The sequence below is a fragment of the Populus euphratica genome, unplaced genomic scaffold (genome assembly GCF_000495115.2).
Source record: "Populus euphratica unplaced genomic scaffold, PopEup_1.0 scaffold19.1, whole genome shotgun sequence".
Taxonomy (NCBI): domain Eukaryota; kingdom Viridiplantae; phylum Streptophyta; class Magnoliopsida; order Malpighiales; family Salicaceae; genus Populus; species Populus euphratica.
Genome location: NW_011499853.1, coordinates 1,315,513 through 1,385,559, shown reverse-complemented (window position 1 = coordinate 1,385,559; position 70,047 = coordinate 1,315,513). Strand labels below are relative to the sequence as shown.

At 30.8% G+C, this 70,047-nt stretch overlaps 11 protein-coding genes across 20 annotated transcripts in view; 6 read left to right on the top strand and 5 right to left on the bottom strand.

Annotated features, from left to right (window-relative positions):
- Positions 1-3,871: 3,871 nt before the first annotated feature.
- On the top strand, positions 3,872-5,219 carry LOC105122196 (interaptin). Its single transcript, XM_011021158.1, has one exon. The coding sequence runs from the start codon at positions 4,045-4,047 to the stop codon at positions 4,990-4,992; it is 948 nt and encodes a 315-aa protein (XP_011019460.1). The 5' UTR covers positions 3,872-4,044; the 3' UTR covers positions 4,993-5,219.
- Positions 5,220-10,714: 5,495 nt separating this feature from the next.
- On the top strand, positions 10,715-14,664 carry LOC105122195 (Alkaline phytoceramidase (aPHC)). Of its 2 annotated transcripts, XM_011021157.1 has the most exons (8): positions 10,715-11,065; positions 11,167-11,266; positions 11,365-11,485; positions 11,778-11,899; positions 12,021-12,142; positions 13,581-13,740; positions 14,119-14,197; positions 14,364-14,664. In XM_011021157.1, exons 1-7 carry the CDS (start codon positions 10,906-10,908, stop codon positions 14,150-14,152), a joined length of 819 nt encoding a protein of 272 aa, XP_011019459.1. In that variant the 5' UTR covers positions 10,715-10,905; the 3' UTR covers positions 14,153-14,197; positions 14,364-14,664. The 2 variants fall into 2 exon arrangements, with proteins under 2 accessions (XP_011019459.1, XP_011019458.1); XM_011021156.1 differs by having other exon boundaries at positions 10,716-11,065; positions 14,119-14,664.
- A 9,274-nt stretch (positions 14,665-23,938) lies between these two features.
- EMB3135 (harpin-induced protein) lies at positions 23,939-25,768 on the top strand. Its single transcript, XM_011021155.1, has one exon. The coding sequence runs from the start codon at positions 24,238-24,240 to the stop codon at positions 25,057-25,059; it is 822 nt and encodes a 273-aa protein (XP_011019457.1). The 5' UTR covers positions 23,939-24,237; the 3' UTR covers positions 25,060-25,768.
- Positions 25,769-28,072: 2,304 nt separating this feature from the next.
- Positions 28,073-30,369, bottom strand: LOC105122193 (adenylate kinase isoenzyme 6 homolog). Of its 7 annotated transcripts, none has more exons than XM_011021150.1 (4): positions 30,192-30,369; positions 28,850-29,079; positions 28,576-28,721; positions 28,073-28,439 (listed from the first exon to the last, which is right to left on the bottom strand). In XM_011021150.1, exons 2-4 carry the CDS (start codon positions 29,051-29,053, stop codon positions 28,253-28,255), a joined length of 537 nt encoding a protein of 178 aa, XP_011019452.1. In that variant the 5' UTR covers positions 29,054-29,079; positions 30,192-30,369; the 3' UTR covers positions 28,073-28,252. The 7 variants fall into 7 exon arrangements, with proteins under 7 accessions (XP_011019452.1, XP_011019455.1, XP_011019451.1 ...); XM_011021153.1 differs by having other exon boundaries at positions 28,850-29,061; XM_011021149.1 differs by having other exon boundaries at positions 28,850-29,070; positions 30,192-30,368.
- An 8,612-nt stretch (positions 30,370-38,981) lies between these two features.
- LOC105122192 (probable leucine-rich repeat receptor-like protein kinase At1g68400) lies at positions 38,982-41,431 on the top strand. Its single transcript, XM_011021146.1, has 2 exons — positions 38,982-40,379; positions 40,481-41,431. Exons 1-2 carry the CDS (start codon positions 39,092-39,094, stop codon positions 41,149-41,151), a joined length of 1,959 nt encoding a protein of 652 aa, XP_011019448.1. The 5' UTR covers positions 38,982-39,091; the 3' UTR covers positions 41,152-41,431.
- A 2,744-nt stretch (positions 41,432-44,175) lies between these two features.
- LOC105122405 (LOB domain-containing protein 12-like) lies at positions 44,176-45,162 on the bottom strand. The gene has a single exon (XM_011021497.1). The coding sequence runs from the start codon at positions 45,160-45,162 to the stop codon at positions 44,176-44,178; it is 987 nt and encodes a 328-aa protein (XP_011019799.1).
- A 2,120-nt stretch (positions 45,163-47,282) lies between these two features.
- Positions 47,283-49,356, bottom strand: LOC105122191 (delta(8)-fatty-acid desaturase-like). Its single transcript, XM_011021145.1, has one exon. The coding sequence runs from the start codon at positions 49,146-49,148 to the stop codon at positions 47,802-47,804; it is 1,347 nt and encodes a 448-aa protein (XP_011019447.1). The 5' UTR covers positions 49,149-49,356; the 3' UTR covers positions 47,283-47,801.
- A 5,009-nt stretch (positions 49,357-54,365) lies between these two features.
- On the top strand, positions 54,366-57,535 carry LOC105122190 (Translation initiation factor SUI1 family protein). Of its 3 annotated transcripts, none has more exons than XM_011021144.1 (8): positions 54,366-54,659; positions 54,825-54,923; positions 55,063-55,127; positions 55,792-55,873; positions 55,984-56,051; positions 56,144-56,227; positions 57,101-57,204; positions 57,294-57,535. In XM_011021144.1, exons 1-7 carry the CDS (start codon positions 54,512-54,514, stop codon positions 57,155-57,157), a joined length of 603 nt encoding a protein of 200 aa, XP_011019446.1. In that variant the 5' UTR covers positions 54,366-54,511; the 3' UTR covers positions 57,158-57,204; positions 57,294-57,535. The 3 variants fall into 3 exon arrangements, with proteins under 3 accessions (XP_011019446.1, XP_011019444.1, XP_011019443.1); XM_011021142.1 differs by having other exon boundaries at positions 57,291-57,535; XM_011021141.1 differs by having other exon boundaries at positions 57,101-57,443.
- Positions 57,536-59,341: 1,806 nt separating this feature from the next.
- Positions 59,342-62,770, top strand: SQD1 (sulfoquinovosyldiacylglycerol 1). Its single transcript, XM_011021140.1, has 3 exons — positions 59,342-59,462; positions 60,108-61,192; positions 61,986-62,770. The coding sequence occupies exons 2-3, from the start codon at positions 60,146-60,148 to the stop codon at positions 62,385-62,387; spliced, it is 1,449 nt and encodes a 482-aa protein (XP_011019442.1). The 5' UTR covers positions 59,342-59,462; positions 60,108-60,145; the 3' UTR covers positions 62,388-62,770.
- Positions 62,771-63,162: 392 nt separating this feature from the next.
- Positions 63,163-66,285, bottom strand: LOC105122188 (alpha/beta-Hydrolases superfamily protein). Its single transcript, XM_011021139.1, has 7 exons — positions 66,000-66,285; positions 65,555-65,673; positions 65,335-65,417; positions 64,970-65,091; positions 64,316-64,480; positions 63,836-63,929; positions 63,163-63,544 (listed from the first exon to the last, which is right to left on the bottom strand). The coding sequence occupies exons 1-7, from the start codon at positions 66,022-66,024 to the stop codon at positions 63,307-63,309; spliced, it is 846 nt and encodes a 281-aa protein (XP_011019441.1). The 5' UTR covers positions 66,025-66,285; the 3' UTR covers positions 63,163-63,306.
- A 3,318-nt stretch (positions 66,286-69,603) lies between these two features.
- FTSH4 (FTSH protease 4) overlaps positions 69,604-70,047 on the bottom strand; it is a 6,230-nt gene continuing 5,786 nt past the window's right edge. Inside the window, exon 7 of the mRNA XM_011021136.1 lies at positions 69,604-70,047. This exon is cut by the window's right edge and continues 788 nt beyond it. Within this exon, the coding sequence (XP_011019438.1) occupies positions 69,906-70,047 (142 nt within the window). The 3' untranslated portion in view covers positions 69,604-69,905.

Below are 70,047 nucleotides of genomic sequence, written 5' to 3'. Positions count from 1 at the left end.
AAATAATAAATCCAAAACCAGAGCCACCCAAGCAGCTGGTAAATGAAAGTAAAAAAAATATATATAATAATAAAATAATATTAAATAATAAAATTATGTGTATATATATATAAAAATAAATTTATATATATAAATAAATTCAGTTAATATGAATTAACTCACAAATTTCATGACAATAAATAAAGAATTTGAATAATAAATATAAGATTAGAATAATCTTATAAAAATAAAAATATAAAAATTAATTTTAAATAAATCAATTAACTAATAATAAAATTTAATAAATAAATTTAATAATAAAAAAAATAATTTAAGTTAACATTTGAAAGCGATGAATCATGAATCCAAGACTAATACTATAAAAATTAAAACAAAAAAAAAGAAGAAAACTCTAAAAATAGTTAAAGAAAGCAACTTAAAAAAGGGGGGATATTAAGCAAAACTCCTAAATTTTATTGAATTTTTAAAATTTACAACTCGTAAAATCTTAGATTTAGATTAAATAAAGAAGCTTGATTCTCAATTAATATAATCTTAAATGATAAAATCATGAAAAAACATATCAATTTTATAAACTTGCAAAAAAAGACAGTAATGAAAAAATTAGAAAAATATGATAAGAAGAAAAACCTGTCTAAGATGAAATTATATAAAAAAATATCTAAAAAACGATCCCAGTAAAAAAAATACTAATAAAAAACAATGGGACTGAATTTAAATGATAAAAAAATAAAAAATTGAAAAATATTTTTTAATTTCATAATGCAAACGTGTTTTAATTATTTTTTTAATATGACTCGGGGCATAAACACAGCCGAGAAAAAACAATCAATACTTGGACAAGCCCAGAAAAAAAAACACAAATAAAAAAATCATATAAAACACAAATAAATTAAAAACTAAGAAGAAGAAAAAAGCCATAGCCCATTCACTAATTATGTAAGATATTAAATGATAAATTATATAAAAAAAACAGGCAAACTTTCTAAATCTAAACATATATCTTAAACTCATAATTTATTAAATTATGGACTATAATTGAATAAAAAAGCTCCATTCTTAACTAGTTTAATATTAATTATCCAAAATAAACAGAACAAATAGCAGCAATTAAAAAAATTGAAGAAAACTCGGGTCATTTCTAAAATTAGTAAAAAATTCTAACAAAACCAAAAAATAAAAATAGTTTAAAAATTCATCTTAAATTAAATAAAAAACAATAAAAAATAAGAAATAATTTTGAAGAAAAAATAAAATAAATGGGATAAAATAAAAAAAGAAGTTGATTATAAACCAATTTAAAAACATCAATTTTAAAAACTTGTTCAAGAATGGTTGCAATGTCAAGTCATGGTAAGTCGTGGAAAACGCGTTGCTTTATTGAATTGAGTCATTGAAATCTTTTAAATGCCATAACAAAAAATGATGTTTGGCCGCTAAACGATTTTATACATGTACATTGACAAGTGTTTTTAAAATATATTTAATATATTTTAATTATAAAAAAAAACTTATGAGCAACCTTCAAATCTACAATAAAATTAATGTAAAATAATAAAAAAACTATCATAAGAGAATTAAATTAATTTTACCTTCAATAGCATCGACATAATTATACTATTTTATTTATATATAAAAAAACAGAACATCATAAGTAACATGCATTGTATTTTTTACAAGATTAAGTTTTTATTTTTACAGGGTAAAAAAATAAAATGACTAATCTAACCCTATATAATTTGTAAAGGACTGTTGTGTTGTGGTGAAAAAGCCACATTGTCCCTGATGCCTAGTTGAAACGCTTTTTTAGCGAGCAGTGATATCGTCAAATCAGTATTATAATGAATAGTAATTTAAATCTTGAATTGCAGTAATTTTCCCTTTGCTTTTAGTTTTTTTTTCGTAATCTTGTTAGTGGATACCAGGACAACAAAGATAAAAATTTACTTGAATGAAAAGATAAGGATAAATACATAAAAATAAATGAATTCCTACAATAATCTTGAAGTGTTTTCTTATATTTATAAAATAAAAGGCGCAAATATGACATGTTTTTATAAATAATAATAATTATTTTTTATTTATAAATTCAGATATAATATGTTTTTATAAACAACAATTATTATTTTTTACTTATAAATTATAACTATAAAAAAAACTAATTTTAAACTTGTGAAATTAAAACATGTAATGATAAAAATTATTATATTTTTAAAACTGACTCTAAAGTTAGGTTAGATTATGGGTCGAAAGGTTAACTCAATTATTTTTTAGTTAAAAAAAATATAAAAACAACATTATTATGATCATTTAGAAAAAAAACAAATCAAATAGTTTTTTTACTTAGGTTGCACCCCTTGTTAACTGGATCATGGAAACAACTAGTGTTTTTGACCGAGTTAAATTAGTTCAATCGTCTTTCTAGTTTTTTTTTTTAGATTTGAACTGGTTCACATGCTGGATTGTTTGGGTCTTGAGAGAACCTGCCAAGTCAATCCATGTTTTATATACAGGGTTACTATATTATTGTTAATTTCAATATTTATGATAAATTAAATTTAAAAAATAACATTTAAATTATTTTTAAAATATATAAATTTGAAGGTAATACATGTGAAATGTTAAATATAGTTTTTTTATATTTTATCTTGTTTTATATATTACCAATTAAATAAAATACAGAGATAATTATTTTTTTATTATACACACCTAAAAAATTCAATTTTATTTTCATATTTTGTTTTGTCCTGTCTTCTTTGTCCTTGTAATGTTCATCTTTTCCGCTACCCAAATTATACCTTAGTTTTTCCTACTTGGACTAAAGTTGATGGCACTAGCATGGATGCGTGCCTTTTAAGAAAAAAATTACAGTGTATTTGAAGTATCCAGTGACCTAACACTAGCTACTGTTTTAGTTTATTTAAAAAAAAGATATAAAAATAAAGTGAAGAGAAAAATAAAATTTATAACCCTTAAAAAATAATAAAAATATTTATTTCTAAAATTTATGTTTTTAATATCTATATATATGTTTTTCAAAATGAACCTAAAAAGTAAATAATTGAATTAATTTAAAAACATTTACCTTCTCCGCATCATAAAATCACCATGCGTTTGGCACCATGTTTTAAAAGAATTTCAGAAAAAATTTAAATTTTTTGTTTTAAATTAATTTTTTTATATATTTTTAAATTTTTTTAATATATTAATATTAAAAATAAAAAAAATATTATTAATATATTTTTTTAAATAAAATATTTTTAAAAATAATTATAACTACAATTTTAAACACCCACGTTACAGCATGACAGCATGCTGGCACGAATTGAGGTAAGGGTCACTTTATTTTTTTCTACTTGGATAATCATGTTTTTTCCGACGACATCATCAAGATTGCATCGTTTTCTTCTGACAGCAAGCAAGGACTTTTCTCTAAATTTTATAAGAGTTTCTTTTGTAATTTACTAATTTTTCTTGAAATTAAGTAGACCATGAAGTATATATTTGCTATTATGATTACAGTTTTAAAAAATAAAATTTTAAAAAGTTATGATTTGCAGATTTTTTTTATTAAGATACATATAAAATTATAATATATATTGATTAACTCAACACATTTAAAATTACAATTAAAATCGCATACCAAACTGACATAAAATATAACTTCATATTTAAAATTCTTTTAAAAAATATCAAAATAATACATTATTTATTTATTTTCTTAAAACAAACGCAGCGTCGGCATATAAATCCAGAAGTAGGTTTTCGCTCTCAGGTCTTCGATTTTGGCCTGTCCCCCTCGCTTGCCCTTCAAACAACTACAGCCTCACATCCACAGCCTGAGGCGTGTCCCTCGAGATTCTATAAAATTTAAAAAATCATTTTTTTTCTCAAGCCTCCAAAATACAAGAAGACAAAATTCTAGTGTATCCATTATATTTGTGCTCAAAGATTACTCGCCCTCCCATTCTGTGTTTCTCCTCTACAATCAACAAACCCCATCTTCATCTCTCCCTAAGATTGCGTCAATCCCAGCCAAAAATCATGCTTGAAGAATCCATATCAATCTGGGCTTCTATGAATAGCTGGTTAACCCCAGCTGTTTTCTTTGTTCTTCTCAATCTAATGATTGGCACCATTTTTGTATCTTCAAGACTAGCCACCCAGAAACCTGGTGACCAACATCAAGAACAAGAAAAACATGTTCAAGCACAGTATGGTCATGGTTACCAGCTTATTAGATCTCCTTCTGTACTACAAAGACTCAAATCTATCAGCTTATGTAGCTATAGATCCCAAGAACCCACAACCGTGAATGTCGAAAAACCTCAAGACTCTGACCAACGTTTCACTTTTCATCAACAAACCTCCCAACAAGATTATCAATACCACCAAAATCAAAACCAGCCAACTATTTCTAGTTCTCCTTCGATGTTGCAGAAAATCAAGTCCAGCAACCTTTATAGTTACTCATCTCAAGAATCATTTAATCCCACCAGTACTAAAACCCACGAAAACCAAGAAAGCACGCCAACCCATTTCAATTCTCAACAAATTTATACCCAAATACAAGAACATGATGAACGGCTCCAAGCAGAAGAGGAGGAGGATGGATTTCAAGACGAAGAAAACGAGCAAGTCCAAGACCAAGAACAGCCTTTTGAAGAGATAGATAGCACGTTACAGGGAAGTAAACTGAGCAAATCCATTTCAGATACAAAACCAACTTCCGGTGAAGTACCCAAAAAGCTACCAAAGAAAATGAGGAAATCTGCAAGCGCAAAATCTGTTTTTTCTAATTTTGAAGAGGAGGACATCGTTGAATCTCGCAGGCCAGCTACTGTGAAAGAAGGGAAGACCACCACTGAGGTTGGTGACACTGAAGTGGATGCTAAAGCTGATGATTTTATATACAAGTTTAAGCAGCAGCTGAAGTTGCAGAGGGTGGATTCTATTATAAGGTACAAAGACATGATTACCGGAGGGAGTTGAAAGTAAATTTGGTTTTCTCCCGGGGCTGTTTTTATTTTTTACTTTTTTGGGAGCTTTGTTGAAAATTAAGAACTTCACTGGGTGTAGAGCTCCTCCCCTTGAAATTTACTTGCTTAATTAATTAGTATTTCTGTTTGTTGACCTGTCTGTCCACAATACGGTCCAGTATTTCTTAATTTCATGCTTTCAAGTACTACATGGTAATGTGAATGGTGTTGCTGCTGAAATCCCATTGATTTTCTTCTAATAGATATATATAAAGCATAGAACAAGCAAAGCAGAATGATTGAGATGGTGGGCAATTTGGTACCTCCAATCTTCATTGATTACTGGGTACTGGCCATGTTCTAAATTTTGCTTTTCAAGGTTTTGTTGCCAGGCTGGGAAAGAAGGTTGCCAGGCTGGGAAAGGTAAAAGGAGTGGTTACGCTGATTTTTTATATATAAATATACTAAATTAATATTTTTTAATATTAAAAATAATTTTAAATAAAAACAATTAATTTTTTTAAAACACCGTTTGCAACTTTGCACTATGCAATTTCAAAATGATCAATGATTGGAGCCCATTTGCGGAAGATCGAAGTCCTGGTTGCGGTGGCTCTGTGGCAGGAGGCTGTGCTTTTTTTGTAAGAATATATTAATTTTTTTTTTTTTGGAAATGGATTAGAATTTTTATTTTTTAAAATATAAAAAAATAATTTTGTAAAACGCCGATTAGAAAGTTCAGAGCCCCAGTTGCGGTGGCACTGTAGCAGGAAGCCTGTGCCTTTATTGTATTTTGACCTATTTTCCCAAGGATATTTCGTTGATATCAACAGTAAAGCTGCTGGCAGCCTGGGCGAAGCAGTTTTGTGTCCCCATTTTGCTTATCCTTGCAAGAAGGTGGTGCTTCACTGCTGTCAGGTCGTGGATTCCCATGGGAGATTTTTATCATGGTACTATGATGTCCACATCTATATTTACTGTACATGTCACTTACAATCGAATGGCACGTACATCAACAATAAAGTAGTTGTAAGCATGTCTGAGGCTTCGGTTGCATTGAATTCAATAAATTTTGATTTTTTTATTTTAAATTATTTTTTTTATGTTTTTGGATATTTTATTGTATTGACGTTAAAAATAAATATGGAAAAATAAACAATATTACTTTATTATATATTTTTAAAATATTTTAAAAAACAAATTTAACTACATTTTTTAATATACTTATAATCTGTTTGATATCATGATTTTTCTAAGATATTTTTTCTTTTGACATATTTTTAGAATTTTTGATATGGTTCATTAAAGCTATTAAAAAATATTAATTTAATATTTTTAAATCAAAATATATTTCATAACAAAAAATTCCAAATGCAAAAAATGAACGATGAAGACAGAGAATCTTGGAGATTGAATGGCACTGCCACCATCAATAGAGTGTAGAATCTTAGGATGTGAAGGTGAGATTTCACGAAATTTGAGCATCTTCTTCGTTAATTTTTAAGTAATGCGGGTCTAAATTTGCTTTGTTCTTAGGAGGCAAGAAGTACAACTTAATTGTTCATGTTTTGTTTTTTTAATAATTATGATAAATTTAAATTTTTTAAAGTTATTAGAGATTTATATAAATATTAATTTTAAAATTTATAAGATTAATTAAATTACATGTTAATTAATTATAAATTGATTTGAACATTCACATTAATTAATAAAAAAAAAATCAAAAGCTCAGCCGATGGATTTAGAGGCACCGTCTTCGAGTATCGGACCCAGGTAGACTTGGGTGTGAATGTGCTAGTATGCCGTGTTAATTTCACCGTGGATAATCTGGAAAGGGATATGCTCTAATTGTAGCGGAAGCAAGACCAGGCACAGAGCACGTGGCTAGTGGTCTGAAATGGCTGGGAGATGCCTCACCTGTCTCCACGAACCACGTACCCTTTCATTATAGTCATTGGATCTTGTTAGAAAGCTGCCACAGCATTCAAGCCAGACGACACTCTTGCTATAAAAAGCCGGTCTCAAGATTTAGAGTGTTATTTAGAATAAAAGAGTTTTTAGTGATTTAATTGGAATTTCAATGATTATATTAACAATACTTAGTTAACCGGCTCGATCCCAATCAGATCATTAATTAAAAAAAATATCATTTTAATAAAAATAATTAATTAGATTAACTTAATAGCTCTGGAACATATAATATTTTAATTTATTATTGCACGTGTACATCTATAATGGATATTAAGATATTTGAAGTGTCTAGTTTAAAATTAAATAATGTATAAAAATCATATAATTATCAAATAAATTAAGATGAATGACAAATCAGTACTTTTTTATTTAGTTACCGGTACGATTACAAGGATGTTATCAATGTATTATAGTGCAAAGATTATTAAATCATTCATGATATTATTGTATTAAAATAAGTTGATGATTAAACCGAGACATAATCGGTTTGTTTTTTGGAGACGACATGCATCGTCTATGTCATATTGTTTAATGCAGCAAATCAATGTTATGCTATATTTGCCATAACTTTATAAAATGGCACCACTTATAAAGCTCTCGTACTGTGTTTTTACTGTGCTAAAAGATCATGATATAAGATTAAAATATACCATATTGTAAATACAACTATTCTAATATATCAAATCATCACAAATGCGAGGATCATAGCATATGGAGATGTAGGTTTTACCATCCATTTAAATCACTATTAAAACTTGTCACGTTTGGTCATGAAACATGAAAAACTGTAGCAATTATTGATAAATATTATAAAAAAATTTATAAAAAACATAAAATTTAATATGATTGGATAATATATTTACATCTACACCAATAAAAAGCTTTTACTTTTTATTATTAAAACATTTTAAAACAATTAATATTAAGCCATTATTTAATATTATAATTTTATTATAGTTTCGAAACTTAACTCGATTCGGCTGATCAGCTGATCAACACATGTAAATCTATAATGGATGTTAAGATATTTGAAGTGTCTAGTTCAAAATTAAATAATGTATAGAGATCATATAATTATCAAATAAATTAAGATGAAAGACAAACCAATACTTTTTAATTTAGTTACCAGTAGGATAACAACGATGTTATCAATATATTATAGTACAGAGATTATTAAATCATTCATAATATTATTGTATTAAAATAAGTTGATGATTAAACCAAGACATAATCGGTTTGTTTTTTGGAGACGACATGCATCGTTTATGGCTGTGATTTAAAAAGAAAAATATTTTTAGTTGATGAAATTTGAAAAAATAGATGTTTGGTTAAAATTGTGGTTGAAATTGAGGTTGAATAAAAAATAGTTTAATATGTTTGATTAAAAATGTTTTTGAAATTGAGGTTATAAAATAATTTTTAAAAAATATATATATTAATATTGATGGTTTTTAATTTAAATACTGTAGATTTAATTATTGTTATTACATCATGAAATAAATAATATTTTATATAAAATATTTTTTATTGTTCTATCAAAATATCTACAATTTCATCACGTATAAAATACATCTGATAGGAACTACAATTTTTTTGGTTTTTTAATCATGCAATAACATCAAGTAAAATATAATCGAGAATAAAATTAGGATTGCGATCACATTCTATAAATACTACATCATCAAGCGATTTCTATTTAATTTATATGGTATCGTTGAATAATGTTAAATACTAGTTTTTTAAATAAAAAATAATTTTTATTTTACTTGATCGGACCTGGTTCAATACATTTTAAATTTTGAGCTAAAACCGGTCTGACCAGAATAGCATAGTCAGCTATACCGTCCATGCTAATTAATTAGCATGAACTGTGTAGCATACTCTGATCACTACTATACTGTTCATGCTAATTAATTAGCATGAACTGTGCGAAATATGTGTTGGCTACTGTTTATTGTTAAAACAAAAGCAACCTCTCATTGCTCCGAGATAACTGTGTTTGTAATACAACAAAATATGAGATTCATAAATAATAAAATATTTTTTTAATTAAATATATAAAAACAATATAGCCATAGCCATAGCCATAGCCATAAAAACAAAATAGTTTTTTTTAATATATAAAAACTATATTTTATTTAAAATATAGCCATAGGCATGTAAACAAATAGCCGACATCATATTATTTAATACGGCAAATCAATATCATGGTACAAGCCATCTTAGAAATACAACAACTTAGGCTATGTTTGCCATAACTTTATAAAATGGCATCACTTATAAAGCTCTCATGCTGTGCTTTTACTGTGCTAGAAGATCATGATATAAGATTAAAATAGACCATATTGTAAATATAACTATTCTAATATATCAAATCATCAAATGAGAGGATCATAGCACATGGAGATGTAAGTTTTACCAGCCATTTAAATCACTATTAAAACTTGTCACGTTTGGTCAAGAAACAAGGAAAAATTCAGCCAAAACCTTGGTATTAGCTGTGGATATTTGCAGGTTAACGGGTCGAGACACGTATATAAAAAACCAGCAACAATTATTGATAAATATTATAATAAAAAATTATTAAAAATATAAAATTTAATATTGTTGGATAATATATTGACATCTACACCAATAAAAAGATTTTACTTTTTATTGTTAAAATATGTTTTTAAAAATTAATATTAAGCCATTACTTAATATTATAATTTTGAAACTTAACTCGACCCGAAATTAAAACATAATTGAGTTAAAATAAATAAAAAAATATTCGATATGACTCAACTGACCTAGTTAAAAACCTCTTTGTATTTTATTAATTTTTATTAAAATAATATTATTTTAATTCTAAAAAAATAATTTAAACATCTCCATCAAAATTCAGATTTTGAGTCATATCAATAGACTACTTCATGTTGAAACACGTGAGAAGTAAAAGAAAATAAAAAATCACACGAGACCAGACCTTATCCTACCTTCGAAACCCCGCTATCCTCTCCTTCCCCTCTTTTCTTTGGTGACACTCTTCTCTTCCATCGGAGTTGTCGTTTTTGGTATAATATCAAAGTCATGTGCATGACTTGTCATAATATTTTGGACGGGAAAGGCTAACAAAATGAGATATTAAAAAAATGATATTTTTATAAAAACAAGATTTGCTCAATTAAGAATATACGAGAGCCATTTTTCATATTTTTATTCCTGCTTTTTATGTTAATTTCCCATAGAAATCAATACAACATATATTATATATAATCAAATCGAATTTAATTTACTTCACATGGATTTTTTTTTAAACTTATGACTCAACTAGGTATTGTTTAGATCAAGCTAATCGACATATTAAAAGATATAACTGACATGAGAGTAAAATAAACTAAAACTTTTCATCATTAATATAGCGATAATAGCTTCAATTATAAGCATTATTAACCCAATCTAACGTTATATAATAAATTAATTCTCCAATTCATTCAATAATAAATTTAGCTATTAACCTTAATTATAAAAAACAATCCAACACCCTTACCATTAAAATGAGAAAAAAAATATCACATTCTTTCTGTGAAGGACCATATTTCTTTATGGACTTATTCGTGGGCTGATTACTGGGCCTATTTTCTTAAAGAAGCCCATCAAGCTTTAAAAAAGGACTGATACAAGTAAAAAAAATAATCATTGATTAACTTCAAGCGACGAGTCGCTATCCCGCAGATAAAGTACGAACAACTGCCTGACAAATAGCTGTCGTTGCAAAAACTACAAGCCGTCTAAAATTTAAAGCAAAAAGGTCAAAAACAATGACGTATTGTCTGCTGCTGCTGTTGATACTCTTATATCAATTCCCCCGAATGTTGTTAATGAAAGAAATCTAAAGACACTGTTATGAAACAGATACGTATCTCTTGAAAGAGAAAGAAATAAAAAAAAGAGGGTGAGAACTTTAGAGAAAAAGATGGTGTGGATGGTAAATAAGCAGGTACAAATAGGGAAAGGGAAGAGATGTCACTTATGGTTAGGGGCATTATTATGCTGGCTTTGTTTCATGGTAGTCACTCCAAAAATCACTTTATCTCACAAACCTCTCCAGTTTGCTGACATGAGAAATTTCCTTGGTATGTTTGATTTTTCTTTGTAAAGTTCGTATCTTTTTAATCTCTTTTGATCATTTACTTGATTTTACTATCTGGGTTTGATTGTGTTTTTCTGGGTGCAGGAGTGCCTAATACTTTGAATGTGATCACCAATTTCCCTTTTTTGCTTGTTGGTGTTGTGGGGTTTGTGCTTTCTCTTCAAGGATGCTTTTTTAACATAAGGTAACTTAGTATTAACTATTGTTGGTGTGTGTGAGAGGGGGGTTTCTTTGAGTTTGCTTTTTTTTTTTTTATGAGATTGTTGTGGTTTGTCGCTGCAGCTTGAAAGGAGAGGTTTGGGGCTGGGCACTATTTTATGGTGGAATAGTGGGTTTGGCTTTTGGTTCTGCTTACTATCATCTCAAGCCTGATGACAGTAGAGTAATGTGGGACACCTTACCGGTTAGCATTGCTATTTTGCTTCACAATTCTCTTTGTTTTCTTGCCATTTTTTTTCTCTGTTTTTGTGGTTAAAAATGTATGAAAGGAAAGTAAATTAGCGTATATCACTTTTCTTTAACCGCCACCGGACTTGGGTAAAGCAGCCCCGTGGTGCACTTGCCGAGGGCCTGTGCACCCCAGGATTAGTTGGGCCTTGGCATGTTTATCAGCTCTTTCTTTTATCACCACCATCTTTTTGCTTGCACGACATGTCTTTGTTAATCAATTTCTTAATGTGCATTGCTAAATGCAGATGATGATAGCATATTCTTCACTTTTCTCTAGTTTCATGGCAGAGAGAGTGGGGCAAAGGGCTGGATTGAGTTGCTTGTTTGGATTGCTATTTGCTGTTTTGTTTAGTACAGCTTATGCAAGGTTGGTTTCTACTTCCTGGTTTCAATGCTGAACCAGTTGTTTAGTTGATTGTATCTCTTATGTCAAGGAATATCTATAGCTTTCTGCTGAATATGAGTTGCTACTTGCTAGTTGGTTGCAGAACATTTAATGATCTTCGATTGTGCATGATGTTCCAGTTGATTCCATGCGTAGCTATACCGGCCATGACTTTTTTATACCCACCCAAATACACGCATTCAAGATATTGGCTTTGGGCAGCAGGTATCTGATGCTCTATCTGATTCTCTTTTAATTTTTATTCTTAGCTATTAAAGAATGCAACACATTTAAGGTGCATTTGTGTATTTCATTACAAAATGCCTCAATTTCATGATTTTTGTACAAATAGAGTGAAGTGACATATTGGTAATTGAGCTACTCAATGGATCTATGCAGCACATTTATGTGCCACCGTATTGATTCAAAAGACCTCCCCATTTCACAATTTTGTTGTAAATTGAGTGAAGTGAGAGATTGGTAGCTGAGCAATTCGATGAAGCTATAAGAATATTCATGAACTGTTAAGTAGGATAATTGTGATAATCTGAACTTTTGATGAAGGGATGTTCATATAATGAAAGATACGTATTTTTGTGAGCAGTACAAAAGAAATAATATAATTTAAAACTGAATTTTACCAACAATAAAACAACAACATATACTGCAACCCAGATTGTGGACGATTTATATCTAATGGAATCAAACTTGCTCTCTCCTTCTCTCTTTATCTCCCTGTGCCCATGTCTTCAAGTTTGAAGTGTTGATAAAAAGTTCTGGTTATGGCGGGAAAAATTGTATGAACTTATCCTCCCATGCCATGTTCTCAACTAATATCTCGTTACGTTCCCTAACATGCTTAGTACATCTCTGTGTGAACTTCTGTTGAAAACAATTTGGTAGTCAATCATCGTCATTTTAACTTCTTATGTTGACCTTTTATTTTCACATTGCTATGTGTTTGGTTAATATTATTTTCAAATGCATGTAGAATATCCTTCTCATATCCTAGAGTGTATTTAGGAAAAAGAAAAGGCCAAAAAGCAATGCAATTTGATCTGCAGTAGTAATTAGCCTTGTTATATATGAGAGTTATGAATATAACATATAGGGTATATTCACTTGGCTCAAGTTTAGCTGCTTTAGGTGTTTGCTGTTTGATTGAATTAAGCTTAAATTAGATTTGTTGGATATTTGCTTGATGCTTGAATTTCATCTTTTTAATGGTTTATGGGTAGTTATCTCTCACTCATATGAATAATTTTGACCTTTGTAAAAACATCACTTGTGCAAAATTTGCTTGTTCTATAAGAAAAGCTATTTGTGGAAGATAAATGAGATATTCAGTACTACCTGAAGATTTTTCTCTATTGTTTATGATGAGAAGTGATAGGATAGGCAACAGTATTTGGATATGCACCCTTCTAAACAAAACTGTTAGTAAAAGAGCTGCAAACTTTTAATTGTATATTCCTTTTTTCAGTTTAGTATTCTGCTTCTTGCACCCCTGTTTTTTCTGTTGACGGTTTTTTCCTTGAATGCCTTTTAGTTGTAATAAATAATGCATAGTTTGACAAACTCTGTATAGTTGTGGGTTCTGGTAGCTTTTTTTTTATTTATTTCATGCTCATCTATTTGTAAATCTTAACACCTCGGTTTTCAGGTGTTTGCCTTTTAGCCAAGTTTGAAGATGCTCTTGACAAGAAAATATACAATGCAAATTGGTACCTTATCAGCGGCCACTCCTTGGAGCACTTGTGCTCGGCAGCAATTCCTGTTTTGTTCGCAATTATGCTCATACACAGAACCATTAGATGTCAAAGGTATGTAAACTCTGCAACTTGAAGAATTAGATAAGCCGAAGTCAACTTGCTGTCACGTGGAATTTGCAAAGGAGTCTTATTAGTGGTACATAAGGCCATTTCTTTTGCGTTATCAAAGATGGCTGAGGTGCACTTTTGCGCCATGAATATTGTCTTGCTTTATAAAACCATTTTGTATGGCCATGTGTAATTGTTACTTCCTTTTCTGTCATAGCAATGGCCTCGTCTCCCTTTATTTTGTGTAGATGGTCCTCGCTTCACTTATGATCTCAACTGCCTCGAGTTGCTGTGTTTTCAGTCCATTTGTTTTGTTTTGTTTTAGATCTTTTTGCCAATAAAAGGTTAAATAGGCTCTAACATGTTCCTGGCTAATAACAGATTAGGTGATTTGAAAGAGTGCCCGCGTCCTTGAAGAAAATGGAGTGAAGACTTTCATTTCTGGTGCTGCTGCCGACAGGTGCCTTAACAATCAGTGTAGGAAGAACATTAAAATGTAGAAACCGATCTACATGAAATCCTTTCCCCGATTTATTTTCAATGTGCAAGATATGTCTTCATTCTGAGTTCGCACACATTTCTATCGTCCCTCTATTCCAACCTTTAATCTTCAATTGGCCTGGCAGAATGCAGTAGAAATAAAGTTCATATCACCAACAATGCCCCCTTACATCAACTTGATTTTGTTCTTCGACATGAACTGCACTCCTCCACCCAGTAGCATTATCATTGGCGAGAGCCTGGTAACATAATGGCAGTTGCAGTAGAAATAGACAGTAGAGTTTCTCATATAGCTGCATTTCAAGCACTGCTCATAATTCAGATACCAGGTTGATGTGGCCTTCATTCTTTGTAGGCCTTAAACCAGTTATTTCATGCTCTACGTTGTTGATCCATAATTTATTTATTTTTAAAGTATTTTTTTTTAAAACAATTAAGATAATAATATATTAAATCGAGTTAATCTATATTAGTTTATTTAAGTTATGGACTTCAATAATATATATATATATATATATATATATATATTTTAATTTAGTTATATGATAAATAAATGTGAAACCCAATATTAAAAGCTAGCACATGTAAAAACAGAATGAAACTAATAGGAATGTGGCAAAGATTTTTTGTTATTAATATGAATTTAAGAGTTAATTATAATTTATTTTTTATAATTCCTTGAAACTATTTAATTAGTCATTATAGTATAAAACTTAATCAAATGATGCCTTAATTAGTCTTTGGCTCATACATTTTATGTTGTTAATATATTCATTAATACATTTTAACATTATTTCTTTTTGAAATAATTATGTTCTAACAATTTGAATATGCATTTAATTATTAATTTAGTAGGCCACATATATTAGGTTGTGTATTTTGTTATGACTTTTTTATAGGAAACCAAAAATAAATCCTGGCTAGAAATTCAAATGTCTAATGAAAAAATAATTTTAAAAATGTTTTAAACTTTTTCATACTCATATATCCACATTTATCTTGTATGTCATTTTTTAATCCAAATATTCTTTAAATCACTAAAATAAAATTATTTTTTGAGAAAATAAAACAAAATAAAAAAATTCAAAACCCTATGGAAATGAAAATGATAGAAAAAATAAGATCATACATATAGGCTTAGCCTGTATATCTAGTGAGTCTGGGCTTTTGAAACAAAGTACATACGAGTAAGCTTTTTATCTCAAGCTAGTGAGTCTGGGCTTTTGAAACAAAGTACATACGAGTAAGCTTTTTATCTCAAGCTTGTGTGTTTAGACCAGGTTATTTGTTTAATTTTTTTAAAATAAATAAGAAGATAAATCCTCTTATTTTCTAGAATTTGGCCACCATCATGGTTGTGAAAAATTCAAGTTTGATTTTTGTTTAAAAATAAATTTTGACTTGAAAACATTTAATAAAATTTTTAAAATCTCTAAAAACCCTTTAAAATGATTCTAAAACCAAATTGAAAATTAATTTTCTTTTTCAATCATGATATGTTTTTCTAAACAAGATTAAGGTTTGAAACAACTATATTAAACTATCATAATCAAATAGAACCCATTGATATTCCATAATTTTTTTTCTTGAAATCAATGTCAATTAATGAGTTTCTCTCTTCAACCTAAAATTAATGACTTATTCTTTCATTTTTCATTTCTTACTAGATAATAAAATTTAAAAGAAATGAACTTCTTGTTTAAACTTGAAACTACAAAAATTACAGACTACGAAAACTATTTAGTCATCTAATGATGAACTTATAACTAATCAAGCATATTGATCAATAATGGGGATTGGAAGATTAAGAATTGTATGGCACATGGATGGCACACACTGTGGCTGTTCTTACAAGACAAATATGCTCATGCTTTCACATGTAATTTTGTTGCTTTTCGACTAAACTTTTCTGCGGCCATGTATCATATACTAACATGCATGTTCACGTGCATTTGCTTAGAGGGGTCGCGGCCTTGTTATCACTGCGTACCAACCTGGAGAAGACGAACCAAAATCACCTGTGTTAGTTCGATCCAATTTGGCTTCAATCTTGCAGGTGTATTGTTTTTTTTTATTATTATTAATAGAGATGTTGGAGCTAGCTTCCATGAACTTCAACTAACCCTATAGGTCCTGAAGTTCACCACGATGTAACTTGCTGGTGTATGCTATCTTCAGAATCTCAGAATCATGCCAAGTCTGGTAATGGTGCCGAGCTTGCTATCTTCAGAATCTCTTCTTCTCTCATCATCGAGGGAATGGCTATATGCTCACACTTCACATCATTACGTATTGCAGCACTACTTTTGCAGATAAAACATGCACCCAGTCTGTGTGGAGCACACACGGATGCTGACATGAAACCCATTCTGGTGCCACCATAAGTCAAAATGTCTTTGTGGCGTCGGTGGATGTCTTAAAACGGGTTTTATTGCCGGTGAGAATCCGAACAGTGTTCTTCTCACAAGAAAAACTAGCTTCTTACCGCTAGACTCAACCCTTGCTGATAGGTAAAAGTATGCTTGTCACCGGAAAGAGTCAACATTCTTATTATTAATGATTTTTTATTTTATTTTATTTTATGAAATTTGTTTTTTAATATATATTGAACACCTGTGATACATATCATAAACATATTGTAAAAACTGTAGTAGAAGAATGAGCATTTACATTATGACAGCTTGGTTGGGCCTTGGCCCACAATCCACAGATTCATGGGCTGGCAATTCTTATGAATATGAGCCTGGAAAGATGACTGCTATCTATCTTCTCTATTACCTCCTCCTTCTTGTACTGTCACGTGACCCGTCGCCTATCCAATTTTCTTCATATAAATTATAGAAAATTTCTTAGATGTTTATATTTTATTAATTATAGAATTTTTTTTCCTTAGGCGGTGATATGTAAGTAATAACCCCATGAATGAAAGCTTAATTCAAATTGAAAATAACATTTGCCAATAAAAACTTCATTTATTATAAAATAAACTAGATAAGAAAAGCATAAATATTATGTAAATAATACTTGAAAAGAAGAAGAAAATAGTTAAATAAGGGCCAACCTTGAAATTCAAAGAATATATTGCATTATAAATGAATCTTCTCCATGAATAGAACTAAGGTATAATTTTTTCAAGAAATATCAATATTATATATGTACATTTTATCACATGATGAAAATTGAATTAAATGAGTACATTTTGTCATATAATAGGGATTAAAAAATAAATAAATGCATCATATTAGAGATTAATATGCATTAATCTAATTTATCTTGTCCCTTTCTTTTTCAAATATTCCCGAAACTCTATTGCTAAAGGCATTAATCTAAACTTAACCATGTGTAAAACTTTCACCTGTCAGTCTCAAATCTCTCTTAAGTAAATGTCAACTTTTTAACCCAATTCATCAAATATATTCACTGTTGTTGTAGATTACGGATAATTAAAGGTTTGGAGGTGAAATTGTGGTTTTAGCAACTATTGACAAATGAAGCATCCCGACCTACTGTAGACTTGTGTTTACCCTCCTCCATTCACTCACAACTTACATTTTATTGGTATTAACCAACTATTTAATTCGTGATTTGATAAAGATAAGATTTTTTTAGTATATATATATATTTTTATAATAAATGCAAAAAAAAAAATTGAAAAACAAAATTAAAATTAAAAATATATAATTAAAAAAATTAATTAATTGTGTTACACTGTCAAATTTATGACCAGATACATGTAACTTTTTTTATATCAAACAATATTTAAAAAAAATGATTGCATGTGGGACTAAAATAAAATATAACTCTAAATGTTTAATAATAAATCAAACAAACAATAAAATGATGTGTTTTTTTATTTTAAAAATTAAAAATATATTAAAATAAAAATAAAAACATACTAGATATCTACACGCCTAGCCTATAAAAGATCTACCTTAGATGCTAGGCCATGAAAAAAGCCTAGCCTTTTTGGTTTGCCAATACTGGGATGGATGACTAGCAAACAATACATCATCTAGTAGCTTAGTTAGCTCAGTTTTCAGCGACTAGGGATCATTGGAAAATTAAGCCCTAGATGTTTTTTATCTGGGAATTTAATTCTCAGCTATTTTTTTACTAAAAATATCTAAAAAAACATCTTGGATATTCTAATAAACTCATTCATAGTCTTAAAAAATTAAAACATCATAGAAAAACCTAGAATCAATCCAAAATTAAAAGTTTTTCTGAGTCCAAACTTATTTTTTAGGTAATTTAAAAATAAAAAAACAATTAAATAAAAATTTTCTTATTAAATAAAACCTATTGATACTAAGATCAATTATATTAGTAATTAAAATAAATATAAATTATTACTTTTTTATCGTAGAAATCTAATGACCTTTTCTTTCCCTTCTTAAAACAAGAAATAAAAAAATAAAGTTTTGAATTTAATTTTTTTTGAGATTTTAAAAATTAAAAAGAGCTGGTATTTATAATTTAGAAAGCAGTAAAGTGAAGATTTCTCTAGCACAGCATAACTTTATTTTTCTGCAATAATAATAAAAAAGAAAAGATAGACGACGGAATCCTCCTGTTGTAAAAAATTGAAATCAACTTTAAAGGTCCTCGTTCATAAATTGCACCATGGAAATTACACTAGGATGCCCAGAGGATCGCCAACAAAGTAGCTAAATAAAAAGTTAAATATTAAATATTATTTTTATTTTTAATTTTTATTATTTTAATGTATTAGACAAACAGATAATTATTTTAACTATTTATTACGTAAAAAGCTATTTTTACATTTCTTTGTAGAAATGATAAAAACAAATAACTATTGACCAACGATTATTTTTATAGTTGTTGGCCAATAATTCATTTTCTCACTCCAACACGTGAGACAAACAATATCTAAATATATAAATGTTTGTGTAACTTAATTTTTTTATATTTTTATTTATATTATTCACGTGAAAGTTTGTTGTTAATTTTGAACTATTATTGTCTAATGTTTTACTATTACTTTCTAACTTTCAACTGTTACTATCTAATTTTAAACAGTTAATGTCTGATCATCTAATTGTTATTATCTAACTTTAAACTATTATTATCTAAATACTCATCAGATTTTTAACTATATTTAAAATTATAAAACATAAAATACATTTCAATTAGATATATAATTATATTAAAATTAATTTAATATAAAATATATTAAAATATAACTTATTTTTTAAATAGCTTTTTATCACTGTAATGTATATAATAAAAAAAATTATATTTATATTATTTTAAAAAATAATTTTTTTTATTTGACTCTTTAATATAATATTTTTCATTATAAATACTCTTAGTTTAGTTTAGACAAGCTATGTGGGATAAGAAATTATAATTGTAAAATATGACTGGTGGGTGGATAGGGGTCTGGTAAAAAAAAAATAAAAAAAAATTGTTTAATTCAATCAAAAACTCGGTTGATTTATTAATATCCTAGAGATACGCGAGAATTTAATTTATTGATACCCACGTGTTTCATCAAAATTACCAGGTTTCGTAATTTAAAACTCAAGCCACGTGTTTGCACAAGGAGAAGGTAGATGATAGTTAGCAGTCCTCTGCTTGTTATTTTCAGTGTTTGTTTATTTTAATAAAAAAATATTAACATTTTTAAAACAACTTAAAAAGATTAATTTAATATTTTTAAAATGAAATTAAAAACAATTTAAGCACTTTTCCTGTTAATGAAAGCGTTCCTCTATTAAATGCAATTTAAGAAATTTTAGAATGTAATTACCTTCTCATACTTATTTTACAATTTATAGTTTTTAAATTTAATTTGGGTGATCGATTATATAAAATAAAATAATATTATTTTTATCAAAAACATTTTTTATTAGATTATTAATTCAACCCGTGTTTTTTATAGGGCCATCTAAATTTTTTTATTCCCTTATTTTTTTAACTCAATGTAATTTATTCTTAAAGTGATGGAATCTTAGATTAATATGTTAAAATAAATTAAAATTTAAAATTATATTTAAAATTAAAATAACAAAACATTAAAGATATATAAGAGAGAGATAAAATATTTCAGTTTAGGTAAAAATATTTTTATTATTTTGGGTGGACTCCTCGAAATAAAATTTTCTTTTATTATACATCCTTTTATTTTCAAATTACATTAAAAAAAGTAACTACTTATTCCTAGACTTAGACTTGCTTTCAGCGCGTTATAATTTTTTTCTTTCTAAAAGCCAGATGACGCGGGGAACCAGCTGGCAAGGTGTGTGTGTGTATATATATATATATATATATAGCGCGCGTGCAAATTGTGATGGTGAGCGGAGAAGCGAGGTGGTGGTGTGCAAATACGAGGGGAAGGCCCTGTGATAAATTTTAGAGCCCCAAATAAGATGCAATTGTAAGGCATTGGAAAGATCTTCAAATATATTTTTGCCCCACAAATCAATATTACTGCTCGGTTTACAGTATCTGAAGGCGACAGACACATTTTTTTAATGTATTTTTTACAAATGAATATTCCACATCTATATATAAATTTAATTTACACTTTAATTCTCTTTTAGTTTGTCATTTTCAATTCGTGTTAAAAATGTTTTTGAAATTATAGTAGTAATTGCTGTTTAAAATAATTTTTATTTAGAAATATATTAAAATAATATTTTTTAAAATTATTTTTGATTTCAACACATAAAAATATCTAAAAATATATATAAAAACATTTTTTTATAAAAAAAATTAAAAGATAAAAAAAACATTGTAAACACAGTCGAAATGCAGACAAAACTCTTAAGACAAGCGAGTTTTTGGAAAAAAACAAGAACAAAACGTCAAATGTATTATGGGAATTGAGTGTGTACTTTTTTACCCATAAATTCAATGAAAGGTATCCTTCCTCGTATCGACCTGGACTTACTATGCACATTAATTAAAATGGACACGACTAGTTATATGCCACTCTATTATTTTAATTAATAGTTAATTGATTCCTAAGTACCACCTTAATATTTTAATTGAAATGCTTCTACTTTACTGTTACACACATTATAATAGAATATACATACATGGACATAGACTAGATAGATTTAATACAAGAGTCGATTTAGTGATAAGAGCTAACACTTCATGTTTATGAGATTTGAAGCTCAACATTTCCCAAGACTTTCTTGTAGTCGCCACGACGTCAAGAAATTTTAAATATTGTTTTTTAAATATATTTTCTTAAGAAATATATTTAAATAATATATTTTTTATTTTTTAAAAAAATTATTCATGTTAAAAAATATATAAAAAATAATTTTAATTTAAAAGTTTTAAAAAATTTTAAAATACTATTTGAAAGACTATTTCAATTAGGGGTGAGAAAAAAACTGAAAAACTAATTAAATTGATAAAATTAAAAAAATAATCAAAAAAATCTAACTATAAAAAAAATCAATTAAAATTTTTAAAAAATTAACCAGTTTAAAAAAAAAATCTAACCGTAAAAAAAAATCAATTAGAATTTTTAAAAAATTAACTAGTTCGGTTTCAGTTTTGATTTTATAAGATTAAAACCGAAAAAACTGAACCGAACCCAAATAAAAAAAACAAAAAAAACTTAGCCAAACTGGTTTGAACATCGAACCCAAATAAAAAAAACTTAGCCAAACTGGTTTGAACTAGTTTTTATTCTAAAAAATTGAACCGAATCGAAACTGGTCGGTTTGAATTGACTTTGATTTTTTTAAATGCAATTTGATTATTTTTTGATAAAAATCAAATCAAATAAAAAATAATTATCTCTAATTTCAATCAACCTGAAATATAGAAATCATCGTTGTAAAAAATATGAAAGAATCACTTATGTGTTTATTTAATAAAAAATAATTTTAAATTCGATGAGTATTAATTTTATATGATATAGTTGACTTAGCTAGTATGAAAACAACTTTAAAATTAATTTTATTTTTTAAAAAAAATTAATTAAAAATAAAAGAATTACTATGTGTTTATTTTAACATAAAATAATTTTAAATTAAGTGAGTATTAATTTGACATCATTTGATTGACTAAGTTAGTATAAAAACAATCTAAAAAAACATAATTTCAATTTTTTTTTAAAGATTGAATTAACCACCTCTTCTGTTTTTTTTTCTTCTTAAAAGTTAATGTTAAAGTTGAAAGCACTAGTTCGTTCGTAAGAAGAAAAGAAAAGAAAATCTCGAGTCCGCGAAGGGCTGAGGCATTGACACGTCGTGCTTATCGTCACTGTTTCTCTTTATTCTCACAGGATTGAACACCACAGCTTCACGCTAGTGTCGGTGGCCCTGGCTAAGTACAAAATTCGTCATTCGTCTTAGGCTTTTCTGCTAAGAACACGAAAGCTTCCGTCATAATATATATATATAAAATTATGAGACACTCATCCTGACCTAATAATCAAGAGGGCCTTGCAAATAGAACCTCGAGAGCAGCATAGTCAATGGGGTAATTATTGACTTGGGACTTAAGTTAAGTTGGTGTCTGGTGACTGTCTGGGATTATTAAGTTATTTTTGCCCAGCCTGAAGCAATGCCAGGATTTTGATACTACTTTCGAGAGACGTCGGTGGTTTCTCAGTGCCCTTCGTGGGCATGGATTTGGTAGATCTCTAGCTGCCATTTTCAGTTGCTTTCCATCCATCAGTAACTTCGGTCTCACTACTGCTCCTCCTGCTGTTCTTGATGACTTCTTCTTGAGTGCTTAGTTTTCTGTTAATGTATTTTTAACTGGAATTTTTTTTGAAAAACAATTGTTATTATAATTTCAAAGAAATCTGAACGCCCATCAAAGCAAAAGCCCAAATATTAAATGCAAAAAATCTCTACTGACTTGATTCTTCTCCATATGTTTGATGGCATAAAGAAGGAAAGAATATATTACATTTCACGCTGCTATGGTTAAGGTTTTTCCAAGATAAATCATCCGTATTAAGAAACATGATAGATTGAAAAACATTCATGTGTTAGGTAGGTGAAATTCTTGTTATTTGGATGGTAGAAAATCTTTGATTCTAGGATGAATTATACGTCATACTTCTTCTTCTTTCTTCTTCAAGTTCAAATTCAACATGATAGTATAAAAAACCACTCCGCTAGCCATATAAATCAGATTATACTGCAATAATTAACTCTTTGTCGTTGTTAACATGCTCATAAAAATATTTTTTTTGTTTAAAATTAATTTTTATATATTTTTAATTATTTTAATATAAAAAATAATTTTAAAAAATAACAACAATAATTCCAATTTCCACCATAGAAAAACACCCGTACTTACGGATTCACAGTAGATAGAGGAGGGGATATGTTTGATTGCAAATTAAGGCAGGTTGTGAATGTCATTAGAATTAGATGGGCTAACTTAATTGCTGATCTGTGAATAATACTCTTCAGTAAAGACCACAAAATCATGGATTCAAACCAAAGATCATATCATTACAGCTATTTCCCAGCGAGGCTTATGAAAAAAATTAGGGCAAAAAGTCAATTTAAGGTGAGTGATTAGACATGGCAACAATACAAATCACCCTGGCATGCCATAAAAATGTTCAAACTGCAAAACTAAACCACAAGCCGTATAGGACGACGACGGCGGCAAAAATCACAAGACCCCACCCACCATCACGTGTCAAGCACCGAGCGAGACCCAAACACCAAGCTTGGCTAGATGTCCCTCCCATTAAGATTACAAAATGGAAACTTGTCCTAAAGGTGAGAAAACACTGCAAGTAATCTTTAGTCAAGTCAGTAAATACTAGAGACTAGAGAGAGACTAGAGTGAGAGAGAGAGATTGCAGCTACCCCTCTCAAGAACAAAAGCTTTGCTTGGCAAGATTCCAACTTCGGTCTGCTGTAAGCATCCTTCCCTTTCTTGGTGCTTTGTCCCTGTCTTCCCTTCCCTTTACATCCCCTCTCCTCGTTCTCTCCCTTCACAATTCGCAAACAACTCTTGCTTGGCTAAAAAAGAAAAAGAAAAATGTCAGACAAGGTCTTTCCTTCTTCAAAACCAGCAGCCAATGGCACCGCCACGAACGCCACCACAAACAACCCGCCACCTGCCACCACAAACAAATCCCACCTCTACAACCCTACTTCCCGCCTACCTTACCGTCCACAACCTCACACTCGCCGCCACCGTAGCCGTAGTGGCCGAAACATCTGCTGCTGCTGTTGTTTCTGGACAATCCTCACCATCCTCTTGCTCCTCCTCCTCGCTGCCATAGCCGGTGCTGCTCTTTACATCCTTTACCGCCCTCACCGCCCTTCCTTCACCATCACCTCCCTTCGTATCCACCGCCTTAACCTCACCACATCTCCCGACTCCTCCAGTTCCCATCTTTCCACTCTCTTTAACCTCACAATCATTTCCAAGAATCCCAATTCACATATCTCGCTAGACTATGAACCCTTCACTGTTTCTGCATTATCTGATGGTAATGATGTGTTCCTTGGGAATGGTACTTTACCTGCTTTTAGCTTGAGTAAAAAGAACCAGACAAGTTTTAGAAACGTTGTGGTTTCAGGCTCGAATGACCTTGACGTGGATACAGTAAATTCATTGAGATCGGATCTGAAGAAAAAGAAAAGTGAAAATGGATCGGTAATGTTGAAGATTGAGATGGATACAAAGGTGAAAATGAAGGTGGGTGGATTAAAGACAAAGAGAGTTGGGATAAGAGTTACTTGTGATGGGATCAAAGGGTCTATACCAAAAGGTAAGACACCAACTGTTGCTGTTACTGCTAAGTCCGAGTGTAAGGTTGATCTAAGAATCAAGATTTGGAGGTGGACCTTTTGAAGCTTCTCCTTTCTGTTTTGTTTGTTTTTTGTTTTTCTCTTTGGTTTTATATTTTTGTGGTTTGTAAACTTTTGAGAAGTATGAAAGTGCAAATTATGGATTGAGAAAAAAAAATGATTGAAACTGTGAGTAGGTTAATGAAAGGGAAAAAAAGGGTATTGAAATTAAGAATTCTTTAAATTTTAATTATATTTCGGTGATTCAAGTTAGTCTTCTGTGTTCTTGGCTGATGTATGTTCAGTATTTTAGCGTCAATGGTGTCTTCTTTCTTTTACACTAATAATCCTTGCTCATAAGTGCGATTTACCAGTTGTGTAAACATTGTTAAGCAGTAATTTTAGTGTATGAAAGGCCATGGAACTGCTCTGCTCCAAATCTGGAGTTGTCAGATTCCAGAAGAGAGCAAGATGGGGTGGCTTGCTTGTGTTTTTTTCCCTTCAAGAAAAGGAATGGATGGGTCAGTGATTTGGGCATTTTTGGATCTTTCTTAGTGTGATAGTTGTTTGATCTGATGACTTTATTTTCGAAGTAGCTGGTTTATTTGGAATCATGTGTGGAGGTCACACAAATGCAAGAGCACTGAAATTGATGGCAAAATCACTTTTCAACAATTTATGCAAGCAAATTGTGGAGATCTTTAATGGGGTCTCTCTCTGTTTAACGAGGTTCTCGCGTCCCAGTAACCTTCAAGCAATGAATATTTTACATCTTTCTGCTAGGTAGCTTTTCTTTGATAAAATCATAAATGGGATGTTGTGATCTATGTGACATACACAGTAGAGTAGAAATTCACATTAAAGTCTGGAGTAGCAATAGCTGAGACAATTGCCCCTGCATGGTGTAAGATCCAAGGCACGAAATAATGAATTGGAATTTAGCGTTGCCTTTTTGTAAGCATGTATCTACAGAAACTGAGCTGTTTAGGACAATCCAAGATGGGTGGTCAGAAGGACGAGGAGATTTTGGCTATTTAAACAGGATGAGAGCACACATAAACTTGTGAGCAAAACTCACTGTCTTCTTCACTAGATTGGTGTGAAATCTAGGTTTACATCATTTAAAACAACTTGTTTTCCCTGTGATACATGTACTCCGCTCCCTCTACTTGATGCGATAAAAGCTTAGCTAGATGAATCGTTGGTGCCCCGTTTTCTGCCCTAAGCTTTCAACGAAGAGTTCTTTTTCCAATTTGCGAGGCAGGAGGGGGCAGAGCATGTGAAAGATATGCAAATAGTCAAATCGTGGAGCACGAATTGCTTGATGGATACCACAAAATAAAAATAAAAATAAAAATAAATGTCACTATCAGAAATTAAGGAGGAATAGAGTCTTCATTTTCAGTTTAGACTGAAGGCAAGCTTTCTCGATTCGACATTAGCACCTAAATTTCTCTCTCTTGCTCCTTTCTTGAATTCAAACCGAGAACAAATCCCACTTACATTAAACTCATGTCTCCAAGATTTGCAATGTTATTGCATGAACGTCTGTATTAGCTTCCTTACTCGGTCGTACACCTTCCCCCCTCCCTGGATCTCTTTTTTCGATCATAGTTACAAGATTCAGCCTCACAGGTTGGGTAGATCTATCCATGGATTTACGATTGATCCGGGCTGTTTGAGGAAAAACACAATCCCGTTTGGGAGAAGATTAAACCCAAAAAAAAAAAATCTGATCCAGTCAAACCAACATAATAATTAAAAGAAATATTTTTTATATGACCATTAAATCAGACTTAAATTCTTACGGATGATTACAACCTAGTTGTATAAAAGAAAAGCTTGGCTGGTCTATTCATTGCGGTAATTTGCTCAAATTAGGATTTGAAGATTCTATTTGATTTAGTTTTATTATTTTTCCTTGATTATCATAGATCTTTATGATTTTTAGGGATCTTTTTGTTTTGTTTTAAAGTCAATTTCAAGCCTATATAGAGATTTGCAACCCTCCTAGAAACATAGATTTCAGATCAATATTTTATAAATAAAATTAAGATTTTAGATTTTTTATATATATATTTTAACTCTATTTCAATCTTTAAATGAATTTTGTTGTCCTTCTTGTGCTCTTGCTTGCATCAATTACATTTTGTTTTCCCCTTGGAAGATCCAAAACACCACGCTGCTGCTACAAAAATAAGGTTAGCAGGTGAATGAGCAAAGATTAAACAAAACAAAGAAAAGGCATGGTATAATTGAAAAGGTAAAAGCATCAAACCAGCAAGGGAACAACTCAATCTAATGCGAAATTTTGTCGTACAATTTTATATTTTAGGAAATCAAGTTTCATCTCGATCCCATGATGAGAAACGGTGTGTTTAGTTCGGGTGCACGTGGCCTTTGTGTACTCGGGATTTGAGAGAGAAAAGAACAATCATCAATCACATTGAGCTCAAAGACACTTGAAATGGATTATGATCCTTCTATTGCAAGTGAAAAGTGGAAAATCAAAAGTTCAACACCCACGAAGGTTTTTTTTTTTAATTAATTGAGCTTTGCACTAAAGCTCATTAATTGGAATATATTCCCAGGGAAAAAGCAAGGCTCTTCTGATTGCTGGTCTCACTTTCATGTCCAGGAGGAAACACAAGATTCCTCCACTCTAGATCTGGTTTTATAAAGCTTACCAGACTTGCTTTAGAAGTAAGAAATTCGTGCCCTAATGGTGGTGGGGCCTATTAATGGGTCCAAGGATGTGATAGTCTTATCAGAGACTTCATGGTTCAAGGTTATGAGTGTGTACTGCTAACCTCAAGGATTTCATACAAAGGAAACATTCTGCCATTTGGCTCCGAGAGTTAGTACTTACTACAGTCCACACCATATGTTCTCTCTACTAAAATGGTAGCAATCAAAGTAAAAACAAAAAACACAGAGAGGAAGCTGAGGATCCCACTATGGAACAGTTTGCCAAGTGGTGAGCCAGTGACTCAGAGTGGCAATGGTTCAAGGTTATGAGTGTACTGATAACCTAGCGGCAATGGTTCAAGGTTATGTGTACTGATAACCTAAAAGTGTACTGATAACCTAAAAGGATTTCATACAAAGGAAACATTCAGCCATTTGGTTCCGAGAGATGGTACTTACTACTGCTGTAAAGGAAGAACATCACCGAAAACATGTCCACACCATATGTTATCTTACTAAAATGGTAGTAATCAAAGTAGAAAAGCACAGAGAGGAAGCTGAGGATCCCACTATGGAACATTTTGCCGAGTGGTGAGCCAGTGAGTCAGAGTGGCAATGTTGTTGGTGATGTCGTCGATAGAATCACTCCTTAACGCCACCACAATGCCTTCTGGATAACTTTCTTTTGCCTCCTCCAATAGGACTTGGAAGATTTCACATTCCATGTTGTTGGATATCTTCGTCTCTGAGTACCCTCTTTTGTTTTGTTTAAAGGAAAAATGAAGATGAAAAAAGGATTAATCCTGACATTTGGTACTGCAGAAGCTACAAAACACACACACACAACTGTACTTTTAAGGACGTTCAAGATGGGTTTGATAGGCTGAACTACCTCTTGCTTAAACGATCGTACAAAACAGAATTGTCAGTTTGCAGAACCACAACTTGATCAAACCATCGCTCTGGAAAGAAATCACAACCATGATAGTCCACTATGTTTCCACCTTCTTCCATTATATCTTCGAGTTCATCACACACCTACCTCCCGCCCCAAAAAGGTAATAGAAATTTTAGAAAATGGACATCCTGAAAATTTGACTAATATTTCAAATATCCATGTTAACATAGGAAATGAGCTTGAAGTACGGTAATATATAGGGTTTTACCAGGTCTTCATTAATTATGTAGCAGTCAAACTGGTCATCCCATCCATCATGCAAGTTCTTCTCTTTGACCAAATCTCCAATATTAATGTGGCGGAACTGGGTGGCCTCTGCCAGAGCAGATGCGGTAGTTGTTTTTCCAGTTCCGGGTGTGCCAGTTATCAATATGTTTGGTTTCTTCCTCATGTCATTATCTCCTTGTGCCATGCTAACTGCTTTTCTCACTAATAAAACTATCAATATGGATAATTACACGAAACCAAAAAAAACTATAATTGCATTAATCTCATACAGCACTGATAATAGCATATTAGAAGAGCAGCTCAACCCCAAGTTTCCAATAATTAATTTGAAAGGAACAAAAAACCTCAAAATTTCCAAATGAAGATTAAAGCTGGGTTTAGTAAGTCTTTTTAGGTCAAGACACCATTCCTTCGTCAAGGGCGCAATATTCCATTTGTTTGCAGCTATTAAATAAAATGGCTGAATAATTATCTGTCTTTCCAACTGACCTCCTCAAGATGGAATATAATAGATATGGCCATCTAACTCCATTAAAAGAAAGGACCGTTACAGGCCATCTGAACATACCATCTCCATTGAGAGGAAGTGCTACTACAAGCCATCCAGAAATACCCAAGTGGTTTGTTCACTTCAAACCAGCAAAAGGATTTCAATTGATGGAAGCTTATTGCATATATCCATATAATTTACATTTACAATGACTTACACAATCCGCATATATATTGTTTATTTAAAGAACAACAATTCGAAAGGGGAAACTTTACCCTTCCCAAAGGTTAGGGATATTAATAAAAAGAATTAGACAAATGATGATCGAAGAGTATAGAGAAAAGAACAGAGAAGTAGATAGAGTTTTGATTATCCTTCAATGATGATAGAAAGAGAGATAGAGATTTTACTTACTCAATTTATAAAGTGAGAATGAAAGTCATGAGAGCAAGAGAGACTCAAAGCCACCGACAAGAAGCAGAGCCCCCGACGAGAACACACGAGAACAAGAAGGACACGGTAAGAGCATGTTGAAAACCGAAATCAGCTAAATAAAACTTATGCTTTTTTCCAAAAACTGCACCAAGGCAAAAAATCCCTTTTGATACTCAAGAAATTCTAAAATTGGGGACATATGCTTAACCTTCCAAACAAATACAACAACTCCGTATATTTAAACACCAAGAATTATTAAGAACACACACAGAGCCTTAACCCCAACAAACCATAAAGACCGCTGCCAGCGTATTTCATCAACAAAATTAGGAAAAATACCACATATCTTATAATCTACTAGCCCCCAAAACACTCAGAGCAAACATCAAGATTATACCTTGGGGGTGGGGGTCTTTGGAGATTTTAGACACTAATTAACCTTGGTTGGAGCTTTCCCCTTCTATTCCACGCCTTGACGCCCTCTGAAAGTAGTAGATTTTCAGCTGCAGGAGGCAAGAGGAGCAGCGGCGGTTGGTGGCGGAAAATATTACTGGTGGCTGGTAACTTTAAATTGTTTGTTTTTTTTTTAATTATTAAGCTTAATTGTGGTGGCCTAATTGTGGCGAACAATGGGCCTCCAATTTGAACTTTTTATTGGGCTGTGAGCTTTTAAGCCCTAAAATTTGGCCATTAAGATGTTAATGGGCCACCACCTAATATGACTTCAGAGGGTTTTTTTTTTTCCCCTCCTTCTTCTATGTTCTGCACAACCCATACTTAGATATAACTCCATGGTGAGCACAGAGAACGATAAAAAAAAATTTCCTTAATTTGTGAATGTTTTGATTAAGACCTCAAGCTGTTGGACAAATCCAGAACACGTGACATTAAAAATATTATAGACGCAATCACAGAATATTACTTAATCATGATATCATACCTTATTTTTGGATTATTTTTCAATTCATTTTTTTCTCTCTTAAAAAAACAAAAAATACAAAAAAATATAACAATAAAAAGAGGATGTTAGAGGGCCCATAAAATAATTAAAAAATAGTTGAGTTCTCTCTTAAAAAAACAAAAAATACAAAAAAATATAACAATAAAAAGAGGATGTTAGAGGGCCCATAAAATAATTAAAAAATAGTTGAGGAGGTTTAAAATTACAAAAATAAAATTTAACAGTATTTATTGACTAATGAGAGCCCGACTGACAAATAAAATTTAATTTGAGAAAGAAAAGTCCAAAATCAGATGTTTATAGACTCAATTAAATGTTATTGAAGGTTTAATTGAATTTATGGAGGGGTTGATTGAAAAAAGTTAATTTTGGAGTTAATTTGGACTTTAATTGATAAAAATTAAAGTTCTGAGATCAAAATATATTTTTTAGGAGTTAATTTGGTCAAATCAGGAGCATAATTGTATAAATATTGAAGTTTGATGACAATTAAAGACTTAATTGAAGAAATCTGAAACCAATTACCCAAATGAAAAACATGCTTAAATAGAAAAGTTGCAATTAAATTGCCAAATGAAAAACACGCTTAAATAGAAAAGTTGCAATTAAATTGAATCAGAAGTCAAATTAAAGAAATTAAAAGTTTATTGATCAATTGAGGGTCAAATTGCATAAATTCAAGACCAACGATCAATATGAAAAAGACGATTAACTTCAGGACTAGCAATTAAATTTGGAAAACATGCAATTAAATTGATTTTCAAAATCAAAATTGAAATTAAAGACTCGATTAAACAAATCACATATATTGAGGACCGATGCGAACCCTGATATTTTTTTCCGCCTTTTTCTTTTAAATGAAACGACATATTTTATCTAAAACGACATCATTTCATACATTGTTTGCCCAAAAGAAAAGGAGACTACTTCTTACAATATTCATCCAAATGATGCCGTTTTGAACAACACCGTGAGTCTTCTTCTTTCTCTGGACATGAGAGGCAAGGAAAGAAGAAGATTTTTCTTTCCCCTGTTTTTATTAACTTTCTTCATCTGAAAAGCATAAAAAAGATGTTGACAAAGGACCACCACTTGCCCAAAGCTTTCCACGTGTTAAAGAAAAGGGAAGGGTTGTGCCCCTCGGGCGGTTTTTTGGGGGCTGCACAGTGGCTGCCCGTGTCTCTCTCTCCCTTATTTTTCTTATAAATATAAAGGAAGAGAGTAAAAAAAAATAAAAAAGAAAGGGTAAAAGACTAAAAGAAAAGGGAAGAAGCAGAGAAAAGAATGAAAACACAAAGGAGAGAGAGATAGAGAAGAAAAGAAAAAATAGAGGGGAAGAAATGGTGAAAATTGTCATCACCGACACCTCCACCATCGCCAACAGCTACTTTTTGCCACCACCAAAGTTGTCAGAGGCACCGTAAGCCACTGCAGGTCAACCTTCTTTCCCTTCTCTTTTTTCCTCTTTTTATTCTTCTTCTTTGAGTCTCATCACTGTTCACATTGCATGTGAATAGTGGAAAGACCCACTATTTAAATGGGTTGGTAGACCCGACTCAGTCTAAAATGCTTGTCAAGTTCGGCCCAATTCTAAAAAAATTTATCAAAAAAAAAACTTTTGAAAATTTGTAATTTTTCCTTGTATTTTTTTACTAAATTTTTCTTAATAATATTTTGTATTTTTATACCCAAAAAAGATACAAATCCAGTATTGAAATACCTGGTTTTTGTCAACTTAAAAAAAAAAATTGGGGCATGCGACCAAGGTTCTCAAAACTAAAAAATCATACTGTGTTTTTCATATACTAAAAAATAATGTTTTAGCATATATTTTGGCTTTAATAAAACATTGATTAAAATTACAAAAGTTTCAAAAAAAATATCTTGTTTTGTAGACTGTGAATTTGTATGTAAAACGTATTCTCGATGTTAAAAAGATATATCTTTTAACAACATAAAACAGTTAAGTTTTTACCTGATAAGACAATGATCTCCTTAAGGATGATGACTTTTCTTAAACTATAGACAAACAGACATCTAGAAACTACAGAAAGACCTTGGGATTTATCAGGCAATAAAACAATGCAGCTTATCTTAGGTGAGACTTAGTTAAGATGCTAATACCTTTTTTTTATGCAACCACTCTCCGTATTCAATCTCGAATACCAGTTAGGATTCCCAGTGACCAGAACACTAGGTAACAACTCCCATTCAAATTTTTCACCGATAAGAAACAAAAATTTCTTGTCTCTCTATATTTACCAAATAAACCTTTATATTTTTTTTTTGAGAGGATGGACGATTATCACGACACCACACATATGCGACACTTGTTTTAGAAGAATATTTATTTTAATTTATAAAGGGATGGTATATTATCAACTAATTAAAAAGCAGTGTCAAGTCAATAAGAATACATGTGAAATTATGTGCATATTAACCAGTATAAAATTAGCAGGAAAACGAGTTTTTGCAATTTATACTGGTTGTTGAGTTTCACAACATTGAATGATTCATCTGCCTCGTGGATTAAAAGATTTTAAAATTATTTAAAAAATTATAATTTAAAAAAAATCATAATATAATATCATGATTAATAAAAGACATAATAGTCTGCAAGGGTCTAAATAAAGAAACTGGTTATGCAAAAAAAAAAACACATCATCCCTAATACATCTTATCATTATAAGTCACGTGATTGGTTGATTTTTAATATGTTATGTTTCTATTTGTTGATCTCATCTAAGGTTTAAAAAAGATCTCTATTCATGAGGAAGTTTCCATCTTATTAGATTAAATCATAGTTGTTTCGAAGTTTAAATTTTAGCATCATATTTATTTTATATTTTATATTTTTAACACTTTAGGATATACTTTACAGTGTAATTTTATACTTTAAAATAATAAAGTATACACCTAATTTTTAATATTTATTGTTATCAATTCATTTGATTTTATACCAGAAAGGTGCACCACGTTATCAAATTCATACCCCGAATATGAATTAAAAAAATTAATTTTTATAGTATTTTTAAAATTTTGAACAAATCTTAATAGATAATTGTAAATTAGTTAGGATATCCATTTTGTATTTTAAAACATGATAAAAATACAATTTTTATTATCTAGAAAATATGTGCGAAAACTTTTAGAATTTGGTTTTAGGCACATTAAAAAAATATATTTTTTGTATTTTTGAGATGAGGATCTTTTTTGGATTTTTTTTATTTTTCTAGAGATTTCAAAGAAGGAATGATTTTTTTAACATCGAGTTAGTATCTTACAATATAATTTTAAAACCCGTGAAATTCTTAAAAAAGAAATATTTTTGTATTTTTCAAATAAGAATTTTTTGTATTTTTGTATTTTTTTAAAAACAAGTATTTTTAATATTTTAAAACCCGTGAAATTCTTTAAAAAAAAAATATTTTTGTATTTTTCAAATAAAATATTTTTGTATTTTTGTATTTTTTTTAAAAACAAGTATTTTTAATATTGAATTCGTATCTTACATAAATAATCTAATATTTTATAAAAAATAAACAAGAAACCTAAAAATAATTTAAAAATAGTTTCTGACTTTTTTCAGAATTTTTTGAATTTATGTAGGATCTGTTTAACTAGATACTAAAATAAAAAGAAATTAAAGCTAAAAGAAAAGGCAGTAAGATCTTATTGCCAAACACATCCCCAACTTAAAATTAAAGACAATAAAACTGTTTTAAGGCTTTGTTTGGAGAACACATGTTAAGAACCCAAACATGACACTTTTCGTTTTGCAAAAATAGGGTGTGCCAAACATATAGATCTGGGTTGCGCTTAGCCCATGCATATATATGTGGCCTATTGATCTTGAAGCTCAAGCCCACGTGTACGCGTTGGGCTCAAGTCAATCCATTCTGATTTTATTGGTGGCCCATAATTTTATACACGCACACACACACATGGACTCGACCCAGTTTAGCTGCATGGAATGTGCTTAGTCTAACCCATTCAACTTATTTCTTCATGCAAAGGCAAAACGTGACACAAGAATGTCATGGATAAAAGGGAAAGAAGAACCTCTCCCTCTCCCTCTCCCTCTTCAACGTGCCCCTAATTATATAATATTTTTCATGTACACTTCTTGCTACTAATAATTTTATATGATATTTTTAAATTTTAATTACTCTAAATTTTTTATCTAAGGTAAAGTAATATATAAAAAAATTGTTATAAAATTTCAGTCTAATCTATCCATTGTATTAAGAATTATATTCAACAGTATAAAACTTATAACATAAGTTTTTACTTCAAAATCATTTTTTCAATGTTATATTTTGTTAAATAATCAATATGCTTAACTAATTTATTTGGACTTTCATCCTTACAGATTTTCCTTAAAATTTGTTTTTTCCCAAGTTATTGCATAATTATACACGGATTTAAACTTCACATGTAAAATTATATATTAACTTATTTTTAAAAAAATTCATAATACTTTTATAAATATTTTTACTCTAAACTTATATATATAAAAAAAAGTTCTATATTCATCACTAATTCATCAATTTTTAGGTTATGGTTCTACATTATACCTTTTATATTTCTTGAGTCATAATTTCTAGATTTAGACATGTTTTTAACATCAAATTTATATAAAAGTTCATCCTATTATATCCCAAAATATTTCTTCTCTCTTTTACCTCATCCATTTGGTTTTTATCTGTGTTTCTTTGTTTTTTATTTTTTTCATATTTTTTGTTTTTAAATAACACATTAACATTTTATTTCAAAATTTCCAAGTATATCATCATCTTTATACATTAAATGTCCACCTTAACATTTAAAATAGTATTTTTTAATATTGTGTGCACAAAGCCAGATGCTCTGTTCTTGTTGTGAAGAAACCTGCAGGTTGAAGGCTTCGCCAGATGCCTTGTTTGATGATTCTGAGATTTAGGTCTTGTCAAAAGCCATTATATTTGGAATTTGTTAGACAAAAGCTAGCTTGGCTCTGTTAACACGGGTTACTAGCTTCAAATCTATTGTTTCACATCATTCTTGGATATGATGTGGATCTGGGCAAAACTAGCTACATTTCACATCATTCTTGGATATGATATGTAAAGTGCAATTTTTTAAATTATAAATATAGCATCATCAAACTTGTAATGATCAAAACAATAAATAGAAATCATTATTTTCACTTTATTTCTCAATGAGTATTAATTTTTTTCTTAAACAAACTTGAAATGATAATTTCTCCATTTATCAAAATAATGTTAAAATATTTGAAATTATCATAAAAGAATAATTAATTACTAAAATATAACACAATTAAATTATGATTTGCTCTATCACCAAGTCATTTCTCCGATCAAATATATTTTATAATAAAATAAATAATTAAACCAGTCGTATTTTATATATAAATTGATATATATTATTTTGGATTTGATGAGATGAAAAAAATATCTTTAAAAATTAATATATAAATAATATGTGTGTGAGAGAGAAAGCATATTTGAAAATTAATACAAAAAATAATTGAACCCATGAAATGTTTCAAGGGATACTCGAGAAGAAAATTAACTTGTTTTTAAGATAATGAAAAATTGACTAAAAAGTATTTATAAGACATAGACAAAATCTCATTTTATTTGTGTCTAACAAGCAAACATATTTCTATAATAATTGTCTTTATTTTTTCTATTTCAATATAATAATCAAACATTGTCTTATAATTATTGCAATGTTCTAATTTAATATCTATAGTTTATTGTTTGAGAGTTTTATTTGATAGAATAATTATCTATTAATGATTAGTACTAGGGATCAATTTGATCAACATATAAATTTAAAAAACATACCATCACCTAAGAACACGGAGTCGTTAGTAATCCAAGTTTCTTGAAAAAGATTCAAGTCGATCAATAAAATTTCATTATATAGTTATTTCTTATTTAATAGACAATAAATAAAATAACCATGAATTATTTTTTTAATTAGGAAATCATATCATATCTATGAGATTATATGTATAAGATCAATATTGGAAAAGTTTAACATGTAATGACTCAAATGAATCATTTTTTAAATCTGAATGACTCAAATATAGTTTCATCCTCCATTGAAAAAAATAAAAACTTATAAGAGTTTCATTGCAATTCTATATAATTCTATACACAAATTGTTATGAATTGCTGTAATAAAATTACCTTTATGTAGAGAAAATTTAAGTTTTTAAGCTAGTTTTTTTTTTAATATATAACTTTGTGGTTATTAAAAAATTATTTAAAGATTTATATGTTTTTTAATTTTTTAACATAGAAAAAATATTCTTTTAACTCTAGAGTCAATAAAATTTTAAAATGCTTACCAAAAATTTTCTTGACTTTTAATAAGTTTTTTAATATTAAAAATATTTTTTTGTTGTCAAGATCAAAAAAATATTGATTTGCTAGAGATGAATATTTTAGGTGTTTTTACTTTCCATATGTAATAAAAGAAAGTTTTTAACCTTAAAAAAAAAATGAAGCTTTTCATTTAAGAGTATTTTAGCATTTTTATACGGATTGTAATTAAAAAATTCACAAGGGAGGTTTTCACATTTTTTTCTTGATTTTTTAACCAATAAGTTATTAATATGTATTCCATATATATTACGAATAAGTGACATCCATGCCTTTTAATTATCCTCTTTGTTTATTGTTTTTCAATTTTAATCTTCATTATTTGAATTTCTTATTTAATCCTTATATTTTGATAAAAATTTTGTTTTGTTTTTTTTTCATATGTTTTATTTTAAATTTGAGTTTAAATTTTTTTATTTCATATTTATTTCTTTTACAGTTCTTGTTCTCCTAACTTGGTTCCTATTTTTTATTAGTGTTTTAGAATCCATCCTTTTAGTTTTGATTTTGATTATTTTCTTTTTTATTAGAGTTTTACTTTTTTACAATTTAGTTGTTGAATTATAATTTGTGTATATAATTTTTTTGATTCGATCCTTCTAATTTTGATATCATATTTTTTCTTTTGAATCTTTTGATAATTATGATAATAATGCTTATAATAGTGATGATAGTAAGTGGTAGTAATAGCAATAATAATAATTGTGGTGGTAGTAGTAATGATAGTGGTAATGATAATAGTAATGAAGATGATAATAATTATAATGATAATAATTGTTGTAATAATAATAATAATAATTTATTATAATAATTGTAGTGGTTATGATACCAATAATTACGACGATGCTAGTAATAATAGTAATAATTATAATAATAATATTACTAATAATAAAAATAATAACTGTACCGGTTATCATGACTATGATTGTGATTGTGACTATAATAACAATAATAATAGTTGTTGCTATTGTTATTACAACAACAACAACAACAATTGTTACAAATTGTGATAATAATTATGATGTTAATAATAATGATGATAATGATAGCATAATAATAATAACAACAATGATAAAAATTATAATGTTACTTATTAATGATAGTAATAATAATTATAGCTATAATAATAGTGACAGTATTAGTAGTAGTAATAATAATAATAATAATAATAATTCATTATTCAATACTAGATTTGTCTTGTTGAAAATTAATTTTTATTGCCTTTTCATACACAATATTTTTTATCTAATTTTCCAAATTATTGGTTTGAAAATTTTATCTAGTTCTTTTATGTTCTTGTTATATATATATATATATATAATTTTATTGCTTAATATTATTTATTTTTTAAATAATCATATAGATTTTCTTTAAATTTATTAAATAAATCAATTCATATCAAGTTAACTTTTAAATTTTTATTGCCTTACTTGAGTTTATAGCATAGCAAAAAATTCTCCATATTATTAATAATTTTTTTTTTTTGTTTTTATGAACAGGTTTTGGTTTGTGGTGAAAAATAAATAAAATAAAAGGATATTTAAGAATATAGCTATAGTTATTTTGTAAAGTGTTTTTTATTTGAAAATATATCAAAATATTTTTTTATTTTTAAAAATTATTTTTGAAATTAATACATTAAAATTATCTAAAAATAAAAAAATATTAATTTAGAATAAAAATAAAAAAAATTAATTTTTTTAAAAATATTTTTAAAATTAAAAAACAAACAAGTTTCGTGTTTTTAGTTTTAAATCAACCCGCACCCCACGCTCCCCTATCTAACACGTAAACGCGGATTAAATATGCCCGTGGTCCAAACGTGGCCTTTCTCCCTCCCTCCCTCAGAAATCCAACGGCTACTTATCATCACTCATCCCATTTTACCAGAACCTTATATTATCCTGTTTGTTTTCTCGAGAAAACCAGACCAGAAGGAAAATGTTGTCCAAAAAAAACTTTCTTTCTATCTTCTTCTTCTTCTCTTGCATCTTCTCTAGTTCTTTATCGAACCCGGATTTTATTACATTACTCTCTTTCAAATCCTCCTTGTTAGACTCATCAAACGCGTTATCCACCTGGGTCAACTCAACTAACCCGTGCATTGATTCCTGGCTTGGTGTCACATGCCATCCCACAACTCACCGAGTCACGAAACTGGTACTTGAGAACTTGAATCTTACTGGTTCGATTGACGATCTGAGTCAACTCACTCAACTGAGACTCTTAAGCTTAAAACAAAACCACCTCTCCTCTGCTTTCGATTTGAACTCTTCTTCTTTGAAAAACCTCAAGCTTCTTTACCTCTCTCACAACCGCTTTTCCGGAAACTTCCCCTCTGGAATCCACTCCCTTCGGCGTCTCCGGAGGCTCGACCTTTCCTATAATTACTTTTATGGCGAGATTCCATTTCCCGAGTTGGCTCAGATGCCCCGGCTACTAACTCTTCGTCTCGATTTCAACTCATTCACTGGGAAAATCGGACCTCTCAGCTTTTTCCCATCTGGGTCAATCCTGGAATTCAATGTTTCCAATAATTTTCTCTCCGGTGAGATTCCGGCGATATTTTCACTTTTCCCGGCGAGTTCCTTTTCCGGAAATAAGAATCTTTGTGGTAAACCACTGGCGTTGGATTGTTTTCATCGGACAGTGGAGAGTGAACCAGCAAAACCAGGTGACGTAGGAATGAAGAATAAAAAGAAGAAGGGAGTGAGTGACTGGATGGTGTTTCTGATCATCACTGTCAATGCGGTTGCCATTTTGGCAGCGGTCGTGACCGTCACGTGCTGCTGTTACTGTAAAAAAAGAAGAAACAGTGGGGCCCAGGAGAGAATTAAAAGGAAAGTTAGGCCAGCAGGTTCCCTCAATTCAATGGGTGGATTTTACGGTGGTGGTGTTGGTGGTGGTCGTGACGAGGTGATGGTGGTGTTTGATGGGTGCAAGGGTTTTGGTGATGTGGATGATTTGTTGAAGTCATCAGCTGAGTTGTTAGGAAAAGGATTTGCGGGGACCACCACTTATAAGGTGGTGGTGGATGGCGGTGATATGATGGTTGTTAAGAGGGTGAGAGAGAGGAGAAAGAGAAAGGAGGTTGATAGCTGGTTGAGGATAATTGGTGGGCTAAGGCATTCTAACATTGTGAGCTTAAGAGCTTATTATGATTCTAATGAGGAGTTGCTTTTGGTCTATGATTTTCTACCAAATGGAAGCGTACACTCTCTCTTGCATGGTTTGTGCTTCTTTCCTTGATTTGATTGTGCTAATGATTGGTCGAAGTGATTGTCTTCTATGATATGTTTTGTTCTGAAATTGCTTTGTAATAAATAATAGGGAACAGAGGACCAGGGAGGACTCCATTGGACTGGACAACAAGGTTAAAACTAGCATCAGGTTCTGCACTTGGCCTTGCATTTCTGCATGGCTACAACAAAGCCAAGCATTTCCATGGGAACCTAACATCATCAAACATCGTAGTTGATCACTTGGGAAATGCTTGTGTTTCTGACATTGGTCTCCACCAACTCCTGCATGCCGCATCTATCTCAAACAATGGCTACCAGGCTCCAGAACTAATGCCTAACAACCAGAATAATGTCAGCCAGAGAAGGTTTACACAAAAATGTGATGTATATAGCTTTGGGGTGATTTTGCTTGAGATATTGACAGGAAAAATGCCAAATGGAGAGGGAGAAACCAGTTTAGTGAAGTGGGTTCAAAGAGTGGCAAGAGAAGAGTGGGCTTGGGAAGTGTTTGATTTTGAGTTGTTGAGGTATAAGGAGATGGAGGAGGAAATGGTAGGTCTGATGCAAGTGGCTTTGCTTTGCTTGGCTCCATTTCCAAGAGACCGTCCAAAGATGAGCATGGTGCATATGATGATTGAAGATATCAGGACCAAGGGTGGAAGACAATTAGGTGACCAGAGTTCTATGATGAATGATCTGTCTTCTGATTCATCTCCTTCTCTATCAGAAAGCACCCTCAATTTCACCAGTGGGAGTTGATTAGTTTATAAAGGAGAAGTGGCAGCTGTTATGTTTGCCTAATTAAGTTCATAATTAGCAGAAAGGGTGCACTTTTAGCAGTTTGACATCGTAAGGGAGCTGGGATTTGAGATCGTTAGCCTGGGCCATTTGCAATTCTGTAAAAACAATATAGCATATGGATGAATCTATTTTTCATGGTAGCATGTTTTGATTGATGGAAACTATAGTAGCATGTATGTATAATAGATTGAGAAATTCTTGAGTTCTGATTCTTTGAATGAATGACTTCAAGCACTAACCAGACAACAATAGAGTATTTCTTGTTAGAAAATTAAATGCCAGCAGAAGTTTAGGCGACTGGGATCTTGTAATTCTTAGTTACTTTGAAGCTGCTTGACATTTGAACACCTGAGGGTTGAAACTATTGGCACAGACAGTACTGATTGTTGTTGGGGGACACAGAATGGTGAGTTGTTCCAGAGGCAAAAAATCAAAGGATGATATATCCTCCAGTAGAAAAATCTAAAGACATGGTCACTCAAAGATGTTCATGTCTGTTTGCTTGGTAGTCCTGGGGAACAAGATTTTGGTTGACGCTGATGCTATCATCCTTGGACGATATATTGGTATGAAGAACCAATGCTCAAAAGATTGAGACTTTTGTCCAAATTTGAAATGTAAAAAGAGTAATGTCATTGACGCGTATGGACTACCCAAAAGAATCGGTTTGATATCTAATTTTGAGAGGAAAAAACAGGCTTGAATGAGCTGTTGAGGGGTCGTGAACAGTAACACAACGCAACAAAACCAGGAGCTGGCGTGAGAAAACCTGAGACGATATTAACTAATGACCATGAATGCAAGACGAATACAAAGGGAAAAGGCCACGAAATCACATGGTTTTTACCTACTTCCTTGAATGCTTATTCATGAGGAGCCACATTTTCCGTGCATCAATGGGCTGGCAATGGGGGTCCAAACTCCAGACTCGATGTGGCTCCCAGTAGAAATGGAAAAGTGGGTGGTGGCTTTATTCTCAGGGAAGGTCCACCACGATCCTCTAAATGGCTAGCAATTCTTTCGGCTTTTAAGCAGCAAGCTAAACCTGTCCTTACCTTTAAAGGGCTGTGAAATTGATGAATCCAACTACCATTGAAAGCCATTACTTGATTTGTTTCAACTGTACAGAGAAAGAAAAACCAAAATCATGGAATGCAGCCTATACTACAATGAATACCTTAAGTACTTTTGTTATGCTTAGATATCAACTATAATTCACTTCATGAAACAACTTCCAAATGAGAAATAAATCTGTATCAAAGTTAAATCCATATTCATATCGATGATGTTTCGAAATCGCAAGGAATGAGGTTTTTAAATATTTAGATAATAAGTAATTATATATTCATGTAAATATTTTTTTAATGGTAGATGACAGAAGACTTAAAATTTGCAAAATAATTTTTTTAACAGGATCTAAGACATCAAGTTATAAAGCTAATTATTTTTAGTAAGGAATTATAATAAATGAGAGGAGACACTTTCAATTATAATAACATATATGTTTATTCTCATAAAGAAAGAAAACAAAATATTGTTATAGACTAATTATATAACTTGAGCTCCACGCGAGTTAAATATTTTTATTTTTTATAAAAAGTGTATATATATGTTTTTTTAACACATTCAAATAAAAAAAATTTATGCATATATATAATCAAATAAACTGAGAACTATGTGTGTTAATAAATAAATAAATAATCATTAACAACATCTAAAAATAAAACTTGAAAAATTAAAAAATAAATATTGATCAAAATAATTGATGAGATATTTACTCAATCATGATTGTTGTTTTTTGTTTATTTTTTTTTATTTAATCAAACGATAAAAAAATAGATAAATTTATTAAATTGAATGAATAAAATAAAAAAAATATATATAAGACTATACATATTAGAAATTTTATCTGAAAATGTAATTTATCTATACAAAATATAAAAGAAAAATCAAAGATGAATAAAAAAACCATATTTGAAAATTAAATATATAACAAAAAAAAATCATCATCATTTAAAAGAGGCTATTTAAACAAAATAAAAGAAAAAATAAGTATTAATGTAAATATAATTAATTTTTAAGAAAATAAATAAAAACATCATTAATTAAAATTAAAAAAAATAAAGGTTAGGTACTACTGGGTTTAGTAAGCCATGCTAACTCGCTTGACCCATTTCATTAAAGTTTGTATATTTGAGACTTTTTTAAATGCATATGGGATGGATAACATGTCATTTTTTTTTAAATAACCAAATGACTTGTCATCTGTTTTAAAATTTTGGTTGATGTGATGGTCGAAAAATCAAGATTTTGATTGTTTTAACCCCCAAACTCATTTTCAACCTGTTTTTTACCCAAAATTCCTATAAAATACCTTAAAAATCATGATAAACTTATCAATGACCTCAAAAAAATCCAAAAAAAAAAACTCAACCCAAAACCAAAACTCAATCCAAGTTTAGATTTGTTTTTTCACAAACTTTTAAGTTAAAAAAATATCTAATATGAATTTTTATCTTCAAATGAAACAATTTAACATAAATATTATCCATGTTGGTGCCTTAAATCGGTGTCAACGATATGTTTTACTAATCTCTCTTAACTAGTAACCAAAAAATAACAAAAATAATTTTTTATATTAAAATTAAATTAAATTCTTTTTAAGAAACTGAAATTATATAATTTATTTGATTTTTTAATTTAAAAGACCTAAATACATTTTTTTATATATAACTTACAGCATGCCATTTATATTTGCTATATTTTTTTTATTTTATTCTATTTTTTTTCAATCTCACCATTTCCTAAGAATTGAAAATAAATTATATTTTAATTAGGACTAAATAGTCTAAATTTTTTTTAAGAAATAAATTAAAACAATATAAAATTTTAGATAATCCATCCCCAACAAAATATAAGAGGATGAACAGTATATAATGCAGTCGAAAACTCACCCTATGTAATAGAACGCCGCACTGAACTTTAGCCAGGGTAATTGAAACGCTGCGTGGTGGGAATTTTAAATGTGCAACAGTCATCTCTGCTCTTTATTTTGAAATCAATCCCAGAAATCAGTCTTCTTGCAACAGAACTGGATTCTTGAAGTTGTTGAGGGTTCTCAAGATTCTCATGCAAGTAGTTGAAGTCTTGACTCGACGATGGGAGCAATTTAACGTTATCATTTTCTTGAAGGAAGTCCACAAAACCTGCATTATGAACCATATTTTGCTTTCCAGGTTGGTGTTGTTTTAGGGCACGATAGTGAGCAATTTGATTTTGATCGGAACTGGAGTCTTGAAGTTGTTGAGGGTTCTCAAGATTCTCATGCAAGGTGAAATCTTGATTCGGAGATGGGAGCAGACTAGCATTATTGTGTTCTTGAAGGAAGTCCACAAAACCTGCATTATGAACCATATTTTGCTGTCCAAGTTGCTTCTGTTTTAGGGTATGATAATAAGAAATTTGATTTTGAGCGGAACTGGATTCTTGAAGTTGTTGAGGGTTCTCAAGATTCTCATGCAAGAAGTTGAGATCTTGATTCGGAGATGGGAGCAATTTAACATTATTTTTTTCTCGAAGGAAGTCCACAAAACCTGCATTATGGACCATATTTTGCTGTCCAGGTTGCTGCTGTTTTAGCGTACGATAGTAAGCATTTTTATTTTGAACAAGGTTGAGCTCCGCCTTGAGAGCGTTAAGCCTCTGCATTAACTCTGAAAGGATACGAGTACAGCCAGTAACAGGATCTCTAACTCTAGCGTTGGCTTCATAAACCATAGAAATGACGGCGTCAGATCTTTTCTCAAGGGGTAGATTCTGGAGAAGGTTGACAATATTATGTAACCCAAAAAGTTTATGGACAGCCTCAAAATCTCTTGTTTTCTCAGCCGGAAAGTAAGGAGCAACAAAACAATCTTCATTGCATTTCCTACGCTGGTTCTTACATGCAGCACAGGCAGGCCTTTTCATCGTTGTTAATATCTGTAATATAGCTGGTATCCCGGTTGCTTGAATTGAGAGAGAAGTTACCTGGTGAGAAGGAGAAAAAGAAGGAAGAGAATGTCGAGAGAGGGGGAGGGGGGCTAGGGTTTAACTGCCGTATACAATGCTATGTTTACAAAGATTGAATCATTGCGGGACGTGGGGTGTTCTTAAATACAGTTTTTGTATTTTGAAAAGGAAAATGAAATTCGTGTTTGGGTTATCTTGAATCTTGATCTTGTTTGTTAGTTTTCCTGGAAGTACTAGTCTATTTGTGTTCAAAATCTTGAACGAAGGTTATCTCCAACTAACCCATCAATTTGAAATTTAGACCATCGTGGGAAACAAATATAGTGCGTGCAGGTGTTATCCATAAAATGGGATTGAACTGCTCCTAAGTCCTATCTCAATCGCTATGATCTTTTTATTCCTTTCTCGTCATTTTTCTTTTTATTTTTTGGCATAACTAGTTAAAAACACGACTCTTGTTAAGAACAAACAGTTCAGATTAATGGGAGTAGAGATTATGCATGTGTGTAGTTGGTGGCTGAAACGGAAAGGAAATATTTCTAACTAGGCCCTTGTTGGCCAATCAAACGCCACATTAGCAGAGATATGCTAGCATGGTTGTCAAATGTCAGCTTGTTGACGATGGACCTGCCACCGTGAACACAATGCTGTGTTATGGCAGGATTTGTGCAAGGTGAGGAGAGAGAAATCGATCTACAGTTGTCCAGATCTCATAGGAAATTAAGGTGAAAAGTGATTGAATTATAAGCTTTTTAAATCAAAGATGTGCCTTGTCATTAACATTGTTATCTTAATTCTAATTCTGAGCACTCTAAAAAAAAAAGTTTATTGCCTTGTTTGATGGTAGAAAAAGGAGCCCTTAGACCTGAAAGCTGCAAGAGGAAACCAAATTCGATATAAACAGGGGTAGAGAGTCTAAGATCAGACACCAACTACATGCTCATGACGTAACAGAGAAGAAAGGCCCTCTCGCGGGTTAAAAAAACGATGTAATCCTAACGGCAGAATGAAGCCAAAGCTCACGAACCAACGATCGTCTTTCTAGATTAAAGAAATGACACCCATGATCTCCCCAATCCTTAACCAAGAGCTGTTGAGACTGACACTACCGTTTTGTTTTCCTCCGTGTGTTTTTATCAAATAGAACTTTCATACCTGTCATTTTAGGATGTTTTTCTCGAACAATTAATAGCATAGGGTTTCATGTTGCTCGATAGAATAATAATCCCAGAGGTAATTAATCAAGTGAATGCATGCTGCTGATGCTGGGCCAGCGGACTGCTCGTATAAGCAGTGTGAAGTTTCCGTAGTCATCATCACTTTTAGACTGGTAAATTTTATTTATTTTTCTTTAGTATTACCATTAACTGGGAGACATTCTTACTGTAGTGGTAAGAGGGCACTAGAGGAACATGGCTTTAGTCTCTATCTGTGTGCAAATACACAGCTGTGATTGAGTGAGGTTTCGGACTGATCCCTGGATCCATCTCAAAGCCCTTCAATCACAGCTGTATAAAGAACAAAGCCAGCATCCTGATTTTCAATACAAAACACCATCCACATGGCTCCTGGGTGGTCCCAGATAAGAGCTCCCCATGGAACCACCACTCATTTTTTGGCTTCTTCCCAAATTCCAGTTCATTCTCCATTGACAACCAAACTGCAGTATATTAGTTGGCTTTACTATATTATCAAGAAATGAAAGCAAAGGCAGGGAGGAGACGAGCTAGTATGCTTCTATCAACTATCCAAAATTCGACAGAACTAAAAAAAATCCAACAATAAAAGAGAAATATTCATGCTTTCGCAAACGAAAGATTGAAGAAACGAGAGGACCTCAGCAACAAATTGATTTTGGAAAACAGAATAGGAAGGAAAAAATTAATTAAAATGTGATCACCAAGGAAGGAACAACAGCAGATTGGCAGAAGATATTTTCAGTCTAAAATTATTATCGACTTTGCACAACCACACCCTCAATCGGTAAAAGTAGAGCATTTAACATGTTAAAGCAATAAAAATCAACAGCAATAAAACACGAAATGAGGAATGGGAGAGTGAAGAGGCAATTTCAGTAAACAAGAAAGAAAGGCTCATCTTCGAAGTTAAACTTTGGCAATGAACAAATTACTTACTATTGGTTCTGACAATAATGAAGTTCTAAACAAGCCAAAACTTGAAGGGAGTTAAAGCCAATAAAGACTTTAAATAAAAATAAATAAATAAAAAAACACACAGAAGGCTACTAAAAGCAAGACTAAATGAGAAGATAGCGCTCCACATTCTACTAATCCTTTAGCTGCGATGCTGAGCAGAAACAAGAGAGAACTACTTCAGCCTGCAGGGAAGATTACGAATGATTTTCTCCTAATCCAAAACTAAATGAACCAATCTCAAAAACATGCAGCTTAAATAATAAAAACCAGTTCAAGCCTTCAAGGAGTGACAGATGAATTATTCTTCCACTGAAACCAAGGATAACCACCCTCGGACATCAATCGAATGAAGCTATCAATACCCAAATCAGATCAGAATCTCAAATAGGTAGAAATAACAACCATGCCAAGACTCCATAAAGCTTCACAAGGCCCCCTATTTCATCCATGAGTATTAACAGCTTCCCACACCAAATTCTTAGGAACAGGATTGGTAAGATCCCTAGCTTGCAAGGCTGCAGTCCGGAGAGTCTCCAAGGTCATTGCATTGGCCTTCCAGAATGATACAACATTGTATGGCAAATTATGCTTCTTACAAAGCTCCCTGATGAACGGTGAGACTCTTCTAAGTTGGCATCGAGGCAAGCGGGGAAAGAGATGGTGCTCAACCTGAAATTGCAATCCACCATGAAACCAATCCATCCAAGGCGAGCATGATATATTCAATGTTCCCTCAGTTTGTTTCTCAAACCAATTATTCCCACTAGGCGGACCAACATAAACACTTGATGAGAAATGATTCAGACAGAACTGAACATGCTGAATCCCAGTAACACTAAAACTGGCAACAACAAACATGATTCTCTCCCCCCAACTGGGCAAGCAGGAAACAAGCAGAGGATACCAAGTCCAGAACACGACTAAACCCAAAAACTCCAGGCCCTTGTTAGTCGCCAATTTTCTCTTAGATAACAAAATCAAGAAAGACTGCGCAAACAAATTAATCCTCGCCAAACACATTACAGGATAAAATGTCCAATGTTGATAGCTAACCAGGAACCTAGAAACAGAATCGAAATTCAACTTCCTATCATAAAAACAAGAAGTAATTGAACTGAAAAACTTAGAAGATACCGCGAAAAAAGGCATGTGCTGCAGATCTGGATCATAATCCAGACTATTACAAGCAATGTGGTGTGCATTATGGTTACACTTCCACCATCCAATACCAACCCCAGCAAGGCAATTCCCACTTAAGATCTGCACAAGACAATTGAATCCACGGCTACTCATAACCTGATAATGACCTGAATCATGCCCAATCCATCCACTTTGTATCCACATAAGCCCCATTAACCCACCACAAACTAAACGAACCGATCTGCTATCAGAGCACAAAACACCATAAACACTGAAACAAAACATCAATACAATTAAACAAAGAGTAACAAACACCACATGTCCTTTTTTCTCAAAAAGACCCGATTTTGAGAACTCGGCAGCGAGTTTTCTAAAATCTTCCGATACCTCACTAACAGTGTAGTCTTTGAGATACAACCCAGTAAAGAATTTGTCAAGGTATTTCCACGCAGTCCCTGGATGGTAAGCAATAAACGCATCAGTGACATCTTGGCCTGCAAGACTCAACAATGGAAGCTGGCCTCCAGGGTGGTCATTAGCCCAGTAAGTGACATTGTAGATCTTGCCTTGTATAGAGATCCATAGATCTCCTGCTGTATTGTGCTTTTCAAGCTCTTCTTTTGTAATGTACCTCTTTGTCTCTGCCATTGTAGAGAGGATTCGAGGACCGTGTTTCACTCTGTTTTTCTTTCCTCTCCTCCTCTCTTTTAAGTGAAAGGAAGAGACTTTTTTGTCTGGGGTGTCAGTGAGTAGTGGAGGAGAGAGAGAGGAGAGTCTCTTGATTTTCTTATTTTATAGAGGCTTGTTACTGTTGTTCGATAATTTTATTGTCTTTTGAGTTTTCCCTTATCTCTATTCTCGGGTATTAGCTAACTGTAATACAGCACATAATTTTATTGTCTGGGTTTATGTGCTGTATTACAGTTAGCTAATAGCGAGGCTAGAATGAAGATGCACCATGGACACTTGTTTACAGTAATAAAGGTGAAATCTTTTGCTAATGGGGATAAGATTTGCGAGGAGGCGTGGATAGAGATCACGAGCTAGAAATAGAGAACAGAAACCTTAGTTAAGTAGTTACAAAACCAAATCTAGAATCGACCAGGCTCGAGTCTAGGAGAAATTCGGATCAATCTAAATTTTAGATTTTTTAAAAAGATTCTAATATTATTTTTTATGATTTTTTTTTTATTGATCCAGCTTAGTGAGTCACAGAAACACTAGAGAGACATGAGCAATTTCCTTTTTTCTCACCTTTGATGTGGTATGGATTCATCATGGGATGATAACTTTTTTTTTTATTTTGATTTTTACAAGTTAATCCTATCTGAAGATGAAAACATATTTTCATGGATGTTGAACTGAATTATCTGATATTGTGCTAAGTAAGTAGATATAGTCTTTGCTCGGATCTAAATTTGAAAGAGGTTAAGAAAAAATAAAAGTTATCCACTTAGAAAGCAATTAAGGCCATGATTTTTTATTTTTATTTTTATTTTTATTTTGCTAGTGAAGGTCATGACTCTTTCAAAGGAAAAAAGAAGAAGAAGAGGAAACATTTATTCGGATGCCTGCTTTAAGCATCGAATCCTATCTGAAGATGAAAACATATTTTCATGGATGTTGAACTGAATTATCTGATATTGTGCTAAGTAAGCAGATATAGTCTTTGCTCGGATCTAAATTTGAAAGAGGTTAAGAAAAAATAAAAGTTATCCACTTAGAAAGCAATTAAGGCAATTAAGAAGAAGAAGAAATATTTATTCGGATGCCTGCTTTAAGCATCGAGGGGAGATGCCTCGAAATTTTACTTGCTTTAAGGTGCACGTTTTAAGGTGGTATCTTGACCTGCATATTAAATTAAATTAAATTAAGGGAAAAGTATTCTATCAAAATAGATTTTAAAAAATAATAAAATGAACTTAGTACTCCTTTATCACACTCACAAACTAATCATTGTTATTGTTTTCTGATGAGAGTTTATTCCAAGTGTTATTAATATGATAGAAATACATTAAAAAAATAAAAAAAAATCTTGAGTGAACTTAATATCCAAGTGAGGTAAGCACGTGATTTAGTACATTAAATTAGGATGATGTCATTAAAAGTAAAGTAATTTTTTTTAAAAATTACTTAAAAAAATCAAAATCAACTCAAATTAATTTTTTAGTTATATAACTTTTATCATGAAATTAAAGTGATTTCATTAAAAACAAACCTGAAAAGGTAAAAAAAACAAAATTTTTAACTAAATAAATATTGAGGGATAAAAATAAAGATAAAAAAATCAATAAAAAAATGCAAAACAAAAAAGAAATAGCAATTAAAGAAATTATAATTATATTCAACATAAAAACCAATTGAAATAAAATGTTAAGTAAAAATTTGAATGAAATTAAATGTTTAAGAAAGAAATTAAAAAAAAATCAATTAAAAAACAATTAAAATAATTGATACAAAATTCAATGAAAAGAAATTCATGATGGAGTTGAAGAAAAACAAGTAAATAAGGAAAATGATTGAAAAAAATAACAATAAAAAAACAAGAACAAAATTTAATTAGTAAAATTAACAAAATCAAACAATTAGAAAAAAATTTAAAAAATCAATCATATAAAAAAAATGATATAAACAAAATAATTACAATTAAAAAAAATAACTTCGTCATAAAAAAATAATTGTAGGCTAATATAATTTTTTGCATGGTTAATATATAATTAAAAAAAAAATCAAATCTCATTATTATATATATACAGCTTATCTAAAATAAAATAAAATAAAAATATCAAAACACAACAAATAATATAACAAAAGCTTAATTTCAATCATTATTATCAATTATCTAGTTGCTAAAAGCAGCAAAGCAGTTAAGAATCACGCATCAATAACTTTATATATATATATATATATATATATATTCAAAGTTGTTTACATGTAATAATCATGTTTTCTAGATCTTAAATGATTGGTAGCAGCATGCATGAGCCGATTCAAAACATCAAAATACATATGAAACATACCAAAATTAAAAAAGAAAAAAAAGTATTGTTCATGAACCGAAGAATATACCACATGGATATGCGCCATATAGCAAACAGAAACATCAAGACACCTATTATTTTAACACCGAAACCCCACCTCTCAAAAGAATTAAAGTGACTGATGAATCTGAGGGTAGTTTAACTTATTATTATTATTATTATTATTTTTAATTATTATAAACTTCAATTTAGATTTATATAATTATTAATTTTAAAATTTATAAAATTAATTAAGTAGATATAACCAAGCTTGAGTATTTATATTAATAAAATAAAAAAAGCAACAGATGAAAATGATGATGCGCAGCCTTATCTTCCTATTTATAAACAGGCTGCCATGTTATATGGAAGAAATAACCACAGCTGTTTTGACGGCGTTAACATGGAAGAAATTGGACCCCTTTTGTTGCCTAGTTATGCTAGTCAATTTCCAGCACGTCGCCGCTGCAGGAATTTTTTTATTTTTTCTTTTACAATATTAATAAACGTTAATTTTGTTTTTTTTAAATTGTGATTGTTGTTATTTTTTAAAATATATTTTATTTTATTATAATATATTTTTTATTTTTAAAAAATATTTGTGATAAAAACGTATTAAAATAATATAAAAAATATTAATTTAAAATAAATAAAAAAATATTTTTAAAAATTTTTAAAATATAAAAATAAATATATATTAAAATATTACGATGACCCCGCCACACGAGTTTGAAAGCAAATTTTGTGGGAGGTGATGGCTGTATCCCAGTAGACTCAGTGGGTGCAAGAAAAAAAATATTTAAGAAAACAACACTTTTTTATAACAAAAAATTCAAAAAAATGATGCTCTTATTTACGTGGTCGAATCAAATCTTCCCAGCTTTATAGTCCTTTTGATTTATGAGAGAGCACAATCTTTTTTTATGAAAAGTCGAATCATCTAGCAAAAAAAAAACATTTGTATTATAGTTGCATTTTAAAATATATTTTATTTTATTATAATATATTTTTTATTTTTAAAAAATATTTGTGATAAAAACGTATTAAAATAATATAAAAAATATTAATTTAAAATAAATAAAAAAATATTTTAAAAAATTTTTAAAATATAAAAATAAATATATATTAAAATATTACGATGACCCCGCCACACGAGTTTGAAAGCAAATTTTGTGGGAGGTGATGGCTGTATCCCAGTAGACTCAGTGGGTGCAAGAAAAAAAATATTTAAGAAAACAACACTTTTTTATAACAAAAAATTCAAAAAAATGATGCTCTTATTTACGTGGTCGAATCAAATCTTCCCAGCTTTATAGTCCTTTTGATTTATGAGAGAGCACAATCTTTTTTTATGAAAAGTCCAATCATCCAGCTAATATGAAAAAAAAACATTTGTATTATAGTTGCATTTTTTGTATATTAATTCTTTTTATTTGGAAAATAAAGGGATGCTATTTATGCTTAATAAAATAAATTAAAATTAAACAGCATGTTAAATACAAAAAAAAACACTAATTAGATAATAAAATGAAAAACTAATATTCTTAAGAAAATAAAGATAATGCGAACGCAAATTTTTTTTTAAATAATGAATAAATGGGTAACCAAATAGTATAGGCACCATACGAATACCAGCGTTGCAATTTTTCACTTTATAAATTATATAAATAAATTTTACTTTATAAATTGCAAAAAATAATTTTGAATACATGATAATGAAAAATAATAATTACTGAGTATTAAACAAGAACACGAAGAGCTGATATGTGAAGAGCTGATATGTTAATGTCCCTTGGTATTATATACGAAAGTGGTTCTAAACTCAAGAAGAAATAATAAGAAAAAACTCAAGGGATCACTCAGTTGTTAGTAGTTTATTTAAAAATATGGTTATAGTTATTTTTTAAAATATTTTTTTTGTTAAAATATATATTAATAATATTTTATATTTTTTATATTAATTTTAAAAAATATAAAAATTTTAGATTTTAAAAATATAAAAATAAACAAGTTCTAGACAGTGAAACTCACCACTGGATCCTACATTAAAATCATTATCTGGTGGCTCACAATCTTTTATTTTTTTATTATTTACCGTTTATTTATATATTACACCTATCAATCATCGAACAAATATATATATATATATATATATATATATATGTATATATAATATTCAATTGAAAAGAGCAAAAAAAAAACGGAAATATTTTAGGTATAATATAGAAGTACTTGCTTCAAATTAGGATTATGATTTTAATTAGTACATCAACCATCTATTATTTTCAAATTATTTATTTATTTTTAAAAAACTTATTTTTCACATAAACATGTTAAAATAATTTAAAAACACATAAAAATTAATTTTAAACTAATATAATTTTTTAAGAATTTAAAAAATACTCAAACACATATTTTATTATCATTTCGCGAGGATCACTGATATTTAATAATTACATAACTGTATATTTTTAAACTAGATTTAGTATTAATATTAATAAAATATTTTTTTATTTTTCTATACTAATTAATTAAAATGTGATTTTACAAGAGAAAATGCATAAAATAAAAAAATAATTCCACTTTATTTATTCAATAGATACATGAATGACAATTATAAATGTATTAGGCTGCAATGGATTCATGTATATCAAAAAAAAAAAAAACTTTATAATATAGAGTTTAGTATTATGATATTAATTATTTTTTAAAATATTTTTTATTTGAAGATATATTAAAATAATTTTTTTTAAAATTTATTTTTAATATTAATATATTAAAATAATTTAATATTTTTAAAAATAAAATAAAAATTTGGAATTTATACAGCGTTGCGAAACGCGCTTTCAACTTTCCCAAAGCCAGCAGCAGCAGCAGCATCGGTTCTTTCTCTCCCCTTTGGACACCAAAATAACATCACAGTACTTCCGCACAAATCAATACCGATCTCCACAACACAAAACTCCCAGAATCAGTTTCGCTCAGAATTCCATGGCAGAGAAACCTGAGCCATTGAAAGTGCTATACTGTCCAATATGTTCTCTCCCTGCAGAGTATTGTGAATTCGGTCCTGATTTCGAGAAGTGCAAGCCTTGGCTCATCATAAACGCCCCTGAACTCTACCCTGATCTCCTTAAAGGTACACCCTTTATTTTTATTTTGTTTCAATCTTGAAAACCCAGAAGTCCTATGTTTGTTTCCTTCTGCAATAACTGGTAAAAAGACGCAAAGAATTGATTTTTTTTTTTTTTTAATTTTGGGCTGGCAGAGGCTAATGAAAAGGAGGCTAATTTCGGGCTGGCAGAGGCTAATGAAAAGGAGGCCGAGAGGGTTTCTGAGCAACTGCAATCAGCTGGAATTTCCTCAAGTGGTGCTGATGGGGCAGCTTCTTATGTTCAATCTGGTAACTCCAGTTTTTGACACTGTTCCACTAAAGGATTTTTGTTTTTAATGTGTGCTTGTTTAAAGAAATAATACACTGGGCATTATTACTTTTGTTCTCCAAAAATTAATCTTTTTTTTGTATTTTTTTTTTGTTTCAGGAGTTACATCGTCATCCAAGCAAGAAGAAGTGAAAAGGCTTCCAGGTGGAAAAATCAAGAAGAAAGTAAGCACTTATTTTGTTTCTGTTTTTTGTTATAGTTATGTTACTTGTAATTCTACTTAATGGGTTCGTACAAGATGCTTCTGATCTTCATGTTCAGAGGTATGTTAAAGCGTGTCTCACAGTAAAAGGGGGAGAAAAGGATAGATAGCGGGGTGTAAGTGTGTCGTTGTTGTTTCTTGGAAATGCTATCAGGTTTTCATTCTTTGATAGCATGGCATTGCAGTCGAGCTTGGCCAAAGACACGTGAAGTTTGGAATTATAAAAATGAGTTTTATGATTTTTGATAAGTTCAACTAGCAACCATTATCAATAGTCTTCAGTTTGAAGATGAGACATTGATTCTCTCTGTGACTTGATGATGCTTCAAATAGCTCTTAATACATCTGATCATGCATGTGGTGCATTTTCTGTCATATTCTTCACCTCCTCCTGTCTTGAAATTTCAACATAGGTGCATTAAAGGTTTGCTTCTTGTTAATATGGTGCCAATTATGTGTTGGAAGACTCTTGTCTCTCAGATCTTTTTGGATAACCGGCTTTTGTCTCATCAATGAAAAATAGTATTGATTGTTGGCCTATTGTTCATGAGATGGTTTTGTACTGGATTTAATTTTTAGGTAAATATAATGATCTGGTATTATTGGATGACCTCTTTACTGTACAGGCAAGACAAGAAGTTGTAATTGAAAAGGTTGTTCGCAACAAGCGCAAATGTATCACCATTATTAAAGGATTGGACCTATTTGGTAAGCTGGATGTTGAGTTGACTTCAAACCATTATCTTGTGGTTTCATGGGCTGATTACTAATTGCCAAAGTTACTACTTTTTCCCATGCTATGAAATATTTTTGTTCAGGTATTAAATTGAGTGATGCTTCCAAAAAGCTTGGGAAAAAGTTTGCTACTGGAGCATCTGTTGTTAAGGTGCACCAAATGCCTCCTATGATTATCCAATTTCTTTCCTTTTTATTCCACTGAATGATAATTTTTTTCTTTTCTTATTGCTTGGTTTTCAGGGCCCAACAGAGAAGGAACAGATTGATGTTCAAGGAGATATAGCGTATGATATTGTGGAATTCATCACAGAGACTTGGCCTGATGTAATTTCTTCTAGCTTCCTTTTCTTTCTTCTTGTTATCCTCCCTGACTTTCTTCTTTTTAGTTGTCTTACTATCATCTAGGCATAGGATGTTTTTAAATTACTGATAAGAAACACATCCAAATTCACCTTACTAAAGATTGCGTGTGTGTTTTGCTTTGTGGTTGAGTTGCCAAAAAGCAAGTTTTGAGTCAAAAGTTGATTTGTGGGTGTTTAGTTAAGTATACAGAACCATGATTTTGAAGCCTCAAGACTCTTAAAACCATGGTTTTCAGAGCCCAATCCCATGTAGAGCTGTGCACATAAGCAGTTGAAGCATTCACTTTTTAGTTCTTTGCATTGCCAACGTAGTTATAGCTTGATATTGATGCTAAAGAAAGATTTTATGTGTCCGATTCTGTAAGGGAAAGATCCATACTAGTCTATACAGAGTTTACAAACTTTGCCAGAAGTTCTTATACTCATTTAATGGCACTACTACATTTTGATTTATCAAGCATGCTGTAGTAATTATGTTATGAATAGTGTGTTCTCTATTGGACTATGTACACACTAAATCATGATGCAGTTAAGTGATTAGTTTTCTTTGGAATAATTCTTTTGAAATTTTATTTGTAAGAGCTGAAATTGACGTTTGAAAATTACAAAATCAAAAGTTGCTCAGGTTGGTTTGAAGAGCTTCAGAATAATGCTTCTTCTTCTTCTTCTTTTTTCCCATTGAGCGGAACTTCTTTTTGTTCTTTCAAAAATATCTGTTTTGTATCTTTAAATTTTCATCGCGGAGGTAGAGCTAGAGCTAATCAATTGATTGCCTGCATTTTTTCCCCTCTCTTCCATGCGTAACTGGCTCAAGTTTCACTGTTCTTCCTTCCAGGTTCCTGAAACCGCCATTTACTTCATTGAGGACGGGAAAAAGGTTCCAGCTGCTTGATGCTTGCATTCCAAATGAAAGTCGGATTGATTTTTGATTTTGAAATGGTATATTTATAAATCAGCGTTATTTACAGAATGTAACTTCAGATTATTACTTTTGCTTGGATGAATTCTCACGAAATCAATTTTAGTAGGGGAGAAAGAGCAATGGATGCATGCATCAATGAATCTGGAGTATCTTATGTCTTCAATAAATCCATGAATTTTTTCACCGAATACATGGTAAATTAAATAGCAAGTGGTGATTTCGCGTCGCCTAGAGCTAGCTGTACACCTTCTCCCGATACCGCATTCAAAGCTTTATGTTAATGCCGAGGAAGAAATCCACATCTTTATGTAATCACGTAGACTCTTAGTTTGTATGGTTGTATACAAACAAGCATGGCTTTTAATATAATAGATATATTATTAGTAGCATAACAGATAATTGAATCTAGCTTTAGAATTATATTTTTATCATATCACTTCAACGTCATGGAACAAGGAAAAGAACTAGCTTGAGAGAAAGGTGCGAAGGATAGAAATTGTTGTGAGCTATAGTCTTGTGACTGCCATATCTTCAATATGTGTGTGTGTGTGTGTGTGTGTGTGTGTGTAGATAGCCATTTCTAGCTAACTTTGATGTAGTTTGTATAATAGACTATAATATAATAGATGCCATGCTAATAATATAACACATAACTGAGTCTGAGTTGGAGATTATGCTTGATCATCTACTTAAATACCCTCAAGCATTAAGAGGCTAGCAACGTGAAATTTTTTTATGAAGAATCCCTAAATTTGTCAAATTGATTCCTGGATAGGGAGAAAAGTTTGCATACTTCCATGATAGCTTGAATACCGTAGTTGATTAAAAAAAAAAATAATTTCTTGCTACCCTAAATAATTGGTCTAATATTTTTATTTTAAAAAGGGTAAGATCAATGTAACATCACATTGTTTCAATGACTATTTGATGGCCTGTTTTTGTTTTTGTGCTGCGAGCTTATACCATAAGATTAAAAATAAATATTTAAAAAAATTAATAAATATAATTTTTTTAAAATTATAATAATAATAAAAAAACTATGTAAAAAAACATTATAGCAATTTATAGTTTTTTATGAAAAAAATTACAATTTTTATTTCAAATAATTTAACCTTATAATTATAATTTTCAACATGTTTAATATTAAAAATATAAAATTAAAAAGAAAATTTAAAAAAACATTAAGAAACAAAAAAAATCATGTGAAAGAAACACTGTAACAATCTATAGTAATTTGTGAAGAAAACTATATTGTTTTTCTTATATATAATTATAACTCTCAACAAGTTTAATATTAAAAAATAAAATTAACAAAGATAATTTTTAAAAAAATTATAAAAAACAAAAATAACAAAGAAAAATCACGTAGAAGAACACTTTAGTAATCCACAATATTTTAAAGAAAACAATCACAAAGCTAAATTTTTAACCAACTTCAAATTTAAAAAATAAAATTGATAAATATAATTTTGAATAAAATAAAAAAATAAAAAAACATGTGAGGAAACGCAATAGCAATCCACATTGTTTTGTGAGAAAAACTACAGTTGTAATTTTTAACTAACACATTATTAAAAAAATAAAATCAATAATGTTTTTTGAAAAAAATCATAAAAAACTATGTGGGGAAATATTGTAGCAATTTATAATTTTTTTTTAAAAAATTACAAAACTAAATTTTTAACCAGCTTAATATTAAAAAAATAAAATTAACAAAAATAATTTTGTGCAAAAAAATAAAAAAATAAAAAAAAATTAGGAAAAAAACCAAAAAAAGACAAACAATTTTGAAAAAACCATAACAAAAAAACTGTAGAGAAACATTGTAATAATTTATAGTGTTTTAAAAAAAATTATAAAACTAAATTTTTAACTAGCTTAATTTTTTTAATAAAAAAATTAAGAAAAACAAAAAAAAAATTGTGAAAAGAACAAAAAGAAAAAAGAAAAACAAAATTGGAGAAAAAAAAAAATTCTAATAATTCATGATAACATATAAAAAAAAAGATTACAATACTTAAGAGAAGTACTTATTGCCTACACAATTATTCACTTATCCCTTTTATTTTTTTTAAATAATAACTGGAGGGAGACATATAAAAAAAGAAAAAAAAAAGAAACAAAAAATTCTCTCTTGGAGTCTGGATGGATAAAACAAGGAATATACCTCACCCCCTCACAGTTCGATTCTTCCCTCAAAACACCCAGTCACTGTCTTTGTCCATAATCCCTCAAACAGCTTCTCTTCTTACAATCATCTTTTCTTGGTCTCAAGGTAATCGATCGCCACTCTTTGTTTAACGACATTCAAGCTTTTTTCTGTTTTATTATTGCCTATCCTTTTCAGGTTAAGAAAGAGCATTGATCCTTAAACTAGTCAGGGTGTTTAGGAGTTGTTGTTTTGTAACTTGTGCAGCAGCTTACATCTAGTGATGCTGTTTAATCGGTTCCTGATTCCTGTTTTGTTAACTAAATTATTCCAGGAGGGTTGCAATTTGTGTTGCTTAATTCAGCATGAATATATGAGAATTATTATTTTGAAACTTTCTTTTCTTTTCTTCATGATCTTTTTTTTTAAAGATTATTCTAATATGGATTTTACTACAACATGCGGCCTCGTTAAGCACTGCTCCTTGCACTTCACATTTGCTCATTTGAATGAATGGAATTGGTGTTTGCCAGTGTTTGTAAATTATAGTAGTTTTGTTCTTAGGAGGGAGATTGTTGGTTTTTTCTTGTGATTTCACTTACCCTTAATCGTATTTTGATGAAAGTCTACCTAAAAGTAGATTGTATCTCTGATATTTTCAATGCCTGTGGGTCTTTGTTGTTGGGATAATCTGAAATATAATTATGCCTGAAGTTCAGTTATAATGATCTCTTAACTTCATTATTTTTTGACAATCTGGATATTTTCCAGGTGGATGTGGGTTTGGTTGTTCTGAACCAAACATCAATATGGCTCATCTGCTTTCCACTTCTTGCTCGATAAAGTTGTCATCAAGCCACAGACCTTTATCTCAGCCATTTCATCAATGCCCAACGAAGTGCCTTACATTTTTTACGCTGGGAACTTCAAAATCTCCATTTAAAAGGTTTGTTTTGCAAGGAGGAACACAGCAAACAAGCTGTGTTGTCCGTGCAACCATGGCTCCTATAAGCCAAGAAACTCCAACACAATCCAGCTCTGATTCTCGACAGAATTCCAGTGAACCATCCAAGCCTAAGCGGGTCATGGTTATTGGTGGAGATGGCTACTGTGGTTGGGCCACTGCCCTCCACCTATCCAACAAAGGTTATGAGGTTGCTATCGCTGACAGCCTCATTCGTCGTCTCTTTGACCAACAACTCGGTCTAGACTCCTTGACTCCTATTGCTTCTATCCACAACCGTCTCCGTTGTTGGCGATCAGTCACTGGAAAAACAATTGAACTCTATATTGGTGACATTTGCGACTTTGAGTTCCTGTCAGAAACCTTCAAGTCTTTTGAACCTGATGCTGTAGTCCATTTTGGGGAACAACGGTCTGCTCCATATTCAATGATTGATCGGAACAGAGCTGTTTTTACTCAGCACAACAATGTGATTGGAACACTTAATGTGCTCTTTGCTATAAAGGAATTCAGGGAGCAGTGCCATCTGGTGAAACTTGGGACAATGGGAGAGTATGGAACACCAAACATTGATATTGAGGAGGGTTATATAACTATTACTCATAATGGAAGAACAGATACTTTGCCTTTCCCCAAGCAAGCCAGCTCTTTCTACCATCTTAGCAAGGTCCATGACTCAAATAATATAGCCTTCACTTGCAAGGCTTGGGGAATTAGAGCAACTGATTTGAATCAAGGAGTGGTTTATGGAGTAAGGACAGATGAGACTGAGATGCACGAAGAGCTCTGTAACAGGCTTGATTATGATGGAGTGTTCGGAACTGCATTGAATCGGTTTTGTGTCCAGGCTGCAGTTGGTCATCCACTTACTGTTTATGGAAAGGGGGGTCAGGTGAGACCTTGGTTCAACAATAGCATAGCATTTCTATTCCACATCGCTTTCTTCTTTCATAAACATGTGGACAGATGATAATTTATAGTACTGAAAACAATTCTCTGATATTTCAAGTTAGGTGCTGAGGACAAGAGCTTGATAATTGTAATATAGTTCTTAGCTTGTAGCTTGAAACTCAATGCTTCGTAGTGTCCACTTTCATTTTCTTTAAAATTCAGATCCTGAAGATAGCCTTATATAAAAAAATTATGTAAATGCTTTACTGTGGCATCACTCTTCCCAGAAGATGCTTCTGAGGAACTGTTATACTGGAGAATATGATCTGGAAGGCTTTTTCCTATTTGCTTATGATGTGATATTCATTAAAGAAATGAGACCACCATAAACTAAGTTGCTCATATTATGCTGTGCAGTGTGAGAAACCTAGATCCTGACTTGCATAGCTATTTTTGTTTGATGTTCACATCAGGCTATACTCCAAAATTGGATAATGCCTTGTCACTAGGAATTAATGTGGCGTATGAACAATATAGTAGTTTTCATTGATTCACTGCTTATCACACATGCCATTTCAATACAAACATATGCTAAAGAATGACTTTCCTTTTGTCATATCTTTTATGTATCTTTGTATTGTTGGCTTCAATTTGGTTCTTGGGAGAAATTTGTACGTATATATTGTTGTGTTTTTTCCCAAATGGTGATCTATGGATTTGTTTATATCCTGCATGTACATATAAGATTGCCTTTAATTAGTTTGTTCTCTAACTTTCTAATTCATGCAATTCAGACCAGGGGCTACCTTGACATAAGAGACACTGTCCAGTGTGTTGAACTTGCCATTGCCAACCCGGCGCAGCCTGGTGAGTTTCGTGTCTTCAATCAATTTACCGAGCAATTTTCTGTCAACGAACTTGCTTCTCTTGTTACAAAAGCCGGAGAGAAGTTAGGGCTTGATGTGAAAACCATATCCGTGCCCAACCCAAGAGTAGAGGCAGAAGAGCATTACTACAATGCTAAGCACACAAAGCTCATTGAGTTAGGGCTCAAACCACACCTTCTTTCAGATTCTCTTCTTGACTCTTTGCTCAATTTTGCCATTAAATTCAAGGATCGGGTTGATACAAAACAAATAATGCCCAGTGTTTCTTGGAAAAAGATTGGTGTGAAGCCAAAGACTCTTGCAGCTTAATCAAGCATGGATGGTTAAAGGCTGTTCAGCTGAGAAGTTGCATTCATCTTGGTCTTATTTCTCTCCTTGCTACATTTTGTTTTGGTAGGTAGTGTGGCATTTCTTAGCATTCTACTGAATGTAGTATGTAATCATTTCCAGCTGTAATTTATGCAAGTTACAAGTATGAGATCCTGTCTTCGAAATTCTAGGGTTCTAGGATTTTGTTGGCGGGATGGTGACTTGTTTTCCTTGTGCTTGTGTATTTACTAAGATGGTCAGAATGGAATACTTCATGAAAGAAACGAACGAATCGATCTCTGGACGAACAATTGAGAGTTGTTCGCTCATGTCTCAGTATTGACCAACAGGGGCGAATGCTCGCTATTAGGCGTTTTCAGTGATGCGCTGGTCTTATTTTCTGCTGTGCAATTTTGATATTCTTGGTAGCAGTTTAACAATGATTACTCCAAAAGTTTCTTCTTAAAATCCTACTCTTTTCTCAAAACAGAAGTCTTGATAGTAATGGTTTTGCCGTATTTAGAGATTCATAAAAATAAAAACACGTTTTTTTTACCAAAGGCCTTTTCATAAGTTCAACAGTGCATATAATTTTGAGGGAAATATTCGCTGTCATACAATTTGTGACGGAAGTGGCCGAATCATATGACTTGAAGCTTCATTTACGTGCAACAGAATGCCAAGCTCATGACACAATGCCCAAAATGCGTGGACAGTTACTGGGAAAATTCTTAACCAGACTGACTGATCTGCTGAGTACGTTTTATATCCATTTTTCAGGTCATGCCGTCATGCAAGGAAGTGAGTGATGACACACAATAGCTCAACTTGTAGCTCCAGGAACTCTTCCAAATGACTTGCAACTAATTTCTCTTATTGCTTAGGGAGCTAATTTATTCCTCTGACGTCAGTGAAACTATCACAGTCGAGAACGAAAAGAATGATCCTTCAATGGTAACTTAGGCATGTCTTTTTCTGCCTTAAAATTTTCCCTCAAGAAATCAAGTACAACCGAAGTTAACTCGCCTTGATGTGAAGTATATTCATGATTAGCTCCCTTTATGATGTGTAGTTTATGATTTGGTATGAACTTGGCAAATTCCAAAGCATCTTCAGCTGGTACAATTTTATCCATGGATCCATGGACTGTCAATACCCTGTAATTAACAGCATTAAGATCACAACACCCAACAATTTGAAAATACTGTAATATACTGCAAGAAGCAACAAAGAACAAATGATAGGATAAGCCGGAGCTTCCACAAGATGTTTCGAGACAGAGATCAATGGTATGCTCTTCAAATAGTTTGTGACTTGGGATGTTGCTATTTTCTTATTCCAGTTCAATTCAGGGAAAGAAAGTACCAAAACAATATCTCCTCCCCATAAATATTACATGGAAAAACATATCAACCATGTGTGAAAATGAATGGTTTGCAATTTCTGACCTGCACTCTTGTTGAATCAACAAGCAGACTGCATGGATATCAGTAGTTAATCGATCCTTCAAACTTTCTTCAGTCACACGATACTCAAATTTTCCTGCAACAGGACAGTAAAAATTAACCAGGTGCTGGGTTAATCTAACGAACAAACACCACCCAATATCAGCTATGAGTGATGGTATTTCTTAAGAAAATTCACAAGAAAAGGTTTCATTTATACAATTGAGCCATTAGATTAGCAAAACCCACATTTGGGTCCCACATTAAGCTCATGATCCAGTGGCCTACAATCTTCTTAAAACTTGTCCTTGTTAAATATAATTTCTCATCAGCGATGTCTGGCAGGCAGGTAACTACACAATGCCTTGTTATATCAAAGATAGACAAGCATCAAATTCTAAATTCTAACATAATATGCAATCGAGGAACAATACAGGGACAAGGATCTATTAGCATATGAAAAAATCACACGCAGTCGCTTACCTTTTCTATTAAAGACATCTATATATCCATGTTGTTTGAGTCTTAGAAGAAAGTCTTTACCCAGGCGGCCTTCCATGCCTTTCTCCAGGTTAAACCGGCCAGAAATATTAACCACTGTATGGACATCATTGTACTTTGAAGCATACAAGAGCACCACATTTCCACCTGCAACACAATCTTGGATCAAACTAGCCCTTCAAAGAAATCAAGACAAAAATCACAATAATATATATTTTTTTTTTTACATTTGATTTTCCAGATTCAGCTAAATTTTAATGAAGCATATTGTGCATGTAGCAAGATCACAACTTTTCTAAAGAATTGTCATAAATTCATTAGACATAATCAAAGTGGTTCCACTTCAGATGAGAGAACATTTCTTCAGCACTCAAGAGGATCGCAATTTCAAATAAAAATTTATCAGTGTTAATAATAACACCCTTACTCGACCCATGAAAACCTTGCATTCACATAACTTCAATATTCTAGTACACCAGTAGACATATATGGAGTGAATATTATGCTATTCAAATGCCAACAAAAGGCTACATGAGAGGAAAAAAAGATTCACACAAATTTCCAGACATACTGTCTAATTTAATTTATTTTTTGGTTCTTTCATTCTACATAGACTGAGCAAGGAAGCAAACAGACCTTTACTGTGTCCAATAACTGCACTTATCACACGATTGTCCCTACGAAAATGTTGAACCACAGCACGTAAATCCTCGGCTTCTCTACGGTAGTTACCATACTGAAATGAGCCTTCACTTTCCCTGGAAGGTGGAGAATAGAAACATCCGTAACAATATTTCGTCATCAATCTACTGACCTTTTTCTTTGTCTAAAAGATGAAGTTCGCAATGCGGAGTCTACCCAATTGTATGCAAACAAAAGGTAGAGAAGCAACCACAAACACCAAAACGATCATTGACAGATTCATCTGCCTATTATCTCACTCTGTTAAAAATAATTGATGGGATGTGCTCTCATTCTCTTTAATAGCAAAGAAAGCTTACCCATTTCCAGCAAAGTCAAAACGGAAGGCACTGATTCCTTCTTTCTCCAGAGCAGCGGCGAGGTTTACCATTGGTATCCGTTCCTGTACATACACGGTGCAAAAACATCAAAAAGATTAACCAATAGTTTTGGTTAGACAGAACGGACATACAAAAGGAGCAAAATATGTTCTTGTAGAAGGGAAAAAACAGAATAGATAATATAAAAAAAAAAAATCACCTTTGACGACTGAAATCCATGGCACACAATAACAAGCTGTTTAGAACCAGTTTCATGTAATATCCCAGAGAGCTTCTCGCCATGGTTGTTCTCTATAACAACTCTCCGTTGTTGGACAGCTGCCAACAGATCAAACACACATTTATACACACGGATGATCATGAGAGAGTATTGACAATTCATAAACATTGAAAGCTAAAATGAAACTGACCCAACACTACGAACATCACAATTCTCATAAAACCAATGCCTCCAGTATTAGAAATTCATAGAACACTATCAATTTTAAATTTTCAACGACACTTTTACGACCCATATCAGATAAATCATAAAGAAGGCTCAGAAGATAAAAAAAAAAAAAATATTCTTGTCTGGATAAAAAATTTTGAAAGAAATGATTTTGTTCTGTCTATAATTAAATCAAGTGGTGGGCGGGCCACCTTACCTCGGTTTGCAAGGGACTGAGTCATGGGAAATGGTGTTTAGAGTTTTGAGTAAATTTAAGACGCGGTTGGTGATGGAAAGAGCAGAGCAGAGCAGAGCAGAAGGAGTCTCAACACTCAACACTCGATGATTTATGTTTTGAGAAACCTGAACAACGTGAGGCCTTGTGATCTTGGTGGTTGTGGACTCGTGGTGCTGGACGCATGCCATTAAGCATGAGACCTAGGGAAATGGGGCAACAAAAACATTTGATGTCTTACAAGAGCCATGAATGAATGTTTGGTTTCCATCATTTTTCAATACTATTTTAAGACTACATTGGTGATTTAAGTAGTGTGATTAAAAAAAATCTAATAGTAATAAATGAATATATAAAAAATATAATGAAAAAAATTTTAAAAATTCATTCTAAATCAACCTAAATTATTAAAAAACTCAATAAAAAAAAGTAAAATAAAAAAAAAAACAAAGAAAAACCCTGAGTTCAACTAATTTAACTCACAAACTTTGTAACTATAAAAAAATATTATAATAACCTCATAAAAAAAGTATCAGCAAAAAAATTTGAATACTAATTCCTAATAAATCAAATAAAAACATGATAACTTTACAAAAAAAAAAGTTTAATTTTTAACAAATAAAATATTGAATGATAAAAATTAAAAAAATATATAATTTAAAAAGATAAAAGAATTGATCTTAGCCCACTTAAGTCAAGATACAAAATCTCTAACATAATTGTGATACTAGGGTGAGCATGGTCGAAAACGAATTGAATAATGACATGAAACTAAATTATTGAATAATTTATTGTTAAAGGATAAAAAATAAAATTTATTTTTAAAAAACAAGCAATTTAAAAAATATAAGTTAACACACAAACCCCGCGGCAATAAAAATCATGAAATCCTCGAATTAGATTTAATAAAAAAACTTAATTCTCAACCAGTTTAATTTTAAAAAGATTAAATAGTGAAAAAATCAATTTAGAAAAATTTTCAAAAGAAAAGACAACAATAAAAAGAATAAAGAACAAATTTGATAGAAAACAATAAAGCATGAAATTGTAAAAGAAAAAATAATCGAGATAACCCAATAGAAAAAAATAAAAAAAAAAGATATGAAAACCAATTTTCAATAAATAAAATGTTAAATAATTTAATTAAAAAAAAGATTCAATTCATGTTTATCTTTGAAATCAATGACCATAGCCCTGAAACCTAAAATTAACTCTATAACAATAGAAAAAAATCTTAATTAACCTAAGTTAAGTCACAAGCCTTATGATCATGAGCACAAGACTAGGATAACTCAATAGAAAGGGAGAAAAAATTAATTTGAAACAAATTAAATGTTAAATAATAAAATTTAAATAAATTAATTTAGAAAATAACAAAAAAAAATCAATTTATGTTAACTTTTGAAACTGATGAATCTGGTAACGAACCCAAAACTAATCTCATTAAAGAAAAACTACAAAAAATAATAAAGCAAATCTCTAAAAAAAAAAGTAAAAAAAAAAAAACTTTTAAAAAGAAAAAAATTCAAGCCCACTCCGGCAAATCTCGTAAACCTGATATAATATTTAAAACTCATAATCCGTGAAATCCTTGAACAAGGTTCAATAAAAAAAAGTTAATTCTCAATCAATTTAATTTTAATTAAGACTAATTTAAAAAGCTTGTCAAAGAACAAAAATAGTAATAAAAAAATAATGATCAAACTTGAAAAAAAAAACCATGAAGGATCAAAATTATAAAAAAAACAACAACATAATAAATGATTCCAAACAAACTAAATAGTAATAAAAAAAATAAAAATTAAATTTGAAAGATAAAAAATGAAATGGGATAAAATTGAAAAACAATTGTAATTTTATAGCTTATTAAAACTAAAAAATTAATAATTAAAAGAATGGAATCAAATCTTAAAGATTAAAAACTCAAAGGCAGATAAAATTTAAAACATTTATAATTTCAGTGTTTATTCAAAATTAAAAAAATAATAATTAAAAAAACAGATTAAATGTAAAAGGGAAATAAATTGCAAGGTGGTTTGATTTTTTTAAAGGATGTAGCGTGGAATTTAAGGATGGGGATAGAAAAAAAGGAAAACAAATGGCTAGTGATGTGTGGTAGGGACACACATTACTCCATTATATTGGGGATGCCGAGAGCTTTCAAATAGGATGAACCCTCATGTATTGTCTAAACGGTGCGGATGGCTTGTGCTAACAAGATTTTTAATTATATTTAATATATATAATTTACAATAATACCTCTAAATACCCTTAAAATTCACAATAAAATCAATATAAAATAACAAAAAAGCCCTTGAATGAGAGTCTTGATAATTTTATTTTTAAAAACATAAAAACATTATAATGTACTAAAAAAATTGAAAACATAAAAAATATTTATGAGTAGCAATCATTAGATTATTTTGTTTTAGTGTTAAATTAATAATTTTATTGTAAAAACAGATAAATAACCTAATTGCGTGATAATAAAAAGATAATCTTGCTTATAATATTTAGTTCAAAAGTTTTTTTATTTAAAAATAATTTTATAATTACACTATTAACATAATAAAAAATAATGTATATCTTGTATACAATAACTTTATTACAAGAATTAATTTTTTAATCATCTCGAAAACTGGAATCGCATTATTCAATCTCTCTTTTCTTTTTCTTTTTCTTTTTCTTTTTCTGTCTTGAATTGAGCTCGGCAGCCCAGGTCCCTGTGATTCAATCATTCAATACCTTTGTAACCTTAAACCTTGTTTAAAAAGGACAGAAAAGAGAGATTGGATTCTTAAATTTAGATTTTGGGTTATTGCCATTCATCCTTCCAACAAAAAAAAATTATAAAATTTAATGGTTAATTAACTCATAAAATAAAATAATAACAATTTAAAAAAATTAATCTAAATAAAAAATAATATAAAAAATAAGCATCAAATTAAAAACAATCTAACACAAAAAATAATTTAATTTTTTTTGACAAGCATGAATCCCCCAAAAAAAGAGAGAGAGAGCGAAAAAAGGAGTGAGGGCCGCTTCATCGTGAAGAGCTCACCAAGCTACTTCCAACACAACCGCGGACAACTGGAGGCAGAGCACGCCCTCCAAAACACGACAACCAAACTCCATTCGCATCGACGTCTGTTGCCAAGTTTCCTTGCTCGTTTACCCTAACTGACCAAATAATATTTTACTTATTAAATTAATATTTTTTAAAATATTTTTAATTGATTTCAACATAATATATAGATCAAAAAACTCAAAATACATTTTTAATTAAAAAACATTTTACACAACAAATACCAAGCACACACTTAGATCCCATTTGTCAACCGTCATTAGTGATTTTTTTTTTTTTTCCTTTTTATAACAGCTGATGGAAAGAAGAAATTATTACATGGGTAAGGAATTGGGGGTGTGGCGACAGGCGATTCTTTTTTTTTAGGAATTGAGTGTCAACATTTGTGGGACCACCGGAATTTCCCTTGATTGTAAGGCAAACTTATTTTGATGGTAAGTCTTTAAATTTGCAAATTAATCAAGGAAAAAAAAAAGATTATTTAATAACTTTACAGCTAACTAGCAAGAAGGGCAAAATTCCAATGAAACATTATTTGAACCGTATTAGCAAAGAGCCATTTAAGGGGAAAAAAAGGCCATCCTAAGTAACAGCTACAACTGGCCTGGTGAAGTTACTACCATCTAGTTCTTCTACCGCTTTCGGTCAAAGTCAATCACGGACTCATAGTAATACATAAAAAGAACCTCACTGGCAGCAATCAAACTACAGTTCCCAAACACATAAATGTTGGTCAATGACTATATGCACATTTAATTCAATAAACAGCAGTTTGACCAGAAGCCTCACCAACAGTTTTTATGCTAAGATCCAACAGGAGCGATGCCTTTAGCTTTAGCTGCTGCATTTGCTGCAGCAGCGGCGGCTGCAGCGGCGGCAGATGCAGCTGGATTAGGGGTTGAAGGTGGCACAGGGTTGGACTGTGAACTGCTGTGTGATGCAACT

What these genes read in the sequence shown, in the direction of transcription:
- LOC105122196 (XM_011021158.1), top strand. Translation starts at nt 4,045, where the DNA reads ATGCTTGAAGAATCCATATCAATCTGGGCTTCTATGAATAGCTGGTTA.
- LOC105122195 (XM_011021157.1), top strand. Translation starts at nt 10,906, where the DNA reads ATGGTGTGGATGGTAAATAAGCAGGTACAAATAGGGAAAGGGAAGAGA. An exon ending in TGACATGAGAAATTTCCTTG is followed by an intron (nt 11,066 to 11,166) that starts GTATGTTTGATT and finishes TTCTGGGTGCAG; the next exon opens with GAGTGCCTAATACTTTGAAT. An exon ending in TAATGTGGGACACCTTACCG is followed by an intron (nt 11,486 to 11,777) that starts GTTAGCATTGCT and finishes TGCTAAATGCAG; the next exon opens with ATGATGATAGCATATTCTTC.
- EMB3135 (XM_011021155.1), top strand. Translation starts at nt 24,238, where the DNA reads ATGTCAGACAAGGTCTTTCCTTCTTCAAAACCAGCAGCCAATGGCACC.
- LOC105122193 (XM_011021147.1), bottom strand. An exon ending in ACATAATTAATGAAGACCTG is followed by an intron (nt 28,722 to 28,849) that starts GTAAAACCCTAT and finishes GGCGGGAGGTAG; the next exon opens with GTGTGTGATGAACTCGAAGA. An exon ending in TACGATCGTTTAAGCAAGAG is followed by an intron (nt 28,440 to 28,575) that starts GTAGTTCAGCCT and finishes ACAAAACAAAAG; the next exon opens with AGGGTACTCAGAGACGAAGA.
- LOC105122192 (XM_011021146.1), top strand. Translation starts at nt 39,092, where the DNA reads ATGTTGTCCAAAAAAAACTTTCTTTCTATCTTCTTCTTCTTCTCTTGC. An exon ending in CGTACACTCTCTCTTGCATG is followed by an intron (nt 40,380 to 40,480) that starts GTTTGTGCTTCT and finishes AATAAATAATAG; the next exon opens with GGAACAGAGGACCAGGGAGG.
- LOC105122405 (XM_011021497.1), bottom strand. Translation starts at nt 45,162, where the DNA reads ATGAAAAGGCCTGCCTGTGCTGCATGTAAGAACCAGCGTAGGAAATGC.
- LOC105122191 (XM_011021145.1), bottom strand. Translation starts at nt 49,148, where the DNA reads ATGGCAGAGACAAAGAGGTACATTACAAAAGAAGAGCTTGAAAAGCAC.
- LOC105122190 (XM_011021144.1), top strand. Translation starts at nt 54,512, where the DNA reads ATGGCAGAGAAACCTGAGCCATTGAAAGTGCTATACTGTCCAATATGT. An exon ending in CTACCCTGATCTCCTTAAAG is followed by an intron (nt 54,660 to 54,824) that starts GTACACCCTTTA and finishes TCGGGCTGGCAG; the next exon opens with AGGCTAATGAAAAGGAGGCC. An exon ending in TAAAGGATTGGACCTATTTG is followed by an intron (nt 55,874 to 55,983) that starts GTAAGCTGGATG and finishes ATTTTTGTTCAG; the next exon opens with GTATTAAATTGAGTGATGCT.
- SQD1 (XM_011021140.1), top strand. Translation starts at nt 60,146, where the DNA reads ATGGCTCATCTGCTTTCCACTTCTTGCTCGATAAAGTTGTCATCAAGC. An exon ending in TTTATGGAAAGGGGGGTCAG is followed by an intron (nt 61,193 to 61,985) that starts GTGAGACCTTGG and finishes CATGCAATTCAG; the next exon opens with ACCAGGGGCTACCTTGACAT.
- LOC105122188 (XM_011021139.1), bottom strand. Translation starts at nt 66,024, where the DNA reads ATGACTCAGTCCCTTGCAAACCGAG. An exon ending in TCAGTCCCTTGCAAACCGAG is followed by an intron (nt 65,674 to 65,999) that starts GTAAGGTGGCCC and finishes ATCTGTTGGCAG; the next exon opens with CTGTCCAACAACGGAGAGTT. An exon ending in AGATGTCTTTAATAGAAAAG is followed by an intron (nt 63,930 to 64,315) that starts GTAAGCGACTGC and finishes GTCCTGTTGCAG; the next exon opens with GAAAATTTGAGTATCGTGTG.